This window comes from Spodoptera frugiperda, chromosome 25, assembly GCF_023101765.2.
Source record: "Spodoptera frugiperda isolate SF20-4 chromosome 25, AGI-APGP_CSIRO_Sfru_2.0, whole genome shotgun sequence".
NCBI classification, from domain to species: Eukaryota; Metazoa; Arthropoda; class Insecta; order Lepidoptera; family Noctuidae; genus Spodoptera; species Spodoptera frugiperda.
This window is the reverse complement of record NC_064236.1, coordinates 11,508,617-11,580,705: the sequence shown is the minus strand read 5'-3', so window position 1 is coordinate 11,580,705 and position 72,089 is coordinate 11,508,617. Positions and strand designations below refer to the sequence as shown.

Sequence of the window (72,089 nt, the reverse complement as noted above, 5' to 3'; positions counted from 1 at the left end):
ACCAGTGCCGGGCGCGAGAGGTCGCCGTCGCCGACCACATCCCTGAGGACTTAGCGGTGCTCAGCCCATGCAGGGCACACCGCCACCGTATGTTCTACCGTGTCCTCCGGGCGGTCCTCACAGTTCACTTATTACCTAAGGTGTCGTCTAACCTAGGTACATACGTCAGAACGTTCTCAAATATTTTCTACCTGACTTGACTGACTGAATCATCAAGGAGAACCATGACTTTTTAATTTTATATCTATTAATATAACAAATATTTCAAAGATGCGTTTTATTTACACCCCTAACTGTGATTTATCTAGGTACATAATGACTATAGATTGAAGATCCTATGGTTAGGTTAGGTACAACAGGTAAATGAATTCTTCCTGTAGATTTTATCTGATCTTCATGCTACTCAAAAAAAGTTCAATTACTTACCTACTTAAATTCAGCCATGACGAGATATAAATAACTGTTAGTTCCTTGTAGATAATCATAAGAAATTACGTAGGTTTCTCTCTCAATATTTAGCTCCAAGTAAGCCTCATCGTAATATCGTCAGGAATGGTGCAAAGCAAATCCGCGTAAATAGTATCGGATAATCCCGCGTTTCTGACAAATGCAGACAATTTTCAATTTTGCGGACATTCCACGTAAGAACCCGATTGGTACCCTTCTCGCTGACGTGACTCTATGGCGAAAATACAAAGAAAACATAAAATTTACTATGTACATATGTAAAAATGAGATCATTTGCCCGTAAAATATCTAACGATATGAAAGAGTATTAACCTGCCCCTGTAAAATTAAATCAAATGCAGATATGCGACCTTTACCTATGATAGATTCGCGGTTTTGCACTATCCCCGACGATATGATACTTAAATTAAAATTCACAATCGACTCCATACTCCGTATTCAATGTGTAGATATATGTAGGTATCTGTATAACCTGGGTTCTAAGTAACTTTTACCTACGACGGGCCATAACTACCTAACTAAGAAGACTTTTATGCGACGATCAGAGAGAGAGAGTGACATAAGCCGCAGCGACTTGTCTGGAGGTTAAGTAATATTCTATAGTTATCTACTTATCCAAATTGAGTTTTTGAGAACAATAAATTGTGGTTCCAGGCTGCAGGCTACAGGGGTTGATAGGACAGCTCACGAGGACGAGGAGGCGGGGCGACCGCGCCCCTTCCAACTCTATCATACACGCTGTCCCACTCTAGCAAACATTATTGATTTGGGTCTGACTTCCGGCATTCTGCACAATTTTATGACCCCAGAATAAAACAAAATGTAAGTAATACTTTCTGCTTTCACTATACAATTTTATTTATCTATAGGTACAAAAATGTTAGAATGAGTTTAGGAGCCAAACATTTTAATGTGTATGTATGCTCTAAAGATAAAAGGTTCCTATGTTAAAAATTAATGTAGAGTAGACGCTCACAAGTAACATACCTAAGAAAGTATTTGTGTAATCTATCTATCTTTAACCCTCAAATACCTCTATATGGGAGATACTTTTGGTATTAACTTAATAAGTAACTTACTAACCTACTACCTAGTAAAAATACAATACCTATAAATGAACGTAGCTTCAATAACTACGGCAGTGAATAAGTCCAGGTAGTTAATACCTGTATTACACATACAATACACCTAAATGCTATTTGTGCTCAAATGATGTACTTATAAGTAACTAGCAAACCAGGCGAACTCCGTTTCGCCACAAATGATTTTCGGTTTTTCTGTTTTTCTTTTGAATTTTTCCCTGTTTTTTTTTTGCTATAAACCTCACGGAGCCCAAGACCTTTCCAACGAATGCAAAACCGTGGAAATCGGTTCGTGCGTACTGAAGTTATAGCGTCAGGAAGGAAAACCCGACTTATTTTTATATTATAGAATACTAAATACATGGCAGGCGACAAACTACCTACGAAATAAATGAACCGAAAAAAAAAACGTTTTGGCATTACGAACAATACATAGAAATAAAATGGAATTGCTTTCAATATGCTAATGGGAGAGCTACCTTCTGCTATAGGTATCGAAATACGAATTCCCATCGTGTACATTGTAGTGACGGTGGCGGTGGCGGTGGCGCCTGGCGGCTGCTGGCGTGTTACGATAAGGCGCGTGTTCCCAGCCACAGGCCGCCCCGGCGACACCCATTTACATTTTAATTGAACCTCGAGGGTAACTGCAGTGGGTAAATTCAAAATGGATTAATTGTGTTTCACGTCCCACTCGCACCCCGGAAAACTTGTTACTTGTAATGCTATAAAACATTGAGGAAAATATAAAATACTGAAAATTACAAGAATATTCAAAGATGAGATTGGAAATTTAATTTTCCTTGAAATATTTTTACCTGCTTGAAACTAATAAAATACCTATTGATAGGTACATATATTCATAATATTATACATATGTACATGGTTACATACTTTAAATAGGTAAATAGAATATTGAAATATTTATTAGCTATTTATTTTATAAATAATGTGAAGTATTTAAACTTAGGTAACTGTAGGTACCTACCTGAATAAAACTGTGTACAAGTTCATGCCAAACTGAAAAAAAAAATCTCTTATGTGATTTTAAAAACAACAAACTTCAGGATGCCTTTTTGCTTCTTTTCCGTTATACTTGTAAGAAAAAATGAAAACATTTTTATAGGATCATTACGAGTGCTCCCCTGCTGAAATAGTTGTACATTAATGTCTAGAGTCCAAAGGTCTGAGCAGCTCACATCCGGTGTGGGCGACAGGCAGTCTGCCAGTACCAACTAATGTTGTCAAAAAAATATCTCGCTCTAATCATCTATTCCAAGTTCTCAAGGAAGATTGATACTGCAAAATACACTTTAAGAATTAAGCACTAAGGACATTCAACACGCAAGAAAATATTGTTTTGTCTACTATAATTTATGGAGAAATGTGTTAGAAGGACAGACGGTAGCGTTTCATATGTCACACGTAATTAATTACTGATCGTCCCTTCAACGGACATTTTTTACTGATTCTCGAATAGGTATCGGGATTTTTTTTCTGTAGCGCATTCTGAGTAGCCTTTCAAATGAATAAGTTAAAAAAATAAATAAGAATCACTGAACTGAAGAACCGTTTATCCGTGTGTCAGACAGAGTGTCAGACTCTTACTAACTAAAAAACACCACGTTCTTACCCCTGCTTTTAAAGCAGGAGCTCCGGTAAACCCGCTAGGTAACCCACAGCTCTGATCAAGGTATCAGTCAGTACATACCTACGTTAGTACCTACGTATCTATGTACATAATGTAGTTATGTAAATGTGCATATTGCCTATTATCACATCTCTACATCCCTTAACATCATTTTTAGGTTTATAATTACCAAAATCCTACCTAAGTTTCGGGGGAATGATTTTGGAATGTGCGCTCTTTAGAACCTTTTTGTTTTAAATAGGTAGGTACCTAATTAAATGCCATTGTAGATTACCGAAGGTCTGAGAATGATGACAAAGGGGAGATGATGTAGCGGACAAAGGATGGAAATTGTTTCGTCACCAATTAGCACTACTTTCGCACACTGTGCGTTACGGCCTTTTTGTGTTTGGAAAACCCAACGGCAAGCTGTAAGCACGCGGAGCTGTGTAAATTCTTAGATCAATATTCGCATTCGAATTCGCAAATATCGTTTTCAGTTACATATTCGCATTCGCGGATGTCTAAAATAAGTACCTATGACATTCATTACATTACTAGAGCTTACAATACACATTTCTTCTTATCTATGTTCATTCGAAGCCTGCCTGCCTAAAGCCTTGTGCCTAGATCTTCCAGCGATTTAGCCATGATTATTAAGTTGACGGCAAACCGAAGGTGCGAGACCACGTCGCAGTTGACGTCAATCGTAGACCCTTTCCATTTTAAGAGCTTCCAATGCAAAGCAGCAGTAAACTAGGTACTTCGGAGATTTTTTTATGAAATAAACGAGCAGATGATCCACCTCATTGTAAGCGATCAGAGCCACCCATTGATATTCGCAACACCACAACCTATTCACTCGGGAGAGACCAGTTTCAAAACTAAAGACATCCATGTTGCATTAGATTATAACTTAAGATAAATAAATAAATGGTTTCTAACTGATTATCAAATATATTCCAACAATTTAAGGGTAACTATTATTTTTTACTGACCGTCTTAACATTCAGTGAATCGACCCTTCCCTTTGAATATTCGTTGACAACCTTTAACGCCATCTGTCGCTTGCACTTGATAACTTTTAAGACACATTATAGAGGCATGTAGTTAACTGTTTAGTATCGTGGCAAAAGATGGCGCTGTAAAAAATATTTGTACTGTATTATCTCTATATATAAAAATCAAATCTTATGAAGCAATATCTTGTGTCAAATAACATTTCACTACAATATTATTGTGGTGACATTTTTGGTCCATTTTTGATAGAACTATAAACAAAATTAATAAAATAAACAACAAGGGGAATTGAAAAATAAAACTAGGATTTATTGTAAATAAAGTGTTAACATATTATTGTTTTACATTAATACTACTGCACAATAATATTCATTATCACAAAAAATATGTATAATGTACATATATCAATAAATAAATTTCATTTTAATTATTATCTTTCCAGCAAAACTGCACAAAATACAAAATAAAGTTAGTTTTCTCTGTGTAGAACTTGTAAATAATATTTCAATTTAGCAATCATTAAAATTCTGGATTTGACTAGCGTGTATACTGTTTAGGTTTTTATGATTAAATCTTAGCAGGAATAATTTCAATCAGCTATAAGCTATTAATCTTGGAATGTGGAAGCACAAAAGAATATTACAATAATAAAAAACATTCAGTCAATATGAAGTTGTACCCATATTTCACACAAAAATCAAGATCTTTGGTCTTACAAAGAACACTTAAATTATAATATTTTTTACATAGTTAAACTACAGCGTATAAATCAACCATGATTAAAATATAGAGGAGAAGAAGACACCTTTGAACTTTTTTTACATTTGAATGTGTCGCAACACAAAAATCAAAACCACTATTTTTCCAGTTTTCTTTCCAATTTTGGTAACAGCTTCACAAAATATAAAGAAATCTTAATTTTTGGCTAACTGGAAACTGTTCAAACCTACGCCCTATTCAGACCATGAAGTGGCTTTGAAAATATGATAAACTGCGCTGTTTCAAGGTATCTCCTTTTCCCCTGCATAACTAAGAACATGTAGGTACATAAAGTACATATTATATACATAACACAATCATGTACTGCAAATTGGAAGAAACTAAATTGTATTACATGAGGTTACACTTGAGACGAGTTAAATACTTTCACAAATATGTGCGGGTATATTAAACATTTATGCTTACTAATAAAATATATTTGTCTGTACTTTCAAGTGTCAAAAGGAATACATAGACATTTAGTTATACTACCATTACATGTGCTTAAAAATATAGTGATAACTAACAGTGACATTCAGTTCTACAAGTCGGTCACTCCATATTTAATATACAATATGTATTTTAAATTCTCCTCTTACCTCTACCCAAGTTGACAATGCAATAAATATACAGATGATAATATTCTATCGACCCATGCCTCCTTAGTGGCACAAATTTATTAACTTTGTTTAGACATTTCCTTTAGAACAACATCCTTTATGTGTGCAGAAACTCAATCCTAAGGTTATCTAAATACGAATATATCAAATATCAAGAAGATCTAATGTTTGTTGATCTAGACAATTAGCTACAACAGCATTAGAAACATTCAGCTCACTAATGTTACAAAAACAACAGAGTTTGTTATTTATTATTACACAACAGTTAATCATTTGGTTAAAAGCATCTTTCAACATTACTGAGCGACTTACAGTATGTTATTCACAATGACCAAATTATTCGATCGACGATTAAATATTTACATTAATAATTGGAAGAAATATACTAATAATTTTATATTTGTTGACACAATTATAATTTAAAATTTGGCTCATATAATGCTTATTCTGACAACTCTTCTAACCAGCCGATTTCAGTTTTTCTAATTCCTTGATTGCCTTGTTGTAATCCTCTCTCACTTTTTTGCATTCAATTTGTAGATCTTCAAATTGACTCTGGAAAGTAAAGATAAGTATTATAGAACATAGTATGGTTAATAATAATTTAATTATTATTCAGGGAAAGTTTTTTCTATTAAAAGTTATGTACCCGTTTTTATACAGTAGTAGTACTATGGCAATTTATAATTATAATATATAGTTTATTATGTGGACAGTAAAGCCTACCATCAAGGACTGCTTTAATCTATGTCTGCATATTGAACTACAGATACATACACAAACTGTTTAAGCACTGTTGCCCCCTGCTCTGGGAGTTTGATATCTCATCAAACGGTCAAGCAAGCGCCAGGCATGCACTGAGTGCTCAAGCTGTTACCCAGTGATTCACATACACAGACCCCAGTTAGTGTCAAAAGCTTAAAGTTGCCATTGATGCTTGAGCAGTCCGTGCATGTACACACATAGTAATCTATAGTTCACTAAGCAATCCGTGTATGGCCCTTATCTCAACAAACATTAGCATTTTAGCTATTTAGGGAAATTTATAATGTATGTATTGTATGTATTTGAATATTTGTATGTAACAGTATGTTACAAAATTGGCGATAGCAGAGATTTAGATAACAAAGTAACATAAAACGCTAATTGATTCATTAAAATTCATAACAACAGTTGGGATAGTACTGATTAAATTAATATTTTTTTTTAACTAATAATATAATTACCCAGATACATTTAGTCAAATTCCATTATAATTATAGTATAAGCCTGTTTGTTAGCCTAAACTCAGTTGGGTAACTATTAACAATGTTTCTGAACCCACTTATTGTTGATTATTTTTTGGTGTAATAAAATAAATAATAATATTTTCAGGCAAAGAAAGCACGTCTAGGATCTGCCAATATTCATTCATATGCCAGATCTGCTAATACTTCTTAGTCTATATCTTTTCTTTCGTTTTACTTTTGAGTAATACAGATTTCAAACAGATAGTGCAGATCGCAATTACCTTCAAAATTATGAAACCGAACTAAAACGTTATTTAGAAGAGTAACGACATTACCTGGCATATTGTACTCTGTTGTTTCATGGCTACACAGCTGTCCATAACATCTTTGAATCTTTCCTTTTCCATGTCATGAGCTTTCTGTGTCTCCGTCAGCAACTTATCAATGCGGTTCTTATACTCCGTTACAACTGGAAAAAGAATAGAGCATTTACATTACAAAGGTAGGTAATTACTAGTGTCCGACCGAAAGTTCGGTTTCGGTTTCGGTTTCGGCCGAGTTTCGGCCAAAAATCAAGTTTCGGCGACAATTTCGGTTTCGGCCAAAATTTCGGCCAATTTTGGCCGAAACCGAAATTGTTTTGAAACTAATTTCGGTAGTTGTCGTGCATGCTCGCCTAACGTCGTTTCTCGCAGCAACGCTTTGGCGGCCGCTGGCGGCCATGTTCGGGAATTGTCGTGCGCCGTAATTTGATTATTCATAACTAATAAACATTTTGCTATGACAACTTTATTTGAAAAAAAAATAAAAAAAATATTAATATTTTTCTATATTATATCTATACTTATAATAAATCTGTAGAGAGGTCTATTCTGTACATGAAATATATTTCCAAAATAACTATCAGCGGGTGATTAGTAATCGATACTGATGCCAAAAATGCAATCAGAAAATTTTTTGTCTGTCTGTCTGTCTGTCTGTCTGTATGTTCTTTATAGAATTAAAAACCACTCGACAGATTTCAATGAAACTTGGTACAATTGTTCTTCATACTCCTGGGCAGGTTATAGTATACTTTTCATCACGCTACGATCAATAGGAGCAGAGCAGTGATGGGAAATGTTAAAAACAGGAGAACTTACTCCATTTTTAAGCTTCCGACGCGTGTGAAGCCTTAATGAAAAGTTACACAGAAATCATGTATAACAGAAATGTGCTTCTTAAAATTGTTTAAAAAATATTCTACGTCAGCAAATGTCTATCTCTTATGGTTGACTCACAATAACATGAATAAGTCCCGATAGCTTAGCAGTTCGGAGCTTTCTGATTATATTTGTCTACTTTAACGTTTATAACACTCATTCATTCATTCATTCATATATAATAAATCTGTAGAAAGGGCAATTCTGTACATTGAAAATATTGAAAGCAGGGGGTGTTACTGGACTGGACTACCAAACCCAAATATGTGATTAAATTTTTTGTCTGTCTGTCTGTATGTTCAGGCAACACGTGAAAACTAACGGTTCGATTTCGATGAAACTTGGTATAATTATACCTTACTATCCTGGGCATAAAATATGATACTTTTTATCATGGAAAAATACGTAGAAAAAATCTTTATTTTTCAGTTTTATTTTACATATTTGGGTCCAATAGATAGGTATTTATAAGATGTCATTGTCAGAGTTACTCAAAATTGAGAAATAAAACTTCCACGCGAAGACCGACATCCGCGCGGACGGAGTCGCGGGCGGAAGCTAGTTAAATAATAAATCATTACAATAAAATTAATATACTGTGTTTCCATTTCATGTCCTAATTAATAATTAATGCAGAATAATCGATAAAATGTACCAAATTTCAGTATTCTAAGTAATTTTATACATGACCACGTGAGTTTCGGTTTCGGTTTCGGCCGAAACTAAAGCCACGGCCGAATATTCGGTTTCGGTTTCGGTTTCGGCTGGAAAACCAGTTTCGGTCGGACTCTAGTAATTACATACCTCATAGATGCCTTTTTAAGAGTAGTTGTGAGTCTTGTTTCCTAGGTTTTGAGCAAAGTAATACTGAATTCATCCTGTCTGGTAGATACAGGGTAGATAAATTGACAAAGATGTTTAAATAGTTTGGCAATATCTGTTTGTGTAGAGCTATTCATAAAATGTTTACTCTTTCTACAACCTTTTATACTTAATTTGTACATTTGGGAAATTTTGTAATCATAAATAATAGCAATAGTCTCTTTCGAGGACTCAGTGCTGCCTTGTACGTGTTCGGTAAGATGAGAATCCCACACATTCTTCCTAGTTTTTCTTCAAGTCTTATGTAGATCATTTCACTTAATATTAGGTTTTTACCTAAAGAAATTGATGTTTTCCAAACCCAATATCATAGCAAAAACCAAACTTAAATGAACACTGGTAGGTAGGTTGCCAATGCAGATATGAGGATCATGTTACTATCAAATATCTCTTGTTGCAATTAATTGTGACTGTTTAGATTTGCTGTACTGTCTGGGCTATGTATTCCATTTATAAACTAACTAAGGTTAAACAAAAGAGGTTCATAGAAGTATGTATGCATAACATTCATTTTTCCAGAAAAAATCAAGCTATTTTAATTTAATAAATAATAATTTAAATACCTATAATATAAGATTTTGATAATTAATGTACTAAATGGCAGGATTGGCCATTGAAAATTGAAATAAACCTTTTAAGACTTCCAACTAATGCTGTTGCAAATAAAGTACAATTTATATGGATGTTCTTATTTCAACATAACTTTTAAGTGTGGGAGAGCCATGCTTCGGCACGAATGGGCCGGCTCGACCGGAGTAATACCACGGCCTCACAGAAAACCGACGTGAAACAACGCTTGCGTTGTGTTTCGTTGTGTGAGTGAGGTTACCGGAGGCCCAATTCCCCCTTTCCCAATCTTCCCCATCCCCATTCCCGAACAACAACCCTTAAATTCCTAACTCCCAAAAAGCCGGTAACGCACTTGTAAAGCCTCTGGTGTTTCAAGTGTCCATGGGCGGCGGCGATTGCTTACCATCAGGTAATACGTCTGCTCGATTACCGGCATGTCCCATAAAAAAAAAAAAAAATAACTATGATTGGCACAGTGGTTTGTAAACTCACCCATGACACAAAAGCAAATCCTAGTGTGTATCTAATCCTATAATTTTTAGTTATTTTTTAAACCTTGCCTGATTTAAAAAATAACTAAAAATTATGAGCAGTACATACACAAATAATCAAATAATGTATTTTGTATTCCTAACTACAAAAAGTATTTATAACAATAAATCATTTGATATTGTTAGTTAACCCATTCCAAGCTTGACCTTGGTAAATGTATTGTCTTATGTGCCACCATTGGCGCTCACAATGGGTTAATCAACAAAACCTCAGAACCATGTTTATATCAATCTAAAAGGTTTATTTTTATGATTGAATTCTACCTGGTTTCCTGTCTGAAAAGAATAGATTCAAAAACAACAGCATTAACAACGGCTTCCCTCACATTATGTGGATAAAAAGTGGCCTATGTTGTGCCAGGGTGGTTTAGTTTTGTGCTTATTTACATTCTATTTATCTCACAGTATTGTAACGATTTTAGTTACTTAATCAGGTAAATACATTGATCACTAAGTCATATTATATTCCCCTATTATATATTATATTTGGATTTAAAATATGATTGTAAAACATACCAAATAATTATAGATATTAGATACACAGATGTTAAACTGTGAATAGTGCAACTTGAATTTTATTATGAATACTATAGGGAGTAGAGGTACCTATTCTATCTATACCATGTTATGTATATCATAGAAGGAGGGGGCCAACTCACAGCCAAGCAACACAAGGACAAGTGCATCCGCATAGTGATTCTTAATTATTTTGTATACAAAAAGTTTCGCAGTGAAATTTGACAAATTGAACAAGTGTTAAATAGTTAAATATGTAGTTGATTATTTATTATTTGTTACTAATATATACTTACCATTTAATTGATATTTAATAGATGTCAGCTCAGATAAACATCGCTCGCCAGACCATTGCACGCTGTCATAACTTTGTTGTAAATGGTTTAAATAAAAATAAATACTTCCAAGAACAAGAATAACAACAAAAAATATAGTAACTTTGTCTTTAAATTTTAGTAGCGGCATTGATACGATCATATTTAAACACAAAAAAATATGTGAATTCGTGTACTTATTTAAGTTTTCAAAACAATCAATAACTATAATTGAAAGATCCGCAATCAAAAATTCTTCAAAACTTATACAGCAATCGGCCGGCTTTGGCAGAAGTGCACAACTATTTACTAAAATGTTGCCAGCTTGATTGAATGGAAATGGAATAAACATGAAATAATTAAAATCTCATCATGATAAGTTTGGTTAAGCTACTTCATCATAGTTCAAAATTTTTGATCAAAAATTAAAAATAAATTGAATTAAATTAAGTACGCTGCTTATAGTTTTGTTCATATAACGAGAATTGAATAAACAAACAACTTTCTGAAGAATAATCTTCTTACTATTTTTGGTCTCACAGCATTTACTTTTAGACCGCATCACCTAATTAGGAGATATTCTGCAGATTCTTGGGACGGCATGCAAATAAGAACGATATAGGTACTCAATTTGTATCTTATCGCTATACCAATGTTTAGGTTTTTTTACTCCTACAAATCCTACAAAAAAAAACTATTCTAATTTTTTCATTACTATACCCAATATTTATATTTCCACAGGAAAACATATTTTTACGATACGCGAAATGTCATACTTTAATTTCAATTTATTAATTTTAAGTTTTACTGGGCTACCCTACATTATTGACAGTAAATTAGAATTGCCAGACTTAATTTTTCTTGCTATTAAAAAAAGAAGTTTATTTTCAATGTAACACTTTAGTGCGGCGCTGCACTTGATGTAAGAAGAATATCGATATGGATCCCGAGAACATTTGTATTTTTTTATACGTAATATATTGTAATTAGACTGCCTCGTTTGTCGAGTGGTTGCAAATGCGACTACCGGACAAGAGGTCTCGGGTTCGATTCCTGTGTCGGGCAAATAATCACTGGGCATTTTTCGGTTTTAAAAAAATTTCTCAGTAATGGCAAGGAGTCTGAAATTGTGCCCAAGCTCACCCGTATTACATGGGACTTATAACACAAATGAAAAGTGGGTGTAGGTATACTGTATAGTGGCCATTATGTGCCGTAATGTGCATGTGACATTGCATTATACATAACAAAACAATCTTGATGAATAAAATGTCATGAATAAAACTAGTGTTCTTAAGTGAAGACCGCGTGTATGCAAAAACAGTATAGGGTGTCTTCCAGCTATGTGGACTACCGATAACCGCAACGCTCTGCGGCGTGTTGAAGAGGTTTATGTCCAGCAGTAGAGGAACACGGGCTGCTGATGATGATGTACTGACCTATTCATCTTTTCATATCACATGCCAAGTACCAAGAGAGATACCTTTTCCATAAACGGTTGCAACCGAATCAATTTTACATTACTTCCTTTACATATCGTATTATACCGAATAGGCAAAGCCAGCTTCTGCCCACGACTTCATCAGTTTAGAATAACCTATGTCGCATTGTATATAGTCAGGATGCGACTTTATCGTGAAAAAGAATTTTTAAATCGATACATTACCTCTTGTGTGAAAACATTACGAATTTACAAACAATTACAAAAATATCTACTTTTTATAATGTTAGTTTAGAAGTTTAGATTAATTTATTAGCTTAAATTTGGAAAATATTTGCTGTACTCGCTGCTTGATTTTCAAAAAGCTACAAAAACATACCGTTTTTGGGAAGTCGATTAATAATCAAGAAGTATGGCTGAAAAGGGTAAGTAGTACATTAACCTGGACCTAGCAGGCTTAATGATGTTAGATACATCCGCATGCAATCTTCATATCTGTCTTGCTTTACACAGACACGGCGCTGGCAGATTGCCCATATGTTTATGTTTTCATATAGGTACCCATTAAAATATTAAGAAATATGAGTTGTTGATTTTAACAAAACAATTAAAATAATTTACTCAAATTAATTCATTACTTTTTTTAATAATATCGATATTTTCTGCTCACATCCCTAGATTAATCTTACGTACGTGTCGACCTCTTGCTTGCTTGCTTGCAGTTCTACGCTTACTCTTTGGTTACAGGGCACGTATTGTCTGATTTTGAAGTTTCTATTATTTATTGCGGATGTAAATATTTTAAGATCAACGCTATATATTGATAATTTTTGAAAATACTTATCTAATTTATTTTTATAACAATATAAAAACAGCAAAATGCTGAAAGGTGGTGTGTAAATAAAGTAACTAGCAAGGTACGGTTATTTTACTGTACCAGCAGTACCTGTCTGCGTTCTACATATTGGTGCTCGTAAATAAATTGTTCTTAGTTACAAGGTAAGAAATATATTATTTTTTATATTTTTTAATGAACTAAACCTTTATAAGTAAGTAACAACGGGATTTTTAGTTAATTTCATTAAAGAATTTTGGAAAACGAAAATAACGTTTACGTCGCTGGACATATTTTTTCGAAGTTAAATTCCTATACGTGGTCAGCATGTGACTTGAGTATTGCGTATCTTATTCTTAATTCAGCACCAAATACATTGGTAGCTCTATAAGATGTTCGGATTTAATAATTAAAAGAGATGAGGATTATCGTCGTGTTGCGATTGTTGCGAATTTACGTAAAACCGTCGCGTTCCTCAAATTAGACTTTGACACCTGCTAAGCGTGTGTGCGTGTAGCGAAGCGAACGCGTATTTATATCCTATGCCATGCGAATGTGTGCACAGATTTCTCTTGTGTACAAACTAGGTAGCTTTATAATTATTTTAATCCTTATTATTATTTTCCGACATCTTAATTTTTGGCTCATGTGAATAGACTGCTATTATTAAACAACTTCCCATGGGTGATATCTGTCTGAAAATAATAATTAAAACCTTTTAAATGTCAGGTTACCCTCTAAAAAAAGTACTACTCAAATAAATAAGTAATAACTAGTTTACATAACATTGGTCACTTTCACATTGCTAAAGGACTTTCCTTTCTGACTTTCAGTTTAAGTTTTTAAATATCATATAGTTATATGAAAATGAATGCTTAAAACTCCTCACAGATTCCCTTGTTTATGGATAATGAACAGTTAATCAGTCCTTGCTCTAAAAGGAGATGAATTCTTACACTCACAGAATCGGATTGCAATTAGAGGCCTATGTTTGAGAAAAAAATACCTTGTGTTAGTAAGATAACTACTTAGATTGTTAACAACAAGAACACAAAAACTTTTTGTGATAAAACATCTCAATCAATCTGATTGTATAGTACTTTGTTGAGCTCAAGGCCACTATATACATATAATAGTTAGCTACAACTACTTCATTATTTATCCTAAATTCCTTTACTCCAATTCACATAATACAGAATTTAAACATATAAATTAATAAGCTCACAAGCTTAGTATAGTTTATCTTTGATATCCTAAAAGCTTTAATTTGTATGTACAGATAGCATTCATTGTTTACTACCTATCTTTAAGTTTAAAGGATGAAAAATATATAGAAGTTCTAATACCAAACAACCATACATGTATAAATATGATGCTATTTATTCTATGATGTTATTTAATAATATTACCATACCATAGTAATGACATGACATTGTTTAATTTCATAACTTTAAAGTGAGAAGAAATTGAGTTTCCATGTAAATCTCCTTCTCACCAGTGCTGTTATAAGTCCCATGTATTAGTGTCTTTCTCTCTTTCAAAAAATATTTCTTAGAATGAACAATGAATTTAGCTTTGCGACATCACAGATCGAAATAAACATTGTAGAATAAAATATTACATCATATGATAAATGATTTAAAAAACTAATTCTGCTGAGTGGTTTCACTTTCTATTTAAGAGCATATTGTGTCTATTAGGCTGAGCTAAAAATATACTATTATTATTTAGCGGTAGATGCACAGTAGAGAAACATTATACCAACAACTTTTTACTAGTTATAAGTCCCATGTTATGGGATCGGTATTGAACTCTGTTGTATTGCTTCCTACCTTATCACTAAACATTATCACCTACAAACTATTGTGGAATTATTACTATTTATTAGAATATATAGTTTCACTACAGTCCTATTCACATAATTATAGCTTTTAGTTATTTTACAAGCTATAATTAAATATATGGCACAGCAAACAATATTAAATAAATGGTGTATAAATACTTTTAGATGACTCTTTTCCTGGTTTTGACTTAATAATATTATGTAATTTATAAATTAAAATTAAGATATGTAATTTTGATAAACAAAATGTGGGTAGCAAATAATTTGGGCTTTTGCAAATTTTATGCAGCTAATGCTTGTGGTTCTTTTATATATGTTAATGTATATATAAATAAGCAGCTCTATAAAATTTTAATTTTGATTATTAAAATGGATATATTTGTTTGTTTTAGACCACTAAAACAAGATGGCTGAAGCGCACTCAGCCGTTGCGTTTTCGTTCGCGATCACTCATGACGGGTGGGATGTAAATTTTGATCGCGAAGTACTTTATCTGGTCTGGGAATCGGGTATACGATCTTGGAAGAAACGTCTAGCTCGCTTCAGAGTAAGTACCTACACTATTATGCAACTAAGTATCTATCTAGGTGCACCTAGACTTTTATAAGGTCTATCAGAGGTCATGTAATCTACCCAATGTTAATATCAGCATACTTGTGGCAGCTACATGCAGTATTTCGAAGAAAGATAGCATTAATACTTTTTCTAAACAACAGTATCAACTGATATCCAATTTGAAATTGACTCTGCTCCCTAAACAGGCTTCGATTTGATATCAGCAGTTTTCTGTTAACTTTTCCCTGTTATTCTGCGTTGGACTTTGGACTTATATATCCAGAATGGATATAATAATTATGTCAATTTGCATTGTCATTTTCCTCTTTACTCAACAAGTCAACAAAGCTGGCTAAATCTAATCATTCTGTATTGTAACTACTTAGTATTCAGTAAAATGGTCATGTGCAAGGGGGCATTTGTAAAGTTCAATTTCAGTGATTGCAAATTAATGCTAACTATGCTAAGTAATCACAATGTTACTCACTAGGCGTAGATAATTATAATTAATTAAAATTGAGCTCCTTATTAGGACCTATTACCGATTGTTTTTTTCTGATACAATGTATTGAATGCAATTTATATTAAAAAATACCCTATCTACTTAAACATTTTATAAAAACAGTTTTAGACCAGCATTTTTAAATAATACTAAAGATAAATATTTTTTATGTTCATAAATTATCTAACAGTTTTTACCGTCTGACTGTAATCTAATATGAGCGTTATGTTCCTCAGAATAGTGTACACAATGGCGTTTACCCGGGACATCTACAGTCCCTCTATGTGTTGTGGACACTACTTGCGGCTGCGCATTTCGCGGGATTTAGTGTACCATTTGGATTAGTACAAAAAGCGTTATCTGTTTTACCTGGGTAAGTACAATAGAATTATAAAATTAATTGTTCTCTTATGTATTTACATTTGCCTATGTTACTCCTTAAAACGTATACTTTCCAAAGTTGAAAGATTTTTTGAAATCAGTCTAATAGTTTCGAAAGATATTCAAAGCAAACGATTACGTATTTTTTTTGCCTTAATGATAACATGTCTAGTAAAAAAATAACCCTAAAGAAAGCCATAAAATTTTCTCCCTATCAAAACAAACCTAAGAAAATGAAGCAGAATCAATTTACATAAGGCTATTTTAGAAACAATTAGGCATTTCAGGGCATTGCCGTGGGTTCTTATCAATGTAATACGATTTAATCCATAATTCGGACGCCGTCTGTCGATTATCTTGACAACACAATAATCGTATCCGTTTTCATCAATCTTTTAATGAAGATATGAGATAATTATTAATATATTAAGACCGTTTTATCTCTTAGACCGAGGGTAGTGTGAACGCACCCACTGTAACATGATGACGTCATGAAAATATTGACCTCTTTTTATTACGCCTATTTTATAGATCATTAGATAAGTGTAATATGATCAAATTAGACAAGTTTTAATTGAATAAGTCATGTTCATAAGACTTCCAACCTCTTTTTATGTGCTTTATTACTCATTGTTGGTTAAAATTATAAAAACATCAAGGGCTAATTAAATAACAATCTTACAAGTGTTTTATCAAGTATATAGTTGTAGTAGTATGTACTGAATACTTCTATATGTACACAGAATTACACATATTAATGTGCATTGTGCAAATAAATAAATGTCACTGAGTCCGTCTCTATCCACCATAGTAGGTATTAAAAAAAAACCATTGCTTCTCCTTGAATCATTGAAATAATCATTAGCATTTTAATAGCCCATAAAATATTCGCTTTTCCAATCACAATTATTATAAGTCAACAACAAGTAGTGCTGCATATCGATTTCAAATATTTATGTCTTAAGAATAAAAACCATTTAAGTGCTTGAAATTAGTTAATTAGTATAATGCTTTAGATACATTCACTTTTTCGTAAAAACATACCATTATATTGACTGTACTGTATTGTTGCAATAAGTATTACATTTACAGCTAACATTTGCGATGTTAAACTACAATTTACAAATAACTTTTTTTCTTAGAGGATAAGATCTTAGAAACTACATAACTAAACATTTACCTAACAACTAATCGCTGATCTCAAATTGGCATAGATCAAAAGTCATTACCAGTAGAGTCAAGGACAATGCGTTGAACATTAACGTATCTAGTATCTAGACGTATATTATTATTTTTGCATTATATTTATGTGTAACGCTAGAGTAACTTTATTATTATGTTTTGTACAGCAACTCCACGATGTGGCAGGTCATCGCTTGTTTATTGGCAGCTCTTTCCATGTGGCTTAGTGTGATATTTCTCATGAGATACCTTCTCAAACTGCTATTAATGTACAAGGTAAAATTTATCTTAATCAAACATTTTATAATGAAATTCGAACCTGTTTTGCATTTCCATGTATCTAACGATTTTACTTTTTAGGGTTGGATGTATGAATCTCGCGCCCCAGGATCGAAGATTTCGGTGAAAACGATGCTGTGGATTAGTGTGGTTAAAGTATTATCCGGGTGGAACAAACCCAAATTGTATAGCTTTCAAGGATCGTTACCAAGACTACCGCTACCTGCTGTTAAAGATACTATGAAACGGGTAATTGTTCATTCTAGACAGTCCTATTTGCGTACCTAACTTATTTGTACACAAATATCAAATCAGATCTTATCTATTACACATATCTGTGCCAGTCAAATGATAAAACATTGCAAAAAGTCTAACGAACGTACCTACACAATATAGGTACTTACTCTAGACTTCTTACTACTTAAAACCTGTTGTTACACAAAACTAAATTATTGTTACTTTTGCTGAATACTTACGCTTTTATGTGTTTAATGGAGAACAACGCCGTTGTGTGCGTATTTTATACAAAAAATACGTCTAAACACGATGTGACCGTGTGAGTTCTTAGGCCTCGGCCTCGAATTTTGCGGGCAGCGGGGCGGCGGCGGCGGCGGCGCGGGAGCGGGGCGGCGGCGGCGGACCCGTTCTCGAAACTAGCGGGCAGATCGCGCGGCACTACAGCGGTGTAGTGTTGTGTTCGTGGTTGTGTTGTCGAGATATTTGTTTTTATTAGCGAACGAAATCTTTTTGATTCAAATTTATTCCTAACGCTCGATTTACTGTGGGCTAAAGAAGAAGACCTACTATAGGGCAAGGAAAATAAATGGCGAGTTTTATCGAAATTATGAAGAACAGAGACAAAATCCCGACAAATTCTACGACTACACTAGAATGAGTGTAGAAACTTTTGACTATATTCTTGAAACTATCAAGAGTGATTTCAGTTTTTGCTTTAGTCTTCAATATTCAGTTCGTTTTTTATTTCTTCCCATAATTGGTTAATTTTTCTTCTATTTTTATGGTTCACATCTTTGCTGTTCCGTATGGGTGTCCTCTCAAAGATTGCCGAAATCATTTGCTCTTGCACGTCCGAGGACATTTTGATACGTCACAAAAAAAATGTAGGTACACAACACTATACTACAATGCAGACGCGCAACGCGGGCGGTCACCGCTTGACTGGAGTGCACCGCTCGTTGCCCGCTCCCGCGCCGCTCCCGCGCCGCTGTTTTCGAAAACCGGTCCATTTGATTATACGCAAAAGATCCTGCCGCTGCCGCGCCGCCGCCGCCGCCGCCCCGCTGCCCGCAAAATTCGAGGCCGAGGCCTTATACCACCTACTGTTTTATATGATTACTAGTTCTCATAATAGTTATACAATACACTCTTAGTATAATAGATGTTTTATACGAGTTAATTGACGCTATCAAAATGTGACATGTACCTTTATTGTTCCAGTACCTGATTAGCGTTCGTCCCCTATTGGACGATGAGAACTATAAGAGAGTAGAAAGATTATCTAAGGAATTTGAAGAAACTATTGCTGTAAAACTACAAAGATATTTGGTGCTAAAGTCATGGTAATTATTGTATACATACATTATGCCGTCACTACACTTGATAATGTCAATCACAATTATATTATAAATGTGACAGTTTATTTGTTTGGATGTTTGACCGTCAATGACGCTGAAAGTACTGAATGGATTTTGATGAAATTTGGTATACGGGTAGGGTATGAACTGCCTTGGCTGATAGAAACGTTTTATCCTACGGGAAAGCGGGTGAAGCCGCTAGCAGAAGCTAGTATGAAATAAAGTTTAAACTGTTTAAGTTTAAAGTGGTTGACATCTTAGAGCACTCGGACACTGCACATTTCAGCGGTGCATTATAGAATGTCCATTTGTAAAATTTATTATAACCTTTTACTTTAGGTGGTCCAGCAACTACGTCTCCGATTGGTGGGAGGAGTACGTATACCTGCGCGGTCGCTCGCCTCTCATGGTCAACTCAAACTTCTACGGAACTGACGCCATTTTATTAAGACCGACTAACATTCAAGCTGCAAGGGCTGGTGTCATCATCCATTTGTGCCTCAAGTTCAGGAGACTCATCGATAGACAGGAACTTGAGCCGGTGCGTAACATTTTTACAGCAAACGAGTGGACGGATCACCTGATGGTAAACCATCTTCGTCGCCCATGGACACCTGCAACACCTGAGGAGTACAAATGCTTTGTCGGCCTTTAGGGAATTAGGCCTGAATTTGAATACAACATTATTCTGCTAACTTGTTGACTTGCGTTTTGATAAATTAGGTACATGCTATCAAATTGTAAGGCAATCCGAGCGTGCTATGATAATGATGATTCGATTTTTTGGTGCATCGCAGTTACCGATATTATCTGATAACAGTCCCTAATACAACGATGCTATGCCACTTATCAATACTACTTAACAATAAGTAGGTGGATCACAAAATATTAGTCATGTCTGTAATACAACATGCTAATATTTTGTTACACTAAAGAATAGTTACCAATAGCCAAAACCATTTTTATACCTAAATTATTATGTTTTGTCAAACTATATAAATCAGACTTTTAATGCTTAATTTTTTCTTGAACTTTCTTATGTCTTGAGGTTCCTATTCGTTTGCATAAATTCATATGTAGATAGATAGACAACGCAGAGATTTCTGTTAATTCAAAAATAATCAATAAAATCGACCGCATGTAAGAATAAATTAATGAATGGTGCAAGCGAGGACCGAGGACACGTTTGTTTATAAATAGAAATTGTCTGTTTTGTTTTCTATGTATTAATACATTTGTAAATGTCCATACAGATTATGCTACAGAACATGGTGCCTCTATGCTCGTGGCAATACGAACGGTTATTCAATACAGTCCGTGTCCCTGGGATTGAACGCGACAAGATCGTGCATTATCAGGATTCGACCCACATCACCGTTTACCATAAAGGGAGATACTACAAAGTGCTCGTGTATTCAAGAGGACGTCTGTTGAAACCAGCTGAAATTCAAATGTAAGTTTATACAATAAGTACTAGCTTTTTCGACACGGCATAGCCAGAATCTAGAATTTCTTTCCCATTTGGGTTGAAATATTGGGATAAAAAATATTCTGTTGTTCCCTGTAAGAAACAAATTCTACCGCTAAAAGTTTTTTTTCTAATATGATCAGTTGTTGGGCAGCAATCACTACTATGTAGTGATTGCAGCAATCACTACATAGTATAAAACAAAGTCGCTTTTTCTGTCATGTTGTATGTCCCTATGAACGCTTAAATCTTTAAAACTACGCAACGGATTTTGATGCGGTTTTTTTAATAGATAGAGTAACTCATGAGGAAGGTTTTTATGTATAATACAGGTATAATATATCACCATTGCACCCATGCGAAGCTGGGGCGGGTCGCTAGTTTAATTTATACAACAAAATGTATATCTACTTGTCACCGTTTGCCCCTCTGTCCCCTAATAATAATAGGTATATTCGTTGTAGTCGGTTGCAGATAGTAATTAGTAAGTAATTATGTTATATCTTATGAGTTTGTATGATAAAGTGTTTAATACATTTTACAACTCTGTTGCATTTTTGGATAAGGAATATATAGATAATTATAATTATGAAACTAAGCACTTTTACTTCTAGCTAGACATGTTGAAGGTATGCTAATATTTTACAAACTTTTCAACAAAACAATGCTTCTTATTATTTTTCTTAGAGTCAATGCTAGCATATATGACGGTTCGGTTAAGAAGCATTTTAATTAAGGATCAGATCTTACGCAATTGTAACGCGCACTTTGTGCAGTAATAATCCGCTTCATCAGTGGACTACGTTTTGTAAGTAGTGTCAAGCATCCAACTGCTTACCAATCAAACTAATTGAGGTCGTCGTTCAATGCTGCCGTTTTCTAACCTATTTGCATTATATGTAAAGTTATTAGGGTTTATACACAGTGATAGGATTTCAACATTAAATGATACATAAAAAGTGTTTTTTTGTCATCGTCCATCGTATTGTCAGTTTGGTTGTATTTAAATAGGTAATTGCTTCATCTGGGTACATTGTTTAATTAGTTACGGCGAGGACATTGCATCCGCGGTCCATGCTGTACGACTCGCTCTACTTAGTACTAAAAATTGGGTAATGTTTTGTTTAGACAAATACAACAAATCTTGGATGACAAATCGGAACCTGTCGTGGGAGAGGAGCGGGTGGCGGCGCTGACGGCAGGCGAGCGCTCGCACTGGGCACACATCAGGCAGACTATGTTCAACAGAGGACATAACCGCACCTCCTTGCACTGCATCGAGCGAGCCGCCTTCAACGTATGCTTAGGTAAGCTGATGTCACTATTCAAATCGATAGGAGTCTTGGATCCCTCAGAAAGCGATCGACTTTATTTATAAACGTTTGAAGTGTCTCATAACACGTGTTAGTTGCTTGTTGTATGAGTATGAATTGGAAAGTTAGAACTGACTGATCACGACGAGGTATTGATAAATTAACCATGACCATTGTTTGTGATTTTTGTCTACCATATTATGTTGGGATATCAATATTGAGTTCCGAAATTGTAATTTCGCTTAATTACGTCATTATGGGTATTTTGCTCGAATTTTTGTTGTGTACACATTTTTCATTTGGTTCACCTGGATATAAAGCGTAAAGTAGCCTGTAATCGATTGAACACTGATAATGAATATGTGTCACACGTATGCTCAATGTGGCCCAGCCTAATTGAAGCAGAATGGCCTGATTTTGCACCTTGCACCTACATTGTATACAAAAAACGCTCCAATAATATTTAGAGCAGTCTTGTAAACTTTAAAATGTATTAATTATTATTGAAAGAAAATTAAAGTTACTACTTTAATTTTAACCCGGAACTTTAAATCAGTTCCGTGAATCCATACCTACTATGATAAGAGAATGACCTTCAGTGGAGATTGGGGATCTCATTGACCTCAATATTTTATCGTTTTGTATACTTTGTAGTAAAAATTTTATTCAGCAAAGTTCACTAGCGTTTTGATTTTGATAAAGTACCTAATGTTAATTTAAAACACCCATTTGTTTATGGGCATTTTAAAACCATGAATTCGTTTTCCCTTTTATAATATGTGTCGGTAGTCAATTCGCTTACTGCGAGTCAAAAGTGAGTAGAAAAAAAAATCTCACAGTGTTTTAAAAACAATCGCGCCCTTTATTTATTCATGGCCGTCAGTAGTAGGAACAGTCACACCAATACATCTACGAGGAACAAAGTCCAAAGTACTTTGCAGTGTTTTTAAAACAGCTTAATCAGTAACCTCCGAAATGTAAAAAGTCAAATATTATCTTAAACTTACAAGTATCTATAACAAGATGAATATAATTATGACGTTTAAAAAAAGAAATGTCACTATTAATCGGTTTGCCACCAATTTTTTATAAGATTTGTTTGTTTGACTGAATGCGCTGATCTCCAGAAGTGCTGGTTCCAATTTAAAAAAATCTTATTGTACCCATTTACCGAGGATGGATATAAAACCAACTCTAATAAGAGCCGAGCCGCGAGTGACACCGCAGGAGCCCTCAGTTTAGTATCGTATAACGGCACATATGTTAGTCGACCTTGTTTCTAGTTCCATAATAGTATTCAATGCTACGCTAGAGTAATTTCATTCGCCGTCAGCTCATCCCGTCATTATCGTAGCTTATAAACGTACCGTATATTTGTTACACGAGGGAGCCCCCGGACGTTTGTATATGGCGTACAACCAGTATCTATACTAAAAGGACATTTTAATTTTATTTTTTTGTATGTTTTTTGCATCGAACATACTCTGAATCTGAAACTATAGACCAATTTGAAAAAATTATCTGGATACTCATTAAAATCCAAAGTTTAAATAAAAAAAAATCCAAAGTTTTATTATTCCTGATCCTGGTGCACAAATGAATAAAATAATGTTATCAAAAACTATATATTCCAAATAATAATAATATTAGGAGATAGTGTGATTCTTGAGGAAAGTTTTAGTTTACCTTATAATTTATAATGGATCTGGTATACCAGATTGTACGAAACCGGGGCGAGCCGCTAGTGCTAAATAAAAATGATAAACCTATGTGACGTATCTGCTTCTATTGCGTATGGGCTGGCAATCTGTTCCTACTACAATACTCGGTCAACAATCTTCTGTACATAATAATATAATAAAATTGTAGAAGTATAAATTATTTAGGTGCACTATTTACTAGTTAGACACCAAACCCAATATGGTGATTAAAATGGTCGTAATTACCTTGACCTGTTATTATAAATAAATAAAAGCAAAAGATTAAGAGTTTGTGTAAATGCCCCTTACACAATAACTTCGAAACGGCTGAAATTTGGAACAGGGTAGATTTTGGTCTGGAATAGCACATAAGCTATTTTGTAACACTGGGAACATCCACTGGTAAGAGTACAGTAAGTCACACTTTTGAATCCCCAAAGAGGTACACAGAGATGTTCATTTCTCAATACTAATACCCACTTTTCAGTAGTACGATATAAGGTGAGGCTATTGCCATAAACAGGGCACAATTCTGAACTGTGTGCTATTGCTAAGTATTTAAGAAAACAATAAGTCTTTTACCGAACTAGGAATCTAACCACTCGCCAATAAACCAAGTGTTACATGTTGTTTATTTATCATTAACTAATAATATGCATTAATATGTATATGCAAGAAAAGACTGATGAATGTGAATGAAACGAAATAATATGTTAGCAATTGGCGTTCCATTGTGTTTGCCTACTCCCATGGGAGACATCAGGCGTGAGGTATGTATGTATAATTGTATATTTACTCTTATTCTACTCCTAAACAACAAACCCTGACTGCTGGACTTGATTTTGTCTTTGTCGTCTAGTTCTAATTACTAGAACTAGAAGTTTATCATTACAATAGTATTGATCACGAGACAAGCGCGGTATCACCAATGATTACATTAATTTTGTACTAGACATTACAACCCAGATAAATCGAGGAAAATAGAGTAGACAGACGAGTGACGTCATATCGCCATTATCTTGCTATACTTACAACTGTTTCCAAGATACTGGCATTGGGACAAATTGCGAATATTAACAGGATGTTATAGTTCTTCTAAATTAGGAAGGTTTATGGTTGCAACATTTTCAAGTGTTAATCCTGGTCCTATAGAACAATTTACCTTACTTTGTCTTACTTAACAATACATAATTTCATATCATACGTAGACTAGGTAAGCTCTGCTAATTTCTTTTTCATTACAATTCTGAATATCCCAAGCAATTTAAAGCTTTCGTATTTTGATACCTCAGTATAAAACTTTGTCTTATTTCAGATGACCTTGAGTACGGTTATGATGAAAAAGATCCCTCGAAACTGGACGAGTTCGGCCGAGTACTGCTACACGGAAAGGGCCACGACCGATGGTTCGACAAGTCATTCAACTTATGCTTCAGTAAAAACGGTTTCGTAAGTATTTTTTTGGCTTCGATGAATACCGATAGCAGATTCTGTACACTTGTGTTTCCTCTACGTAGTGTGTTACTATGTACAGCGTTAAATAGCAATTAGTATACAGTTCTATATCGCGCAACAAACGTCATGGCAATTGCTATTGAACGTGCTATACGCAATTATGCTAACGAAAGTACTTATACTTTACCTACTATAATCTAATATATAAAATTTCCATATCACAATGTTAGTTACCGTACTCGTCCGAAACGGCTTTACCGATTTTTACCAAATTTTATATGCGTATTCAGTAGGTCTGAGAATCGGCTACTATCTATTTTCTAGATATAATTTATAAGGCAAAACAACGTTTCCGGGTCAGCTAGTTTCCCTATATAATTAATATATTATGCGTGTACTGTAAGGTACGTTACTTAGACAAAATAATTCGGTATAGGTACTCATGATATATTTACCATTTCGTTGTACTTGTACAGTAACTAGTTTATTATTATGCACTAACGACTAACCAATGTTTTATAATTTTACAGGTTGGATTTAACTCCGAACACACATGGTACGAACCCTGTTAATTGAAATACATATTTTATTGATTTTTTAATATTACTATTATCTAACACAAATATGATATTACAGGGCAGACGCACCTGTTATGGGCCACTTATGGGAATACGTGATTTGGTGTGAATTAGAAGTTGGGTAAGGATATCTTGTATTCCATACATTTGACACAATAAATGTAATGTAATCTTAAAATTGTAACACATGATATTGTTCTAGGTACGGACCTGACGGCAACACGCTGGGAACGGTCGACTCTCCTCCACCGGCTCCAATCCGTTTACAATGGGACCTTGGCAATGAAGACCTGCTCAAGAGCATTGACATTTCCTACAACGTAGCTCAGAAACTATTGAACGATGTTGACTTAAGAATATTGATGTACACTAAATATGGAAAAGGTTTGTATTGTTTACTTCAAGTTATTATTCAGTTACCTGACTATAGATAAGAAAGTGAGCAACATAAGTTATTCTTACTATCATCAGGTTTCATGAAGAGCTGCCGTGTGTCTCCGGACGCTTTCATCCAGTTAATCCTTCAGCTGTCGTACTACCGCGACGCTGGCCGGTTCTGCTTGACATACGAAGCATCCATGACTCGCTTGTTCCGTGAGGGCCGCACAGAAACCGTGCGCTCCTGTACCATCGAAAGCTCTGAATGGGTCAAGTCTATGGAGAACCCTAATGCCACGGTATGTTGATATTTCCAAGTCATTTTTATTATAGGTTGTATGCATACATATGCATACATGTTTGCTGTTGACTGATCTTGTATTACATAATACAAGATCAGTCAACGGTAAACATTTAACAAACATTACTATTTGCTGGTTTCAGATTCAAGAGCGAATGGATCTGTTCGTTAAGGCTAGCCACCGCCATCAACTGGGCTACCAAGACGCCATGGCGGGCAGAGGCATCGACCGTCATCTCTTCTGTCTCTATGTCGTCTCGAAATATCTCGAACTTGAGTCACCCTTCCTGCAAGAGGTCTTCAATGAACCGTGGCGACTGTCCACTAGTCAAACGCCTCACGGTCTGTATATTCTCGTTATTTCTATTAGTATAATATTTTCATCAATTACAAAAAGAAAGCATTGATTAATGTTGTAAAACAGATAATTTTCAGAATCATAGTTTAAGTTCAGAGAGCTGCTTTTAGTCCAAAATAACAATATTAAATACTTGCTTTTATTACCAGGTCAAACATCAATGTTGGATTTAAAGAAACACCCGAAGTGTGTGAGCGCTGGTGGTGGTTTTGGTCCTGTAGCAGATGACGGCTATGGAGTCTCCTACATCATTGTCGGAGAAGACCTGCTTTTCTTCCATGTTTCAAGCAAGAAGAGCTGCCCAATCACGGTGAGAAATCTATAATAAGATTTATAAACAAAAAGTATATTGTTGTTTGTTTGCATTGAGTAGACTCCGAAACTTATTACTTATTTTTTACCTTTGTAAAACTCTTTAATTATCTTTTGTAATAGAATGATAATTATCAGATATGTATTTAGTGAATATCCATGCTGATTAATGCTTAATATTTTTTTACAGAGCTCATCGAACTTCGTGAAGCAAATCGAGCGATCTTTGAAAGATGTTCAAGACTTGTTTAATGAATACAAAAAACTCAAAAACGGAATCAAGAATAACAAGTAGATAAATATTTAGACAAGCTATTGTATTGTTTTAGTTTTGTTGTTGTTGTAATGTGTAGTTTATATTTAGAGTATAAGTGACACTCGTATCAAACTGAAGTATTCTTCATAATAATTAATAATTCATTTTGTACAATATTTTTGTAACTTCCTTTATTTCTTTTGCTAAAAGGATTTACAGCCTGATGTTATTTAAAATGAAGTTATATCAGAATAATTTATTGCATACAACATTAATGTAAAGTTGATATTTTGGTCAATTTATTGCTACTGGTCATTCAACAATGATGTGTAATTAAAGTTAATCAAACAGTTGATAATTATAAAATCTATTTTGAATTAATATTTTAAATAAGCTTAAATGTATTTTTCTTAAAGTTGTGTTTTATTCGAATACAATACAATAATAAATTGGGAAATGTATATTATTATGAAATGGATTATATGAATATTTTAAAATAGTTACGATAAGAGCTAAATTGCTTGCTGCACTATTGTAGATCCATTCTACATGTGAGATGTGTTTATTAGTTTAGTTAATTATGCGAATAGTGATGACTTCTTGTTATAATATTTCTAGGTCACTCACCCTGTGCCCCGTATTACCGCATCTCTTCTATTCTTTGCTCTTTAATAACTTATTCGGTAACAATGCTCAATATAGGATTTTATTTGAATTCATTCTGTCTTTGCTTTATTTATTTCCTACCTCTTTTTTTCTTCTAGTTAGTTGAGGTCAGCGACGCATATTTTTACAGTTGTTATCTTTTAGATTTCTGACTGCATATAATACATTGAAATACGACGCCGCCTCAACACTGTTTCGAAACACTGGTGCTAACTTTTCTATTTATAATATTTTCTTGACAAAAACCTTAACAAACTAAGTACTTGTTTAGTGGTTAAGTCATGTTTTAAAGAGTATGTGTATATTAGATGTCATGTTTCTCTGAGCAAAGAAATATTATTAGATAAGCGGTACATCAACAGATAATATATTTACAATGTTTTAGATTCAAGAGTTATTTGTATAAATTAAGTGTATATAATAATAATGTGAATTATTTATTGTGTACCTACATCACGATTGCTTTTAAATGCATTTTACTGTAAATCTAGTTGTTACGATAATTTTGGTGACGATTGATGTTTTTATTTAGGTACAGTCAGTCACTCATATTTGTCTTATACTACATTTACACTCTCGTCCCGTACCTCGTCACATGCCCCGCCTTGAGTGATTTTGTAAATGAGCTGTCTATTCACATTCTAGTGGTGACTTCAGTTGTCTTTGAACTAGCCAGAGTAGAGGACGTCGAAGTGTTTATGCTTAGGATTATCGGTTCTTTTTTATATAACCCCAAATACCTAAACGTATCTTCTTCAGACCAAACCGTTTAGGCGAAAACTCGAATGAAGCGAGAGCGCGAATATAAACTCGACGCCCGCGTCGGCCGCGAGCCCCTTTGACTCGTGCGTAAAAAACGACCCTGTCGCGAGCGCAGCAAGGCGCGAGACGAACCGCGAGTGTCTCGTCTCGCGACTCGTACGCGAGTGTAAATGTGGGATTACTATTTGATAAATAGACACATAATGCCCATTAATCTAAAGCAAACACTAGCTCTATTTTTAAATCATTCATGTTTCTTTGACATTTTTAATAAATAATGTGTACATTTAAATGAATAAATTTATTGATTATCAGGTATGTCTTTTGGGTGCCTTTGATATACGTTACAAATTATGAATATTTTATATAGATACATCTACAATGCAAGTTCGTCCTCTTTAGTTTACAATATTTTTACAACTAACCAAGATTTTATTAACCTAATTACTAAATACTTATCTTTAATGTAAATAAAAATATTTAATATTGATGCTTTAATTTCTCTCTATTTTCCCTGTCTAATAATCATCAAATGATATTTGGACGATTTGGTGAGTATCCATTTTTTTTTTTTTTGAGCGGGGAAAATCATCCAATCACTTCTCCTGCCTTGGGTGAGGCGGGAGGGAGTGTCAGACTCTTACTGACTAAAAACCACCCCGTTCCTTCTCCTGCTTTGAGCCGGAGCCCCGGTAACCTTTTACGTTGTCCGCAGCTCCGGATCAGGCATCAGTCCTACTGGGCCCCATCTGTGGTGGTCTGGCTCTTTGAGGCGCGCGCGGAACGCGACGCGCCGTACGCACGGGTCTGGATCTGGTCGGGCGGCGAGCTACCCTTGCTCGCCGTCCGCAGTCCTGCACTTACGGTGGCCGGAGTTCGTCACGCGATTCCCGACACCCGGAGAGTCTTCTGCTGCGGCTGGGGTGTGAGGAGGATCGTTCCCTCACGCGCTCCGCCTCCTCCTTAGCTAGCATGACTGCTTCGAGGAGGAGACGGCGTCCCATTCCCCCTCGCTCCGCACCATGGCCTGAACCAAAGCCGGACGCGAGAGGTCACCGTCGCCGATCACATCCCTAAGGACACGGCGGTGCTCAGCCCATGCAGGGCACACCGCTACTGTATGCTCCACCGTGTCCTCCGGGTGGTCCACGCAATGCCGACACCCGGGCGTTTCCTCCCGCCGAATCCGAAACAGGTACCTACCGAAACTTCCGTGTCCAGTAAGCACCTGCGTCAGGCGGTAGGTGAGGACGCCGTGACGCCTCTCTAGCCACTCCTCAAAGAGGGGACTTACCGCTGCTATAACAGCGAGCCCAGCCCTCGGTTGCGACAGTCGTTGCTTCCATTCCGCCATTAGATCGCGCCGGAGCTCATCCCGCCACGCACTAATCTGGCGCGGCAGTGAACTTTCGCCCCGGCAATGCGCCGCTGCACGTAGGCTGTATACGTGTTGGTGAGTATCCCTGGGAATGGGAATGAGATGTCGTCTCCCTACATGTACCGTAAGTACATTATAAATAAATGTTACAATAAAAAAAATATTTTCCATGTTATTTGGCAATTTTCCATGATCACAAAATAATAATTCATTCCTTACCCAGTGCCCCATACAGATGCTGAGAGTAGCCCACTCACTTTTAGGGAGGAAAGTTTTTACACTACCTTGTCGTTTTCCTCTGAAATACTAGAAAGAAGATCTTTTTTGAAGATCCCTTGTCATCAAAAATAGGGTGCCGAAGAAATCTCGGTCTGGGTGCTAGTAGTGCTAAATCAGTACTGCTCGGTATTTATCCACTTTAGTATTCTCAGAGAATCACATTCTCAGGAAATCTCAGAATCTAAAAATTTATCTAGAAATTCGCTTCTTTTATGCGATAACGCGTTAACTTTTTTATAATTTGTACTTTACTTACTATTTTTTCTACTTTTATTTTTCTCTTGGAGAGGGTTATCAAAACTTTTTTTAAGTATGTAGTTTGTTTTTATTCAACTACTAACAAAATTAAAATGGCAACATTCTTATGTTCTTGATTTGGCATTGCTTTACATCTGTCAAATTCTAATAAACATCAAAAAAAAAATTGATATTGCAGTTTCTTCTTTCTATAACAATTCCATTCTATTAGATAATAAATTTAAATACGTGTTGTTGTAAATATGTGAGGGGTTTGGATAAATATCAAAAACTTTATTTATTACTTTATTCGACCTAGGTTATGGTTGAAACTGATATGATTGTAAAGTTTTCCACATTTCCACCGTCTCCCTTCCATAATAAAGCAGTTTTATATTTTTATTACATTACTTATACCTAATTTAAAAATGTATCATATACTTAGGATAATATTATATAGACTGTCGGTTGTGTCTACGTTAACTTTATTTTGTGGTGTAGTGGTGTTTTGGTTTTACGGATTTATAACGGCTTTTATCGTGTTCACGGTGGGCATATCAGGTAAGATTTATATTATTAGTCCTACGTTAGCTGATCATCATCCTATGACTAAAAGTATTCGGTATACTATTTCCAGATTTTTATTTTACCCACTTTTCTCGCAACCAAAAATTTGCGAAAGAGAACCAATTACTTTGCCTTTTAGGCGTCTGTATAATTTTATAGCATGCTGAAGATGGAATTAGTGCTAAACTTAAAATATTGAATATTTTTGATAACTGGCTTTTCACATTCTTATTTAATTTTACCAAAAAATCTAATAATTTTGTCTATCACTAAACCTTAAAGTATGTTGGTAATATTTTTTATGACCATTTGAAGTACATTAACTATTGAAATTTAAAATAAAAATGGTAACTAGACTGTATATGTATTCTCAAACCAATGTTATGATCCTTCTAAAAGACTGTCTTGAGTTTGCACATACAAAATAAAGTAATCATACATAATGTCGTTCCAATGTTACCCTGTGAAATGTTATTAGAAAGGAGAATGCTCAACGAAGTATGGGGAAAATACCCAGGCCCGGCGCAAACGATTTGTATCTCAGTTTATCAGTATAAATGTGTAATAAAATCCCGTATAGTTACCATCGTCGAAAACGATGGCTAAATGTAGGAAATTGCTATTTGTTTTTTGTCAGGGACTATATTTAAATCGATCAGCAGTGGACGTCTTTCGGCTGGTATGATGATGATATTTAAAGGATATTACGAGTAGAAAGTATTAAAACAAATGTATACATTATCAAAACATCATGTATTAGATTATTCAAAGTTCAATCATTTTCTACATCTAATATTACATTTTGTAGTGAAAGTGCGGGATTTGCAAAACCATCTTGGTGCCTTGCCCACCCAAGGTAGTATATGATGGACATCACATGGGCACAACAACCGAGTGACCTTTTCCCATGTATGCATGAACAATAATATTCGCCAATTGCATTTCTCTCACTACCTCTACTATATAAAACTTCTTATATCACGCTGTATTAATTAGGGGGTGATCTATGATTGATGCTCACGGCGTATACGAAGCGTATTAACTCAATAAAATAAAGAGATATTACTAAGTTTCATAAATCAAAACAATGATAAAAATTAATCCATGCTAAAAAATTAATATCAATTTCCAACATTAAGCCATCGTTTTCGATGATGGTGCCTATATAGCATTTCATTACTCATTTATACGGATAAACTGAGATATGTATAGTTTGTGCCAGGCCTGGGTTTTTTTTTGAGCATTCTCCTTTATATATAAACTTTTAGTTTACTTCCTCCTTTGGTAAACTATTCTCTGTATCAATATATCTTTTTATCATTTTGTTACAAGTGCTTATCAGAATTTAGAAACAAATTTTTTTAGAGTTATGCAAACATTGATAACCTGCTTATTTATCAAAATGTTTTTATCTCCATGATAATTTAAAATTATAGAATTCTGTAATTGCATATTATGTAGCATTATGTAATAGTATGCTGCATTCAAATTGTCGCCAACCCCAATAAGAGACAAATCTCAAATAAGAAATTGTATGAAGTTTACCCCTTTTTGGTGTTGACGTGAAATATGTATGCATCAGTAATATCCCACCTTTTTGTGAATGCCTTTTATATGGGGTACCTAAGTCAAGCTAGATAACTACTTATAATTAGTAATTGTTGAACATTTCTTCAGTTCTAAGGAGAAATAGATTGCAAGTTAAATAAAAAATAATTGTATTAAGATACATCATTAGCTGCATTGACATCTTATGATGATGTATTGCCATCCAATGATGTACATCAGTGAATAGTTTACCAGAATCATCACAAAGTTAAACAAACATAGATTCAATGATCAAGTCTGGAGTAGAATATTATCATTTTAAAATATACATATTAACAAGCCGAGCTTCTCTCTTACCAATAAAACATAAATCAACCTGACTTCTGTTACTCAATTCTTTGTTGCTTGCAGGGATTCTTTACAATGCACAAGATCTTCTACTTTATTACCCCAATGACCCACCAGATTCCAGAGTGTTTGTTCTTCAACCCAGCAACTATAAGCTTCCATATGAAAGTATAAAAATTAATAATAAAGATGGCTTCAAAATACACATGTTTCTTATAAAACAACCAGTAAATAGCAATCACAAGCCTACAATGATATTCTTTCACGGTAATGCTGGGAACATGGGACAGAGGTGAGAGATTATAAAAATACATTTTATATTCTAACTAGAAGAATGACAACTTGGAAATACAGTCTTATACTTTATGCAGTTGTACTTAAGCTCTATTTGTTAAATCCAATCTTTGAGCTTGTAACTATATTACAAAGTATATTAATTATGTGAGAATAACTTGTGTGTAAACCAAGCTACACTAAAGTAATTTCGATGTGATATCTTCATTTAAATGCGGAAGTAACCATATGTTCCGCTTTCATAGTCAATTTACCAGAGCAAGAACATAGGTTACCTTAAAATAACATCAATGGGTTTGTAATATTATGTATTGTGTTACAAAACGGAATTCCACACATTTTATTATGTAATCTTTACTAAAATGAGTAATTGCCTACTACATATACTTACAAACATGGACTTTAAGTTATATGTCCTTTATACATGTAACATAATGCAAGATTGGTGTTATTTTAACATTTTATATGTTAATAAATCATGCGTTTTCAGGCTTTCGAATGTGTCTGGTTTCTACCATAAGCTTAACATCAATATTCTCATGGTGGAGTACAGAGGCTATGGTTTGTCAGAAGGAAGTCCTTCAGAAAGAGGGTTATATGTTGATGCACAGTCGGCCCTTGATTACATCATGCAGAGAACTGACATAGATGTCAGTAAGATCATGGTTTTTGGAAGATCTTTAGGTTAGTAAAGATAGAAAAAGTAGTATACTTAATTAGACTTTCTTCTTTGTAACTGTACTTTTTTATGGTATAAGCTGGTAAATGAGCAGACGGATCACCTGATGGTAAGCAATCGCCCCGCTCGCCCATGGACATCCTAAACACCAGAGGTGTTACAAGTACATTGTCGGTCTTTCGGGGGTTAAGAGTTTAAGGGTTGTTGGGGAATCGTGAATTGAGCAGATTGGGAAAAGAGGTACTTAAAGATTCATTTAAAACCATCTTGTACAAAACTGTTATACATAGAGAAGTCTTGATGTAGGCTCATAACAAGAATTTCTCACTTTACAAGATAACATTTCAGGAGGAGCTATTGCTATTGACTTAGCTTCAAGACTGGAATATAGGAACAAGATATGGGCGCTGGTGGTGGAGAATACTTTCACCAGCATACCAGACATGGCACAAGTTATACTGAAATGGAGATGTTTGAACTGGCTTCCCCCTTGCTGTCATAAGAATAAGGTTTGTATTTGCAGACTAGTACATATAATCGTTAGTAACATATAAATATGATTTTTAATTTGTGTTTTATACCCACTGGTTTGTATTCTTCCAGTACCTATCTTTGAAGAAAATTGGGCACGTCATGACACCCACTCTTGTGATATGCGGCTCAAATGATGCTCTGGTCCCGCCTGCAATGGGGAAAGAGCTGTATATGCGATGTGGAGCAGTCTGCAAGAAGCTAGTAGTGATGCCTGGCGGTGGCCACGATGACACCTGGACTTGCAGGGACTACTACTCCTCTGTTCAACAATTCTTGCTGAATGTCCCGCCCTTACCTGGTGAAATAGGCCCGTTCTTTGACGACGATACAAATTCGACCATAAGACACACTATAGTACATACAGTATAGTATAAAATCTAGAATAATTAGACATAACATGATAGTATTCCATTATAATTTTACAAATTTTATATATACAGAAAGATATTTTAATAGGTTTTTAAATTCCTGTAGCTTTATGTGTAGATAATAATTTCAAGTTTTCCAATGTATTGGTACAAAATGGCGATGCAGATATGTGATTGTGACGAGATTTAATTATAAATTACGTACATATGTTAGCAGATATAGTTATGGAGTCTTAATGTAATACATTCGGGAAATATTTTTGTAAAGATGCACAAAATGTGTATCTATTGTGTACCCTAAAGCAAATAACTATAAAGCACCATCGAGTTTAAGGATCGCCTCACAAATTACCGTTTTTTTTTTTTTTTTTTTTTTTAAGGACCGCAACAGTTGTATTCTAGTCTGCCGGATTCGTAACTCAGGTTCCTCGGGTCTTGGGCTCGCTGTTATAGCAGCGGTAAGTCCCCTCTTTGAGGAGTGGCTAGAGAGGCGTCACGGCGTCCTCACCTACCGCCTGACGCAGGTGCTTACCGGACACGGAAGTTTCGGTAGGTACCTGTTTCGGATTCGGCGGGAGGAAACGCCCGGGTGTCGGCATTGCGTGGATCACCCGGAGGATACGGTGGAGCATACAGTAGCGGTGTGCCCTCCATGGGCTGAGCACCGCCGTGTTTTCAGGCATGTGGTCGACGCCAGTGACCTCTCGCGACCGGCATTGGTTCAGGCCATGGTGCGGAGCGAGGGGGAATGGGACGCCGTCTCCTCCTTCTGCGAAGCAGTCATGCTAGCTAAGGAGGAGGCGGAGCGCGTGAGGGAACGATCCTCCTCACGCCCCAGCCGCCGCAGAAGACACTCCGGGCGTCGGGGATCGCGTGACGATCTCCGGCCACCGTAAGTGCGGGTCTGCGGACGGCGAGTAAGGGTAGCTCGCCGCCCGACCACAACCAGACCCGTGCGTACGGCGCGTCGCGTTCCGCGCGCGCCTCAAAGAGCCAGACCACCACAGATGGGGCCCAGTAGGGCTGATGCCCGATCCGGAGCTGCGGACAACGTAAAAGGTTACCGGGGCTCCGGCTCAAGACAGGAGAAGGAACGGGGTGGTTTTTAGTCAGTAAGAGTCTGACACTCCCTCCCGCCTCACTCAAGGCGGGAGAAGTCATTGGATGATTTTCACTTTAAAATCAGGTGTCTCAAAAGTAAGTTCACATTTGCTTATTTTATTACGCGAAAGCAACTCAAAAAAAAAAAAAAAAAAACGGTAATTCGGCGACTGTAGCGCGTAGATTCCTCGGGTCTGTACTTGAAATTTAAAATCTTACATCTTACGTAACGTACAATCTAGGTACTATAGGTACCATGTCAGTTTTCCAGAATAGTTAGTATCTATTAGTATTTATGGAATACTCGTCTCACGTAACAATACTTCCATAACGTAACGTCTTATATCTATAAGTAGTTATACTTCCATAATACTACTTGTTGTTAATATGCTACGGGTATATATCTCTGTCATGTCATTGTCTTCCAACGTGTTCAACATAATATAACGTCGCCATTCCCAGCATTCTGCATTCGGTTGTGAAGTCGCCCCTAACTCGATAGTGCATGTACGAATATTTTGGTTGCCCGCTCCATATTAACATCTCGTTGACACTCGTTCGACTGATTATGTTGTCGCCAGCATAATTACGTAAGCAATGTTTTAAGTTTAACTAAGAACTGCCTTAGTATAAAAGGAGCTTTAGTTAAATCAATTCGTTATAGAATTTACATATTTTTATAGTCAAAGCAATTATTTTGTTGATATCAATTCAATACAAAGCTTTAGTGTAATGTTAGCACAAAAATGGTATTATATAAATTTAATGTGTAGGTAAGTGCAAGGATGGCTGACTTGATTGTTAAGCAGCCGAGTAAGTATACATAAATCCGAAATAATATAGCAGGCGTGGACCGGTGAGACTGGTTCAATATTTTAACTAGTTATAGGGGATTTTTTCTCAATGTAGAGGTTAGTCGCAGTAGTTTGAAGAGAGTATATTCCAATTGTTGCCGAATGTACACATGCAGTCCACGTGTCCTACACCCGCACTAAGCTAACAGCTTGAGGCTGCTTATCACAATGGCAGGGTTTTGTAGTATTTGCACTTGTCCGTCCTACCATTGTGTACATGGTGAAGCCAAATTAAGTCTTTTAATTTACTTCTGCCAGAGTAACCAGATACAACATTCTTAGATATAGGAACGGTATTTTGAATATTATATTGGTACAATGATAAGACCTGATTAGTAAACTGTACGGAGTTGATAGTGCAAAGACAATGTCACAATTATAAATTTTAATTACAAAGGCTTACAAAACCCTTAGTAACTGCTACAAATAATTTCAGTCAACAGATTTTTGAAATATCTGGCGGAGAGGACAGGCCTGCTTTTGCTTCTGTAGGTACCTATGTAATGTGTTGTGACACTGCATATGCAGACTCGATGTTCATTGTTTACATCTGTACAAGTAGCATGTAAGGAGTCCCGCAAAGATGTTGAAAATAAGGTATTTTCAACGTCCTTGTAGTCAAATATCAGGCTAGTTAGGCAATTCATTCCGTTAAGTTTTATATAGGTATCTGAACTCGTTGGTTAAAGAGCACAAGTACACTCACAAATAGAACAATCTTCAATACAAATGACAACTTCTCCAATGCAAATAATATCATACTTCCTTACTAATTATATTAATATTATTTATGTTTGGAGGTTTGTCCGTCAATTACGGTGAAACTACTGAATGGATTTTTATGAAATTTGGTATACATACAGGGTATCAGCTGACTTGGGTGGTAGGGCTTTTTATCTCACAGGAAAGCTGGCGAAGCGGCTGGCAGAAGCTAGTATTAGAAATAGAGAAGTGTATACCTATGACTTTAGGTATGGAGACATGAGAATGATATGGGTCTTTTTTGACCGCGCGGGCTATGCCTTGGCGGAAAGCTGACTAAGTGACAACCTTCGAATTCTTACTACGATCAAAAATTATGAAAAGTTTTATTAAGACCGAAATGCTACTTCGGAGCCAACAACATATTTAGGGGCTCTATTTTATTAATAACTACAATACAGCGGCTCTCTAACCACTTGAGAATCAAATTCCTTTTTGGTTAATGTTTTGCAGTAATTGTACTAATTATGATTTAAATATTAATGTACATACATACCTATAAATTATTCCATTTAGATTTGTTAATTTAACATAATTAACTTGTTTAAATTAAATGTATTTATATGGCAATACGCAGTTAGTGCAGTAGTGGCAATCAGTGCGGTAACGTCGGGATGTTGCCCATAAACTGCCTGAACATGTCTGTTTGATAATATCGCATGTCAAGCAATAACAAAAGTACATTATCATTTTTTTAATATTAAGTAGGTATATTTTATTATAAAAGAGCTGTGAATGTGCAGACTGAAGCGGTGAGCTCCAGTAAGCTATTTTATGCTAGACACTACGAACTCGTTGCGTCTTTGTGCTAATGGTCCAAACAGCAAAGCGTTTAGCTGCTTAAATATTTGGCTGTTACGGTGCCAAAATCTTATTTGATAAAATAATTCCATAAATGTTGTGTTATGTGTGTTTTGATTTAGCTGAGTGAAGTAGATTGCGTAATTTATATAAAAAATCCGCTCTTATTTTACTAAATTAAATATATTATCTTTTCTAATAGCTTGTTTTTATTTATACGATTAGATTCTGTTATTGAATTACTACTGCTGTATTCTAATGTAAAGGAATACGCTCTTATGAACCATAATAAAATTATAACTAGATACTGCTCGGGTTCTGGAGGCTGCGGGTTTCGTGTTGGCACCAAGCTGGTGCTTCTGAGGGTTAATTTTTTTGCTCGTTGTGCATTCACACTGCTTACGAGTGGTATTCCAGAAAGAAGTCATGGGACTAGTGTTTTGGCTTGGGGCCCAGACCGCGAGGAAGATAACCAAGAAAGAGGGTATGCATGTCTGAAGAATCGTGAGTCGCCAGCGCACCCCCACCTAGGGTAACGGTGGACTCTAGTTGGGTAGGTACTAAATATACTTACCTAGGGACAAGAGAATTCCCTAGGTAGACCATTTTCATCCCCTCATTCTCGAGGGATTATATAGACATTGTTACTAAAAAAACTTTAAAAGAGCAATTTGTCTTTTATTTGCATTTTAAGCGGCCGGCTAAACCAAGAAGTAGCAAGTGACAGTGGCGTGTCGGATTGCTCGCAAATGTCATCGATTTCCCAGATGTCGACGACGGGTAAGTTGTCACTGTACGTGTAGGTAAGTTGTCACTGTACGTGTAGGTAAGTTGTCACTGTACGTGTAGGTAAGTTGTCACTGTACGTGTAGGTAAGTTGTCACTGTACGTGTAGGTAAGTTGTCACTGTACGTGTAGGTAAGTTGTCTGTACGTGTAGGTAAGTTGTCACTGTACGTGTAGGTAAGTTGTCACTGTACGTGTAGGTAAGTTGTCACTGTACGTGTAGGTAAGTTGTCACTGTACGTGTAGGTAAGTTGTCACTGTACGTGTAGGTAAGTTGCCACTGTACACTGTACGTGTAGGTAAGTTGTCACTGTACGTGTAGGTAAGTTGTCACTGTACGTGTAGGTAAGTTGTCACTGTACGTGTAGGTAAGTTGTCACTGTACGTGTAGGTAAGTTGTCACTGTACGTGTAGGTAAGTTGTCACTGTACGTGTCGGTAAGTTGTCACTGTACGTGTAGGTAAGTTGTCACTGTACGTGTCGGTAAGTTGCCACTGTACGCGTAGGTAAGTTGCCACTGTACGTGTCGGTAAGTTGTCACTGTACGTGTAGGTAAGTTGTCACTGTACGTGTAGGTAAGTTGTCACTGTACGTGTAGGTAAGTTGTCACTGTACGTGTAGGTAAGTTGTCACTGTACGTGTAGGTAAGTTGTCACTGTACGTGTAGGTAAGTTGTCACTGTACGTGTAGGTAAGTTGTCACTGTACGTGTAGGTAAGTTGTCACTGTACGTGTAGGTAAGTTGTCACTGTACGTGTAGGTAAGTTGTCACTGTACGTGTAGGTAAGTTGTCACTGTACGTGTAGGTAAGTTGTCACTGTACGTGTAGGTAAGTTGTCACTGTTCGTGTAGGTAAGTTGTCACTGTACGTGTAGGTAAGTTGTCACTGTACGTGTAGGTAAGTTGTCACTGTACGTGTAGGTAAGTTGTCACTGTACGTGTAGGTAAGTTGTCACTGTACGTGTAGGTAAGTTGTCACTGTACGTGTAGGTAAGTTGTCACTGTACGTGTAGGTAAGTTGTCACTGTACGTGTAGGTAAGTTGTCACTGTACGTGTAGGTAAGTTGTCACTGTACGTGTAGGTAAGTTGTCACTGTACGTGTAGGTAAGTTGTCACTGTACGTGTAGGTAAGTTGTCACTGTACGTGTAGGTAAGTTGTCACTGTACGTGTAGGTAAGTTGTCACTGTACGTGTAGGTAAGTTGTCACTGTACGTGTAGGTAAGTTGTCACTGTACGTGTAGGTAAGTTGTCACTGTACGTGTAGGTAAGTTGTCACTGTACGTGTCGGTAAGTTGTCACTGTACGTGTAGGTAAGTTGCCACTGTACGCGTAGGTAAGTTGCCACTGTACGTGTCGGTAAGTTGTCACTGTACGTGTCGGTAAGTTGTCACTGTACGTGTAGGTAAGTTGTCACTGTAAGTTCTTTCATCAGATCATCACGACTGGTTCTTGCGACTAACTGCATAATAGTTTGCTTTATGGCAGCAAACTTCCAAGATCGTGATTGACTTTCATCGAAGGCTACAATCACAACTGGTGATGCTCTAATGCAGGATAATGACATATTTAGAAGAATACACGTTAAGAAGATTAAAACATCGATAAATTCCTAAAATATTTATTTAATATACGAAGTTTAACATTCCATGTATTGTTATGAATATGAATGCATGTAAAGTTCTAAAAACAATGACATCTCGAGGTGAGAGGTAGGTTCATACAATATGTATTCTTATAAGCACGAAATACGAAGCTAAAAGTTTTTCGAAATACCACTCGTACAATATTACCCATTAAATAAAGATACGTAATAAATCTGTTTTCGAACATTCATAATTCTTATTAAACTCCTCACTAGCTACACTTTGACGAATGCCAGATACACATACATGCTCAAATGCTTTTACAAGTCAAAAATACACATTAATTGTAAAATAGAATTGTAAAGAAGAGATACGGAAAATAACAATGATAAAAAGCACAGGAGCAGATTATTAATGAATAATATTCTTCGTGTAAAAATAAATAATGAAATTAACAACGAAATATAATGTATTTCTGATATACAAAACTGTAAAAAATGTAAATAAAATCAACAATTTGCATTCACCATAATGAAAGGTATTTTTTATGTTGTTATAATAATTATACAATTACATTAGTACATTTATTAAATGTTGCTTAATCCTGATAATAATTATTATTTCATTAAAAGTACATATATGCAGATACAAATTTAGAGGCATATAATGCCACGAGTATCATAATGTTACGGAATAGTGTTCATAATAATGTTCATTATACTCCCCACATACACACATGACACATCTCATTACACAAAGTATACAATTTATTCAAATATTGTGTTAACCACAATATGATCATCACGATTTCTAAAAGTATTGGTTTTGATTTCCTAAGGAAATAAGGACATAAGGAAGACGACAACCAGAAAGACAGAATTACGTATTAGAAATCGGTTAATATTGAACGCGCTCACAGAAACGGTTGTATGATGCTATATAAGATATACTGGATGTGTAAAGCTGTGCACATAACACAGTTTAGCACGTGCTGTGGCGAGTCGGTAACTTCCCGCTAGCGACGCGCACCAAACTCGACGGCATCATCGTCAGTGATGTCTCCATGTCGCCACAAGTTGAGACGCGAGCACTTGGCGTGCTCCTGCGCGGCGCGGTACTCAGCTACCAGTCCCATCAGGCGGTGGTCGCGCAGTGGTTCCAGCAGTACCAATCCCTCTTTGATCAAATTCTAAAAATATCATAATTTGCATATTTAATTTTTATCATATCATTAAAATAAATAATCAAATAAATTTAGACATGACCTAGAAGGTCTAATATATGGTATCTTATTATTACCTTTCCGATGTCAACGTTGGTGTTAGGATCGACAAGAGTGACGCAAGGTGGGGAGCCACGAGTCTCCACGTTAAGAAGCAGTTTCCTGTTCAGCGTGTCCGAAGAGAAAACAGCAACTGCTTCAGATCGATCTTCAGGGTCCACTGGGAACTTGACGCAACACAGTGTGAACTCGCTGGCATAAGCAGGCTCCAGCTCAGTGCCTGGAGGCAGTGGAGCCAGGCGCGCAGCGGGCACGATCTACAAAACATACATCACAATATTAATATTTTACACAATATACTAGCGGACCCGACAGACGTTGTCCTGTCTACACATCTGATTAATTAAAAAAACATTGTCCAGCGGACAAAATTTTGAATCTAAACCATTCTCAGATCCCCTTGAACACACACAAAAAATTTCATTAAAATAGTTCCAGTCGTTTAAAAGAAGTTTATTGACATACACACTTACAGAAGAATTATTATATATATAAAGATTTCACTCACAAAATAATATGACAAATAAAAATTTAAATAAGTCATAATTATGTTACAATATTAAATTATATAGAATTGGATAATTATTATTTATTTAGGTTGATACACAAGTTTAAGAATGTTTGAATGATTTTATTTTAGTTCTTTAAACATATGTGCAATTAACTTACCTCACGGTTTCCGTAATCGATGTAGAAGATATGAACCATTTTGTCCTCTGTGATCCTTTCAACCTTGGCCCTATACCAATTTTCATCTGAAGTGTAACGAGCAGCACAGATTTGTCCTCTCCTGGGGACATATGATCCAGGAAGAGGGGCATTGTTTTTGAATTCCTGGTGAATTCTATCCATTAAATTCTCGAGCTTACTGCCCAAGTCAACGTTTTGTGCATAAAAATTGCCTTCTTCTGTTACCTCAGTAATAACAACTTTTTCATACTTAACAGTACGATCTTGAATTGGAGCATTTCTTTCCTTTTCAGTTTCTTTTTCAACTTCTACATAATCCCGCCATAATCCAATTCGCCTTTTCATAGCGTTCTCTTCAGCAGTTTTAATTTGGCGAGCAAACTCTGAAGTTTCCGCGGTGTGGTGCATTGTGGCTAGTCCATGCTCCACTAAAGCCACTGACAAGTTCTCGTTATCATTCCATAGCCAACCAATGAAGTTGCCTGCCTTGTCCATTTCTTCAATGGTGACTACAACGTCACGTTGGAGGCATTTCTCTTTGGTGAATTGCAAAGCTTCTTCACCGAAGGGTTCGGCACTTTGCATGCCACCTCCTCCTATGGCAGGACGTGATCCCCTGGGGCAGTTAATGCCGGCTAGCAAGAATGTCACCAGGACAGATTCTTTGGGAATGTATATCCTCATTCGAGATCCACTGGCGACAAACTCTACAGTAGCCTCTGTTTTCTGAGCTCTCTTAAGGAATGGGAAAAACTTTTTGGATTTGGCAGAGTCTCCACTCGTATCTTGGATACGATGAGTAGGGATGTCTTTTTTAGCGTGAACACCAATACCAGCTTTCTGCGCCTTTAGCTCAGCTTCTAAGAGTTTGTCATAGTGGGAGCTGCGTTGATCATTATCATTTCGGTACCGAACAACGGTTGCATAACCCTTTGCAACTAATGCCTCAGCCAAATTCCTGTGTAACAGAATATGTAGTGTAAATTATCACTTCCGAAACAAAATTAAACGACCAGATACTTCAAGTTTATTCCGAATAGAAATCGAATCAAAGAAATAAAATTGGATACTTACACTCCTCCGGCAACGACAGTGCAGCAACTTTTCTCAGGGAAATTATCTTTTGCGGGTTGGATATAGTCAACAGTTACGTTAACTCGCTTGCCAATCACCTTCTTACGCAGAAATTCGCGAGCTTCATACATCCATGGTATGTCATACAAGGGTTTGAAACCTTTTGGTCTTGGAGAGTTTTTGCCTTCCTCATCAGGGTTGTTTCTGTCAAGTAATACAAAATTATGATAAAACTGTTCAATGAGCATACAGTGGAAAAAATAGATGCTAACTTACTTTTCACGTGGTGGTCTGATGCTGGCAAGGAATATTTTCTTTTGGGTGTTGTTGGGCATTTTCACAACAAGAGCGTCTCCATTCACAACTTCCATTACTGTCGCTGTGAACTCCTTGTCCTTGGCTGCTATAATAGGAGCATTGCTCACATAGTTAGTCCAAATTCGGATTCTAGCTTCCTTCGCAGCTTTCTCTGCACTTCGCAAAGATGATGCTCCTAAAAAAGATATTTTAGTTGTTAACATGTGATAACAGACAATTTTCTGAACAAATCAAATCGGGACATAGTAATGCAGAAATATCGTCAACTTTCTTGTACTTAAGCAACACATATAAAATTAAGTATACATTGAAATATTATGCAGAGTTCAACATAATTTTAGCTATACCCTGATAGTGATTATTGTAAAATTACAAGATTTGTGATGTTACGATAATTTCTATTACTTTTTGTATTTTTGATGTGTGTAATTCAAATGCATTAAGTCATAGTCTGATAATATTATTGTGATGCTGCTTGGCAACTGAAACTATAATTTAGTGCCAAAATATTTTATAATCTTTTTTATAACTTATCGACGTCGTCTATAGCCATACAAATAAATATTTGTAATTACGTTGAATAATCGTAATTAATCTATGAATTACGTTGGTATTTATTATATTTTTTGTAAAGATGAATTAATTATATTATTAACCAATGAGAAAAAAATGTGTTGTGTTCATAAAATGAAATACATTTAAAAGCTGTTGTGGAAAGCAGAATAAGCCTGTGCACAATCAAAGAAAATAAACGTATTATGTGACTCAAACAGAAACAAAACCTTAATAGGTTTAAAAATGGTATATAAGGAAGATACATATAGCATATCATTAAAAAATTTTTGAATCATTATTAAAAACATACAAGGAATTTCATGTTTATAATAATTATGTCCTATTAAGTTTTATTCATGTATGATAGATTTAAGTCATCATACAATTTTTATGTAATAAATAACTTCTTAAAACCGAAAGTGCATTAAATTCCAAAGTGTTAGCACATCATAAGGTACCTCAAAATAAAAAAAAGGACTGAATATGTTCTAGGCAACTTCTTTGTTCATCTGATTTTCTTGTTACATTTTTCAAGCACAATTTTATATATTTTGGTATCAAATTAATATCAAATTTCTATGTTACTTTGTCTTGGTTCTGTAAAACAATCAATTTCTAAATACAATCAACAATTATCTGTAGTTTCTGCTAGAAAACATATTTTTATACACTAAAAAACAAAGATTCACCTAATTCTGCAATTCATGCCATAAAGTGCTTGTTTGTAGTTTCATAACTTGGACTATATTTTTTTTATAATAGATAGTGAAAGTATCATGATAAATCCTACTATTCATCCCAAGGAATAGCGGGCAAAGCCGCTGGCAGAAACAAGTTATATGTATTATATTAATAAAAATATGGGTGATGCTTATATAATACTAACCTGATTTCATCACTGCAAGAGACCAGTCAACACATCTGGCAAAGCCCTGTCGCAAGAGAGCTTCAGCAATGTTTCCTTGTGGGTGTAAGATGGTACCCACATAATTGTTGTTATTAACAGATTCGAGAACAACTTCTACATCGCGCTGAAGAAGTTTAGACTCTAAAAAGAAACGCGCTTCTTCTGCGTAGGGCTCGGATTCACCATCTTGCCTCACTGCGGGGCACTAAAACAATGATAATACATTTAATATTTATGTAAAGTCAGATACCCGTCTCAAGCAGCTTATAGAGCAACAACATTGCCACATTAGATTTACTTCATTTATTTAGCTAGATACTTACTCGAATTCCCGACAGCATCAGTGTGATCTGGTAGAAATCAGGCAGTAGGCAGAGCCTTACTGTGGACCCATCACGAACATATTCAATGATGGCCTTAATTGGTTTTCCATTGTATTTAGCGACCAGAGCTTTTGGACTGTCTGTCCACGTCTTGATTTCGCGAACATGGTCCTGTTAATTACAATTCAGTTGTGATAATTAAAAAAAAAATAGATATTTATTTACTGACATATTTTTAGTAATATTGTATTGACTTAAGAAGTAAACAAGTAGGAATAAAGATTATGGTGGATAGAAAATCCTAAAAAATTAAAAATGTTTTACCAATTAATTAGTATTAATCTATTATATAAAAATAAGTCGAGTTTTCCTTCCTGACGCTATAACTCCAGAACGCACGAACCGATTTCCATGGTTTTGCATTCGTTGGAAAGGTCTCGGGCTCCGTAAGGTTTATAGCAAAAAAAATTCAGGAGAAAATTTAAGAAAAATGCAGGAAAACATAGAAAATCACTGGTGGCGAAACGGAGTTCGCCGGGTTTGCTAGTTATTCTATAATAAACAATTTTTGTCTGACTGCAACAAGTGTCATACATAACATAGCTTACAACTTGTACTTAATTTGCTTACCTGTAAATCAGGACCCCAGATGCCTTTACCTTGAGACTTTGCAACGTCTTCAAGCTCAACAAGCCTCTTCAACTGAGGTATATTTCTACCTCCATCTCTAACTTTAGCCAAGCCTTCAGTAAGGAGGACTTCTATTACGTTATCATCCTTGATAGGATCTTTGCCTGTCCACACACATCCATATTCCCTGGTAGCGGAATTAGGAGGCTTATCAGCAGTAAAGATGACCTCACGGCCAACTAGTTTCCTGAGATACTCACGAGCCTCCCACGCAAAGGGCTCGTCCTTTGTCTCCGTATCACTGTTAAGAAAAAATCAAATCTTTAGTTTGCCCTCATATAATTATGATAATAATATTATTTTAAAACAGCATAGCAATTGAAGAGTAAATTCATTTTTTTATTGTTTCGCATTGCTCTTTATACAATTAGGAATAAACAGATGAGCATAACAATAGCAAAAGCATCATCATAAACACCTATGTATTGAAGTCCTTTTAGGTTCAAATTTGTAAATCACAGTATACCTAGAGTATTAGAATTAGGTTTAGTAATAGTCCCCCAGCAATGTGAGCCTACTATCAACAAGTAATTGACAAATAATATTAAAAAAGTGATACTGGTTGACAGTAACACGAAAATATAAGATACAAATAAATATAATCATTGTATACAATAAATTTATCTAAAAATGACATAAGATTTACCTACTCTATATAGTATGACAGTTACTTGGTTTTAAATATACTTTATCTATTTGCTCCATTGTTTACTTGATCAACCTTTTTTGGTTATTGGTTTGCACCCAGTAATTTATTATTGGTTGATCAAGTTGACTTTCTAAATGAAGTGATAAGCAATACAAATAGTCTAAATGTAAGATTATGTTGATGAATTAAGAATGAATCCTTAAAGTAATGATGTTTAAACGGAAGAAATGGATCGCAAGAAGCTGATAAAATTGAAGTATTGCTATCATGTACTAGAGATCTTGATGAATTTGTTAATTTTGTGCCTTATTTTCGTAAACTCAGCCTAAACTCACAACAAAACTATTTGTATTCTTAAAATATATAGAGAAATATATCTTCATTGCTAATAATGTGTTTAATAATATTATATTAGTGTCTTCTATAGTAATTATCTTTGTACAAATTTGATTTTAATGATAATTATCAATTAATTAATTGCTTTAAAGTAATATATTAGAATATTATTAAAGAAATGAAGATAAATGGTTAGGAATTCTGTAGTGGTGTTATCAGGGCTCTTATTATGCTATTATATCTTCTCTGCTACTAAAGAGGTACCTTTCTACTGCTACTAAAGCAATCTTTAGTAATTATGTAAATGTAAAAGTAAAAAAATGTAAATTATGTAGACATATTCCACATTTTTCTTTGAATTTACTAAAAACATTTCAGCATTGCATTGTCATACTTTTCATTACTTAATCTTAACAATCCACACAGCACTATTGAATCTTACATACAAGTACACATTATGGTATGATTTGTTACCATATGGACCTTTCCTTATAATGCTTATTGCTATATTTTACAGAATAATATCAATCTTGTGGTCAGAGAACTAATGAAAATATTTTGTAATATCAGATAAATCAAAATAACATTATGTTTTTGTGTGTAGAGATCGGTAGGAAGTACGAGGAATATGAACTTTTCCTTTCACCGTACAAGTAAAGTCACAGGTAATTGACATTCGGTACTTGAATTTCAGTAATTGATATAAAACCTTTCAACACAATAATAGTATGACAATGCTTATGTATAATAATAGTGTAATATAATTAGCCATGCCAGAAGAAATAGATGTGTTAAAGTCGATATAAATATATTCGCTATTGCTTTGCAGCATACACATAAACATATTATTTGGTACCTAGATTGACTTATTTACATTGACAGTATGTTCAAATTTGTATTCCTGTCCTGACTGACTAGCTTGTCTAGTATAAAATCTAGCTGTTTCGCAAAGCATCCATAAACATCAATGATGATTCTGATACATACTTATATAAAATTGTTGCTTCTAATTACCTATATTGAAACTTATTATTTTGAACATCAATACCAGAAATTAAAAAGATATGAAATAAATTCACCTTTGAGCTATATCTAATAGCTGATATTAAAGAAATCAATACATGATGTATAAATATAGCATCAAGATGTTATATGGGTGTGATTGCTAGTCAAGTAATGATAAATCAATTTAATGACTTAAAGCTGGTGTATTTTTGGGTATACTTAATTGATAACTTGTTTATTTAAAGAGTACTCACTTATTTGGTGTTTTCTGGCGTGCTAACTTAGGCGCGGTGATGCCAGACAACGCGATGACTTTCTCTGGAGGCGGCCCGCCCTGCGGTTGTCGCCTGATCACAATCGTATCCCCTGATAGTACCTGTATTGCAATTAAAGATGTGACTTATTATTTTAAAGTTTTTACATATCAAATTGCATTTTATCTATCGAAATGTATATCTACCGACTCAACAATCTGCCAGCTGGCACAAAATGAAAAAGATTAACTACCATTACACCAATACTACATTTTGTTGATCAGAAGTTGAAATTAAGCGTACAAGCTAGTAAAGCAGTTCAAATCATGAACGCGATGATGTGCCAACGAGGCAAATTAAAGAGATCGGCACGAGGCATCCTGGCTTACTGTTTATGAAAATTATAAAAACATGTTATTGTTGTATTACCTGCTTCACGATTCCTATTTTATAAGCAGGCGCGGGTGCTGGAGCACTCATTTTTAAAGTATTTTCTTTTTGAAAATCCGGCAAAAGAATAAGATGTTATAAAATGACTGATGTGCGAAGAACTAACAAGATTGTCGAAACGTGGCCGCTGCTAGTGTTTCCACATTGAGAAGGGAGGGTAAATTTTATTGATGTTGATACTTTCTCCGCGGCCGTAAGACTGATATTCTCGTCTGACAATACTAATTAGTTATACCTGTTTTCGGATCAATAATCGACTAATGTACAAAATGGCGGCCGTTTGGTAATGAGTTAACAGTAGTCTATGGCCATTAAAATGTTGTTTTGAACATTCTTACGCAGTATTTAATTATATTATGAGTCAACTAACGTTTTTGCAGATTTACGGTAAGGTTTTGAGGTATTAGATAATGCATATTAAAGAAATATATAAATTTTATAATTCGACTAAAAACTAAAGTTATAATGGAAATCGACTTAATGTGTACTAGGTATCAATGACACTACATATTAAAAAATGCACACGTGATACAACGTGGAACGCGTAGTATCTTTTGAAATTGCCATAAATTACAGATTTTAAGCATGAATGTATGTATGTTAGCTTCGGTACGTAAAATAAATATAAGTATTATACTTCTTTGTGTTGTGCCCAAAGATATTGTAATTGCTATTTAAATAAACACAAAAAATCATGATTGGACGAAAATGGTAGATACAAAATACAAGATAGTGATCATCGAAGAGGTGCCATGTGGCCATGCGCTGATGCGTCTAGGCAGCGTTGAATATAATTTGAGATAACGCGGGAATTTCAAAACAATAAAGTCTCAAAACGTTGGACAAACGTTGAGATGAAAAAAATATTAGGACCACAGAGTACGATTAAACAGGGTGAATAGGAATCGAGAGAAATATAATGATAATACCATTGTATGGTGGTATTGGAATTATCTATAAAATGTTATTACTATATTAGGTAATTAATCTATTATGTAGCTAATGAATTACTTAAATTGTATTTGAAATATTTTTCAAATATTAAGAGGTGGCGGAAGTCAAGTTCTGAAGAAGGAACATTTAATATTGCAGAGATGAAATTCACAATTGGAGGATTTTTCTTTTTTTATTTGAATCGCAAAGACAACACAAAACATTTGGGTGTTTTCTTTTAATTAATCGTACAAAAGTAGAGTTCTCAACTGATATCCAGTAGGGCGCAATATAGGCGCTGGATACGAGAGAACCTCTTCTACTCAGATCGACATTGTGGTGTTTTTATACAAACACTGCACCAATTTGTTTTGTACAAACGTTGGATATTATTATACTGTAGTACCTATAACTTTTTTTTGAGGGGTGAAAATCATCCAAAGACTTCTCCCGCCTTGGGTAAGAAGGGAGGGAGTGCCAGACTCTTACTGACTAAAAACCACCCCGTTCCTACTCCTGCTTTTCGAGCCGGAGCCCCGGCAAAACGTTAAAGTCTGCGGTGGCTCAGGAATAAGCATGAACACTACTAGTCCCGCATCTGCGGTAGTCTGCTTGGGTTTGGTTCTAGTCCGGCCGCGAGTTACTCTTGCTAGCTCTTTAGCAGGTCCAGAGGGAGATGATGGGATGAACTAGACGCCTATGAAAATTATTGGCCAAAGAATCAAGTGGAAGGAGGGTGGCCTTTGCCCTGCAGTGGCCAGTCCCACTGCAGGGCAAAGGCCACGCTAGCATCATACACGCATAGCTAATAAAAAAAAGAAATTAAATGATAAAAAATAATGAAGTCCTATACAAACTTCAAACCTTTTCAAAATTCTAGAATCAAGTAATTTTATTTGTTTTACGCCAATAACCATAGCCATTCATAAAAATTGGCATCGCCTTTTTTGATCACTGAGAGATAGACTTTTTCAAAATCCTTTTTTAGTGGGTGTTTGTTAACAAAGTGAGTATGTTTCAGTTATAATGATTAATTAGCTATTATGCATAACGACCAAAACAAGCCATTATACATAATAACTAAATTGCTTTAGTTAATGTGATACATTAAGTAATTATGAAAAAAGGTACTTTATCCCATTAATATTAGTCATAGCAGGCTCAAGTCAGCTAAAGTAATAAATACGGTCCAATTAACTTATCCTCCCGCTCTTTATCCCGTTAGGCGTGATGGTAAACGCGTGGCGCAGGACCCACCGCCAAATATCGTCTATTATGTTCTTTGACGTGTATGTCGCAGGAGCATATAAATATAAATAAATATCACATTACGGTTAGCCGTTTAGAAAACTGGGGCTGTTTTGTAATATACCTAGTACCACTTATTATATTATACATTTTGAAGAAGGCTAAGTCAAAAAATAGAACAGATAATATACCATAAATGCAAGATGGCCGCTGCTCAAAATTTTCAACTGTTTGTCATGGATGTAGATATCGTGGTTTTCGAAAGTGGTAACACGGATGGTGCTGTCAATATTTAAATCTAAGATCCATGAAATTAAAATACTTATAAACTATATTATGATTTTATGATGATTGGTTTTCTTTATAAATAGTTTAATTTAGGTAGGTATATTATATATTGATTTTTTTATTTAAATTTGGCATAGGTGTTAATCCAACTTTCGTAAAAGAGGAGTTTGTGGAGACAAAATAGGTTTCTATTCTGAGAATTTCCGCGGGATCGAGATTTGCGCGGGAAAATATTACCACGCTTAAGAAGTTGCAGTCACAGCTAATATACCTAGGGACCTAATAATAATTCTGTGTCATTTATCACTTTTCTAAATTAAGCAAATGTTATTTATAATGCCTGGATAGTAAAAGTACATAATATCCGGATTTATTACTTTGGCTGTAAACAAAATAATATACAGTTATACCAATTTGATGTTTGTTGCCTGTTGCATTGTTAGTTTGCGCGCGGTGATGATGAATCAGACGGTCAGTCAGGACATGTTATTTTGGGAGTAGAGATATATAGATCAGTATAGATGATAAAAAAAGCATAGATGTTCGAGATACGCCCTCTTTGTAAAAAGAGTTTAGTTAGGTTGGAAATATAGCCAGTAACTAATATTTTTGAATACAAAGTCATCGCCATAGAGAAAGTAATTTAAATTTCGAATAGGGAAGGAAATAAATGACAAATGACTTCTATTACTTTCCTACCGCGAAGTATGATTTATATTATGTAGCATTTTCCAGTGTCGATAGTCACTGTTGTTCATGTATTTTTTAAAATAGTGTATAAACCTTAACAGTTATAAGTTGAAGAAGTATTAAAATGGCAAATGCAGAATTTAGAAAGGATGTGACGATGCCTGTCCGACCAAGAAGTGTCTATACAGCGCACTCCTACAATCAGGTGATGTGATTTTATACCTACATCGATTAATAGTACCTGCAGTAAATGGGTCGTTAGTTATGATTAGAAGTAAGATACTTTCGACTGTATGGTTCATTTGGGTCATATAGAATAGCAGTTTTTTATTTTGAATTTGTAAGGGATGCTCCATAGGGTTTTATAATAATTATAGTAACATGCTATATTTGCAGTATAAAGATTTTTCTCATAAGCTGTACATATTGGCTACGTTTAAAAGTATCTCAACAGCTTGAGGCTTACCTAACGCACGATACGAGAAAATAGGTGCTAAGTGTATCATTGTCCAAAATAAATTGGATGCTTATTATAGTTCACTGCTAGGCTACGATTCTCCTCTATATAGCAGTGTCGAAATGAATAGAAATTTGACGTCTCTGAAGTAAAATTGTCAGGGTTTCCATGGGGTAGAACGGCATACGAGCAACCGGATCAAGTGAAGGTAAGTAAGCAATTAGCCACCACCGGCAACATCAATGGAGTTACAAGCACGTCGGAATAGGAAGTGGGTAACATCGTTACTTAAATTGTTTACGCGACAACCGGCTACTGGCAGTTTTGCCGTGAATAAAGGAAAGGCGCTCGTACATAGTTCATATACCTACTCACTTACAGTTACACAATGTGTATAAGGTATTGTTCATTATCAACTACACATACCAATTTCTATCAGGATAATGCTGAGAACACCGAGTTTTGCCCCGAAGTCGGTAGATAATAAAGTAGCTATTTTTTTTTAAACACCGCGAGAAAATCGCGGAAAATCTGAAGTCGAAGTCCAAAAGGCACCAGGTGATCGGCAGGGTTACAACTGTTAACAGAAAAATATATAAAAAAGTTTACACAAAAGTTGTAGTGAATTTTGTATTCTACAATATTGGTATTAAATGCAAATATCAAAAACCCATAGGAAATGAGACATTTCCAAAAAAACGTTTTTTGGGACCTTTGGACCTTAAAATTTAATAGTTGCTTACACCCTACCATATGTAGGTTTTAAGGCAAATTTTAGGGGGTCAATATACAAAATTACAGCTGGGTATCTCGAATTCCGAGGTGAAATACTAAATTGACTGGACTATCACCCAAGGTGGAAGAAGTCATTGAATGATTTTCCCCTCTCAAAAAGAGTTACTTTCACTTTAAGCCATTATTTATTAATGGAAACATTTCTTGTATTACGTAGCTACTGCTAAGACCCAGGCCTTAAAATATAATAGCTCATTTTAAAAATGTAATCTGAAAAGACTAACCTGCTCTTGTAAGTAGGTAGGTACGAACATTTTACAGTTGAAAGTATTTTCCTATATCAGAAGTAGTTAGTCAAAAATCACCGTCTTCAGTAACTTTGAATAATATACTTACCATAATAATGTTTAGGATAGCAAAGCCTACACCTACATATAACTTAAGAGCTACTGCTATTTCCAAATAAATTTTGTCCTGTAAGGCTAGAAAGTACGCCGTGGGATCTGGAGGCGAAAGTGCTCGCGCACTTATACAGCCTATGTGCGTAGGCGCATCGCCGGGGCGAAACTCCACTACCGCGCCAGATTAGTGCGTGGCGGGATGATGGCGATCTCATTGCGGAATGGAAGCAACGACTGTCGCAACCGAGGGCTGGGCTCGCTGTTATAGCAGCGGTAAGTCCCCTCTTTGAGGAGTGGCTAGAGAGGCGTCACGGCGTCCTCACCTACCGCCTGACGCAGGTGCTTACTGGACACGGAAGTTTCGGTAGGTACCTGTTTCGGATTCGGCGGGAGGAAACGCCCGGGTGTCGGCATTGCGTGGACCACCCGGAGGACACGGTGGAGCATATAGTAGCGGTGTGCCCTGCATGGGCTGAGCACCGCCGTGTCCTTAGGGATGTGATCGGCGACGGTGACCTCTCGCGTCCGGCTTTGGTTCAGGCCATATTGCGGAGCGAGGGGGAATGGGACGCCGCGCCGTCTCCTCCATCTGCGAAGCAGTTATGCTTGCTAAGGAGGAGACGGAGCGCGTGAGGGAACGATCCTCCTCACGCCCCCGCCGCCGCAGAAGACACTCCGCGCGTCGGGGATCGCGTGACGATCTCCGGCCACCGTAAGTGCGGGTCTGCGGACGGCGAGTAAGGGTAGCTCACCGCCCGACCAGAACCACCCGTGCGGACGGCGCGTCGCGTTCCGCGCGCGCCTTAAAGAGCCAGACCACCACAGATGGGGCCCAATAGGGCTGATGCCTGATCCGGAGCTGCGGACAACGTAAATGGTTACCGGGGCTCCGGGTCAAAGTGATGGAACGGGGTGGTTTTTAGTCAGTAAGAGTCTGACACTCCCTCCCGCCTCACTCAAGGCGGGAGAAGTCATTGGACGACATTTCCCGTCAAAAAAAAAAAAACAAAAAAAAGGCTAGAAAGTAGGATGATAATAATTTATAACTCATATAGGCCAATACCTAGTCTATCTATACTATCTGGCAGTTATCAGCCCTGCACATCATCATTGTTTAAAAAATACTTTATTATGGTAAGTGTAATTATACTATAATGTGAGAAAGGAAATTGTTATACCTAATGTGGGCTTTTTAGAAACCTTTAAGCAGCAGTCAATGGCGTAAGATTTAAGTCATCCATTTGACTATCGTGAGGTAGATTTCATTCTAATACTGTAGGATTATTTCAAGGTAAGGATTAAAGCACAGCCGCGGAGATGCTGGTTATGAGTACTTAGTAGAAATGAATTCGGTAGGTTCAGGAGGAGTCAAACTTGTCTGCCTTCCAAGACTACAGCAAGTTTCTTGAGGGTGGTCTCGGGCAAGCTGAGCTGGTGGGCGCTGCAGGTTGGCAGCCACCATGGCGCGCTCCACTGCAGCGCAAAGCTCCCTTCTACCCGGGGGATGATATCTATCATGCTGATACTTGGCGGGAGCTTGAGGTATGTTAACTTTTTGTTTCAAATTAAAAGAGACAGTTTTCCCCTACAAATAGACTCGGTATTTCCGCGTAGCTTCACCTACTCTGCTCAGCTCAGTGAATATTTTATATAGATTATTTTGGATAGTGAGGCACCAATGATTACGCGACTTAGTTTTGCTTTGAGAGTTCTACAACCTTGTTCTATAACCTTGGTACCTGTATCGATTTCGCGACACTGACACTTTAACACCAGCACTTTCTAGTGCATGGGAAGCGGATACTTTGTATTACTGCAGACAGTTGGAACTATTGACTATGTTATTCCACGAAGGGGTAGCACGGATGTGGACACCACACTTTTGCCAGGTTGAATATACAGATTATTATCTGGTTGAACAGCGTAAATGCTTCCGTAGAGCGCGTAAACAGTTACATAGATTAAAGAAACGTAAAGTCACAGGTTTTGCATTTTATGAAGCATTGATTGCGTTTAGAGTTGCCAGGTCACGCTATAGGGCTTCAGTGGAGAAAGCCAAGGGTAACCTGTTGCGGAGAGTAGTGCAGAGGCTGGATAGCGAGGGTCTGTGGTCGCCTCTGTACCATGAGTTCAAAGCCAACAGATCCGTCGATCTGGCATTCGTACAGAACATAAAAGTCAACAATGTTCACACCACTGGTATTGAGGAGACAACGGAAGTTCTACTCGATGAACTCATCCCTGACGATGTATCCGAGACAGACAATGATTATCATCAGCAGATTAGGTCGTGGGCAGCTATACCGCCCGATTCACCGGTGTCTGATCTTCCTTCCATCAACGAGCTCGTAACTGTTGTTAACAGGGCTCAATCTTGGGACGACCTTAACAAATTTGCTGAATACTGCACACGCAATAAGCTCCAATTAAATGTAACAAAATGCTATCATGTGGCCTTCACACGTCGACAATCTGTAATAGATTCCAAGTATACGATTAACAGTGAAAGCATCAGCAAAGTTGCTACTGTTAAAGATCTTGGAATCATACAAGATAGTAAGTTGCTATACGACCAACATATTGATGACATTGTGAATAAAGCATTTAGAGCCCTTGGATTCATAATGAGAACTACAGCCTGTTTCCGTTCATTAAAGCCTATTAAGATATTATACTGCTCATTCGTACGCAGTCACTTAGAGTATGCGTCCCAGGTTTGGAACCCACAATATGGAATATACAGGGTGTCCCTGAAGTCGACATCCAACAGGCACCAGATGATCGGCAAGGTTGCAAATGTTATCAGAAAAATGTAAAAAAAAAAATCTACAGTTTTTAAATTACAGTGACTTATTTGTAATCCACGAAAAAGTACACCCTATGCCAGTCTTCTGACTCTAGTTGCTACAATTCTTAATTTTTTCGTCTGTAGTCTTCCTTACATTATCCTGAATAGTGCTTCAGTAATATGGAATCATAAATTCTTAGCCAACTGCTTTAGATTGGAAAACATTGTTAGTTTTAGAGAAACCAAATACTCTGAATAAAATTTTCACCTTACTTTGGGGAAATTTGCCACTACTAGCGCCATACATAATTTATTCAGTACAGTCCCTTAAAGTAAGGTGAAAATTTTCTTGTTCTTTTGTTAATGAATATTTTTAATTTTAATTATATTTGGGAATAATGTAACTGGCTAGTAATTACACTCAAACTGAGGGTACCTATGGAATAAAGACTAAGTATTAAACTTGTATCTATCGATAGGTTGAAATTATCTGTGGAGGCTTGTTATTGGCAATTTAAGTTTTTACAATATGTTACCTATAATTATTGTGAATAGTCCGTAAGCCTTCTTTAAGAATAAATAAATAAATAAATAAAATAAATAAAACCTTGCCATTGAATAAATCGTCGGGTGAGGATAAGGTTTCAAATAAAATGATAATAGAAGCGTGTAAATCTGCGGCTGATGCGATCCTGACCGTGTTTAATCGTTGTATAGCGGAGGGCGTCTTTCCTCGTATATGGCGACGTGGATTCATTCGCATAATACCTAAGAATGGAAATAAACCACCCGATGACCCTAAGTCATACCGGCCTATTACGCTTTTACCATCATTAGGAAAACTCCTTAAGCGGTTTATCGTTCCTCGTTTAATGCCCGGTGGACCGAAATTTCACAATAATCAATTTGGCTTCACTGTAGGTAAATCTACTGTAGACGCGGCTCTCTCAATCCGAACCACGGTGAATTAATCTGAGCACAAATATGTAGTAGGCATTTTTTTAGACATTTCCGATGCCTTTGATAACGCGTGGTGGCCAATGTTACTCCCTAAAACTTAAAGGGCGTGGCTGTTTTAGTAACATATACAAACTAATATACACGTATTTTCTTCACGGTTCGATGATTTGATGATTTGCTCGCGATCCCCCTTCCTTCTGGTTGTACATTGACTGGATATGCGGATGATGGCCTTTTGTTAATACAGTCAAATACCCGCGCCGGACTGGAGAATCTAGCTAAAGACTGCCTCGGTGGGATCTCGCGTTGGGGCGAACGTAATCGATTAACTTTTGCACCACATAAAACTTACCAGCTATTGCTTAAAGGAAACTTGAAATCATGGCCGTCCATTAAATTCAAAAACGTTCCCGTAAAACTAAAGGAGTCGGTTTGCTATCTCGGTCTAGTCTTAGAAAAAAACTTTTCTTTTATTGAACATATTAAGGCTATTAGTGAGAAAGCCAAAAATAATTTCTATGCACTCACGCGAATTTCGAGGGCTACCTGGGGTCTCTCTTTTCTTACGCTCAAAACCATATATGGAGCCATATATACCTGGGATGCATGTGCTACGGGGCACCAGTATGGGCTGATAGGGCCACAATAATGCGAGACCTAACTTTTCCGCGAACTTTCTAGCACAACGTGATCGAAACAAAATTGCTAGACTGCTTAAGCCATTAACGGACGTCTGGGTTGAGCTTCTAATTGAATGGCAGTGCAGATGGGAATCTTCTACCAAGGGCCGTCACCTTTACCAGTTCTTTCCATCCGTGCATGAGCGACTGGAGAGGACATGGCTGGAGGTGGATCACTGTGTTGCCCAGTTTCTTACTGGCCATGGCAACTTTAAAAGCAAATTGTTCTCATTTAAACTCGTTGATTCACCATGGTGCAACATGAGCAATCCGCCCATCACATACTCTGGGAGTGTGGTCTCTGGCAATCTGATCGTAACACTATGTTAGATAATTTAGTTGTTTCATCAGGTGTAGTCTATTATACGGACCTTGTGGAGTCTAGAACAAATTTCAGTGCGTTTAGGCGTTTTTGCCATACCTATTATTGGAAGCAAGTATAACAGCTCACACATAGAACCCACTTAGTTTTGAGTCAAATTTCCGTGGTGCTTGGCGACTGGGCTTCTCCCAGTTGTGGAGTCTCTTTGTGCCTTAAGGCTTAAGTCATTCTGTCTCCTGCATTAAATTCACCGAGGGAAGTGAAACTATTGTTTTCTTTTCTTCTCCTCTAATAATATCTTCTGATTTATTTCGTTACGGGATCCAAGACAGACATTCATGTCCCTGGGACGCGCCGGACTTCAATGTTCCGGTGTTTTCATGATTGTATCTACTGTAGATCCTGGCTTACAGGAGTTGCAGCGGTATGGGAGGTTGTGGCGGGCTTGTCCCATTTAAAAAAAAAGGTTGAATATACAGGCTTCATAGTCATAGGCCACACATAAGAACAAAGAACCTTTTTAAAATTTTAAGGTAATATCCGAGATTCTTATTGGGTAAAAAAGACTTTTATATTATAGAAACGCCACAGAAATAATCACGATATGATAATTTCCATAGATGACTGACGTAGTCGGGGGCGCTGGATACAATGTTTCGGTCACGCCTCATGGCACCGTTTGCCTCCGCCTGAGAGACAGAGTCAAGTAAGTGCGGCTAGTTGACCTATAAACAAAGAATTTGATCCTGCACAGCGATATGAGTGCATCAGCAATTGAAATCAATAAAGGTGCATTCGCACACATCAGTGACCGTTAAGTTACCGATGACGGAGAGGGGACGGTTTGTGTAGTATCCTCAAACTAATCAGCACGTAGTTCCTCAGTCACGTTGCCGGTTTGACTGAATCATTGAAAACATACAACAGTCAAGTTACGGGTTAGTCAATGATTAGGTGTTTGTAGTAATGACGGTAGCACGACGCTGACTGACTTAAAGCGTGACGATATGTGATGTGGGGGAGGATAAAAGTATGATATTTGTGTGGAAATATTAATGGACAATGGAGATTACTTGCCGGGGACTTACGTGTGGGACAAAGTCATAGCTACCAGGAGTAAAGAAATATTTTTTTTTAACCTGGCCGGTAACATGACCCAACGGTGAATTGTGTATGAGAATGTACCTTTATTCGATATTTGAAAGTGTGTAATGTAAACCAATCCTATGTGTTGTGATCTGTAATGAAAACGACAATGCCAGATTCTACTAATATAGACAGTTTTAATATACTACTAGCTGTGTCCGCGACTTCATACGCGTAAAATCGTTTTACCGCCTAAATCTCAATCCCGCGGGAATTCTGGAATAACTAAATATGAGGTTTTCTGAACGTTTCGTGGCCGCCCGATCCTAACAAAATTCAATGATGCAATCTGATGGCACCAGATTAATTTAATCAAACTAATCTAAATTAAGTCGGCTAATATGCCAAATGCTTTTTCGACCCAAATTTGCCAGAGCTCACCGTGTAGCTAGCTCATTTAAGATGTGATCACTCGATATGTCTTAACTCTCACTACAAGGCAAGTATCAGAGTGGAGTTTTTAGATTGTGCGGACTGTAATTAAAATAATTTGTTCTTTGATTTAAAGAGAAACTTAAATTGGATTTAAGGGGCTTTTTATTTACCTTTTTAGTTATCACTAGCAGTAGAATAGTACATTTGGCATTCCTGTATAATAACTTTTTTTGGGTAGTTCTATAGAGTTTCTGGCATTGTCCTTTATGATTTACCTATGATTTGTTTTTTTGTTGAATATGATTTGTTAAGTAGAAAGTATAGTTTCCTTTTGTTTAAAGTAACGCATTTTTAATCTAATTATAAGCAAATTAATGCAATTAATTAATGAGAGCAGAAATCCTTCGTTTTTTCTTCTTCTTGAAATTTGGTTGACACCAAACCTGACATGCTTCACAATTTGCGGTCGCTTCACTTAATGGCCCTTTCTTACCTGACCGCTAATAACTATAATTTCGGATAGAGTGGATATGACCATCGACGGAGCTGTACGCGTAACCAACGCTAAGAACAACATTATCTTGGCGTTGTCGCGCTCTGGCGCAGCTGCAGCACTGATCCACCCCAACGGACGTGTCTACCACTACGGATCCAGAGTTGAGATCCAGGCCCGCCACCAACAGGGCAATAACAAGTTAGTTTAACATCACTAATAATACATCCAGCAAATAAGTTACCTACAATAATAACGTTAAAAAATTAATAAATGAGGTATGTAGTCAGCTTATCGCATAATATTTTATCTAACTTGCTACCGTTAGAAGTAGGTTGGCTGCGATCTACTTGTGGTATATATTAAACACTGACAACTTCCGTAGCGCAACCGAAATCTGAGATAAATTGGACACTAGCAGAAGGCACTTTCTGATTATGGGGAGAGATATGCTGCCAAAACTTATTATCAGCTTGACTGTTCCTATTTCGTGAGTCGTGAGAGTGAGTGGTGTACAAAATAAGTGTTTTAAATCTGACGGTGGCATCGTAAAAGGCTTGTTAGGTACAAAGTGCAACCTTATTCCTGATGTCCGCTCTTGTGGTCTGACCTAATTTTCACTAAAAGCTTGGACGGCCGGGTAGTAGCAGCTCAAAACTATAAATCAATACCTTTCATAAAAGTAAGGCAGACTGCCCACGACATACGACCCGTCATTTGACGCATGCATTGAACCTACAAATGTCGATGGGTGGCCTACAATAGGGTAGATGACTAATTTTTATTTTAATGTCCGTCTTGTAGATTATTTAAAAATATTAGACACGTATTTTTTATTTTCTTACGGAAACAAATACTTTCGAAGATATATCCATTTTAAATATCGCGTGACGTCACTTTAGAGTACGTTTTATACTCTATAGTGACGTAGTTAGCTCCCACTCCTAAACTTTGATTCGTTTTATCTAAGTATTGTTATCTTATATGACAAAATAAAAAAATACGTGTCTAATATTTTTTTATTACCTAACTGACGGACTAATTAGATTTTTAATTTTCATACCCTGTCATCATCCCTATTGCCGCTTCGTTGACAGTTTCTATTGTTTCTAAGCAAGATACAAGCATGGGCCATTAGTATGTCACCTATTATCATTTATAGGTTGCATGCATTCGTTAAATGCCGCATCATAGATCGTGGACCTTATTTAAGTATCTATTGTCCTCTATTATTGTATACGTCACTATACCGACAAGATTTTTAGGTGTATATTTAAATTGAAACACATTTATTATGTTTCCCTTGAACTTGATACTGGTCGATATATTTCTTTCCAAGAAACTAGAATAGATGTACATCAGAGCCGGTTCGTAGTTTTAGCCAAAAATAGTAAATCTAAAGATAAATCTGTCTCGACAAATAAAACGGTATATACTTGCAGCAGGTTTTTTATTCCAGAAAACTTTCGAGTTTAGTTTGAGATCGTAAATGTTTGGTAAATTAGTGTGTGGCAATTATGTGTGTAAAAATGTATTTCAAATACCTATTTGGGTCATACTATTTCCGAACTATAGCTCAATATGGTAGGTAAGCTTCAGTTATAGCTATCTGTAGCTTATAGTAGTTATAGTAATTATGTTACGCTGTTTACGGACTACGCTATAATATTATTGTGCTATATGTATGTATAGTATTCCAAATTAATGTATGAAGTACAATAATATAGTTGTGTATTGTACAGTGAATGTTTTTAAATAGCAAAGTGTGCATGGTGTACAATAGTGTTGGGCTATGAGCTACGTACCTACTAGATAATGCTGTTTTACTTTTTAGAGTAATTTGAAAGAAGTCTTCTAGTATAAGTAATTTTCACTCACTCGATATTTTAGATATGCCAAGATGTGGTACAAGGGTGTGTCATTCACTGCGGAACAGTGTGCGCTGGTGTACTTGGTCGACGCAGCTGGCACGCGCACCACCACCGATACTTTCCTTGACATGAGTCAGGACTTCACCCTTAATGTCTTTTACAAGTGAGGCGATCTAACTTAATTATCATTATCGCAATTTTAGTTTCATATCATCCAAAAACATATTGGACAGTTAACTAAATGCCCAAACGTGTTGACTGATCGACATTCCAACGACTATTTAAAAAGAATACTATTTAAGCTCTTAAGGCGTAGGCCCATCTAGCTTATAATTTAGTATACACTATATTATTACACATATTATTATATTATAGTTCGATGAGTAACATATTTTGTACCTATATTTCTGATGATTTTATTCATTGTTAATATTCCTATTAGTATGGATATTTGTCTGATAATAAATGTCGTTTTTGGAAAATAATAAAATAATTGATTATCACATCAATTACAGCGAGTCCCGCCATGGGCCGTCGTACGTGAATGAAGCACTGTCGCTGCTGCAGGCCGCGCAGTACTGGCTGACCGATGATGGCATAGACAACTGGATTATCAACAACGTGCGCGTCAGTCAAACTGCGGATGGGCTCGTCAGGTAACACTACAAATACGTGTAAGAGTACTTACTCTTAACAAAATCGTACATTCAACTACTCCTATACCCAATATCATATTAAACGATTACTTTGCAAGAACTTATAAGTTTTATACACTATTGATGAAAGGTAATTCTTGCTTAGTAGTCCAGTCAATTTAGTATTTCACCTCGGAATTCGAGATACCCCCTACGGTATCTTGTATTCCGAGATTCTTACCTAATTTAACCTTATTTGACTGGACTATAGTAGGTCCAGGTAAGTGGGTACACATTGACTGGAAATTGTCATTAAGTTGTATTCGAAACACTAAAGTACTTATGCAATTACAGAAGCCATATAAAAACATACGCTAAGGGACGCGTTAGCAGCTCGCTTCTATTTAATTAATCCGACTTAATACGGACTTACATAACTACTAACTCCTTTATAATCGTTAGGTTTAACTTGGTTTAGCGCGCAACTGGAAATGTGTGAAAGAATTAAGCGAATAATACGAATGACACTCTTAATCATAATCTACTTTGAGTGTGGGAGGGAGAGCCATGCTTTAGCACCAATGGGCCGGCTCGGCCGGAGTGATACCACGGCCTCACAGAAAACCGATGTCACACAACACTTGCGTTGTTTCGTTGTGTAAGTGAGTCTATTGGAGGCCTGATTACACCCGTTGCCAATCCCCGATTCCCCAAAAACCCTTGAATTCCTAACCCCCAAGAGGCCGACAAGGCACTTGTAACGGGGTTTTGGTGTTTCCTTTTTCCTCCTTCCCTCCTTCTGTTTGTCCGGGTGTGCATGGGAGTCGGCGATTGCTTACCATCAGGTGATGCATCTGTTTATTTACCGGCTTATATACGAACCTCCTCCTTTTATTGAGTCTAAAGTAAAAATACATATGAGAAATGCAAAACTTTCCTAAAATGGAAAAGCAAACCAATTAAAAATAACATGTCACAGATGCATCAGAAAACTCGTACCTACCTAAACAAAACAGTGCATTACACGCAACATGAAAATAAACTATGCTTACATTAAAGGATAGACGTGCCGTCTGGGTGTCATGAGAACGGAAAGAAAAGCTTATTTGGTTTAACATTAGCACGAGCTTTCGGGAAGTTTGTTTACTATGAGTAGGGTTTTTTATTTCGTGGGCGGCAAACAGGCTGTAGTCTCATTTAATCGAAAGGAATCGGCGCCTCCATGGACACCATGGCAACACCACAGCGGTAAGGGGTTTGAATATTGAAAGGAGAAGGGATCTTCTCCCTACATTCCTGGGCCCAGGTGTTAACTGAATCAAACTATAATAACAAGGACTGTCTGAAAATTTGGTGAAATTTTGCTATCCAGGAATCAAATTATATTTATGTAATGTAGTAAAAGTGAGGTTATATTATAACATTGCAGTTTTTTTTATGTTTTTTACGAAATACTTTTGAATAGTTTTGGTTGTGTTATGGTTTTAAGCAAGGAGCGTGTGTGACGTGTCGAAGATCTGACACGTTTGGCTCTCCAGCACCCCGAACAGTCGCTACAATCGAAGACAAGTTTTTACATTCAATATCCTGCACTTAGAAGCAGTAGGCACTAACCTTTTAAAAACTAAAAAAGGGACAGGAGGATATATAAATAAAACACCAATATTAGTATAAAATATGTATTATTCATCTTCAATAATTAGGAGAATGTCATCTAAGAATTGTGCAGGGAGTACGATATTTTCTTGGTATCGTGCCCAACTGAGATACCATATTATACAGGCTGAGATGCACGCCACGGAATAACTGATAAAATCGCCTCATCTTCCAAGACTCTTCTGCCAATAGAGTTACTGCGATCAGTCGCAATGGTACGATTTACCCAGCGATTCATGTCGTCAATATTCGATTGATAGGCTTAAACAGTTGTCTAAAATAGAGAGTCAGGTAATTTAGGGATGATGTAAGATCCGTCAAAAGTAAAGTGATCGTGAGGTTAAACAATAAAACATGGAAAATACGCGTAAGAGCTTTCGTACTTCACAATTCTAAATATGAGCTTTGCGTGGCGAAGTTATTAGAGCCAGTGCCAGTACAAATACCGAGTCTTTCCTACTGATAAAATTTGTACTACAGTTTAAAAAAAAAAATAACCTCGTTGAAAGTACACACTTGAGACATGTAAGAGAGTAGACCTGCGGTGAACCATACGCTACACAAACATGTGCTCTCCACGTAACTGTAGTGCTAGTTACGGAGCTCGCAGTCCTTCACTATTCAGTATTTTTAATTGGAAGTATCTGGCTATCTCCATCTGTATTTGTGTAATACGCGATGTTGTGTATGAATGCGTATCTACGTTTTTATTCATCGATTCCGTTGTCAAGTTATTGGTTGCTGCCAATATTGAGTACTTATATGAACTTTAAAAAATATTTCCCTGGATGATGCATCGATCACTTGTGAATAACTATTTCATTTTGTGGTATGCGTGGTGAAATTTTGAAAGATGTATCATCTTTGTGAAAATAGATGAAGATTAAATTATTTATCACCTTAAAAACATTGCGTACCATGTTTGCGTTGTGTTTGCCGTGAAGTCAGGATACCAGAGCTCATTCCTTTCCAGGATACCCAATCCCTAAAATGCGGGAAGGCACTACTCTGAGTTACGAATGAGAGTTCAAGAACCACCCTTAATAAACCCGATTGCTTACTATCAGATGATTACTTACTATCAGCGCCGATTGTTAGTTGTCCTATGCCATAAAAAATAGCAATTGAATCTCTGGTTGTGGCTTTATTTATCACTGAACCACTGAAACGATTTGCATATTTCTTTTTGTGTTTAATAGTTGGGGAAGCATAGTCATTGATTATAGACTATTATTACATCATACGCTACGATCAATAGTAACCGAGCACAGTGGGTGAAACAGCCGCTTACGCTGAGGTCATCGAGCCTACTGTAATACATCTTAATTTATCTTAAATTAACTAGAAAAAATATGTATGCAAATTCATTATATCAACAAATCAATTTTAAAAAATCTGGAAATAAATGAGGTAATTCTAACTGAGGAAACATCCAAATTAATACGCGGACAGAGTTCCCCCTTACAATTACACCAGCCATCTTGAACATATTTCATTATTGATTCAACATGCAATGCATAATTATGATGATAATGTTTGTTGAAGGATTCACCGATGCAGCCACAAGTACCAGCTGCGCACGAGCCCCAGCAACGGGTCCGCGTCCATCACGAGCCCGTTCTTGCACTGCACCGCCTCACTAGGCCAAACTCAGCATCTGTTCGTTCGGTGAGATCTGCTTTATATACTTTATATACTTGAACTCTTCGAAACAGATGGCGTATTCAAATATTGCTTTACCTAATGTTAAGCAAATTTAGTTAGTTCGTAATATCACGACCGGACGAAAATGTTATTAAACAAGGGCTTTACAAAGCACACAAGATCCGTAGGTAGCGTTTAAGACTTCTAGAAACTATTTTGTTTTGTGCCAGGTCGTTTTGATTAGACTGATACCCACATGAGATAAATAATATTGAAGAAAATCTGATAAGGTAAAGCCTAATGTCCATGACGTGACAATACGATTCTGACGGGTAACTTGGAAAATGACAAGGCGTAGTAATGTTTGGTAATTTTAAACAGACGTGGTGAGAGACGGATGCACTTCGACGGCAACTCATTCATCGTCCGCAACGCCGGTCACTCGGCTGGTTTCGACGACAAGAATCAACTGAAAGTGTACTGAAGCTGCTACAATAACCATAATATTATCTAGTTAAAAACTACGAAAAAAACGACTGTCTGTTGGAACTGGTACTGATCACCGTCGAATGTTGTATAGAACACTGTATTGACCTCTCCGTAAATGTCTTTGTAATGTAGTGCCATTTTATAAACACTGCCAATGTTTCCTCTATTCTATTTTCACTCTAGATTTGTATGAAACACGTGGACAAGTCGTGTACAAAGTTGACGGTGTACCTGCTTTTCTTTTTTATTGATGCCAGTGTGTAAAGCTTGTGAAAGTTTTTGAGATTTTTAATTTCTACTGCCCCCCATAATAATTACTGCCAAGCTGCTGTTTTTTATTTGTTAAACTTCGACTAGCGCCCGCGGTGTCATAGTGATTAAGATTACAGTTTCATGATTTAAGTGTTAGATCATCAAAGTGCCATAATGTTATGCCATAACACATTGAGCATTTTGTAATTCATTTTTTATAGTTTTAACCGGTTTACAATAGCAATAACGAACCAAAGCAGTGTTAATCTTCAACTGTTTATATTTTCATATACATCTATTAAGATGCAATATTTTTTTTTATAATACATATTTTATCGTATTTAAGAACTTGTGCGTTGTGTGAGAAACAGAAACAATCCGATTTATAACAAATATCAAATAGGAAATAAATCAGGTTGTTGAACTAGATCACATAATTTCAACGCAATGGTTACTAAGTATCAACGGTTGCGACAACGGTGGATATGAACACAATGAGCATAACGTTTCCGCAACTTCAGTAGGTTTTATTATTTATTATCGCTTTTTGAAGATATTAATAGTTTAATGAATGACGTCTAGTCGAGTCTAGAGCTTGGCAGTGTTCTTAAAAACAGTTGTCTTGGAACTTACGACTTGTCCCCATTTGTTTCTTTGTGTATAAAAGTTCAAGTAATACGTTATTATGAAGTAATAAAAGCAGTGTCTGCTTCAAACTGGTTTTTCTTTACTATACTATATTTGACCACTTTAAATAACTCTGTTTAGTGATAGTTCTGAGACTTCTGAGTAATACCAAAAAATTGATGTCCGTAAGGATTGAGGAGCCACATCTGATTTTTAAAATCTGATTTTACCATTATTTAGCAGCAAGGAAGCTGATTTTGCAGCACGAATTCTAGATTTAGCAGCAAGATATATAACTAGATATATTAATGCAAAAGTGGCTCCTCAATCTAAACGTTTAAATTGAGGAGCCACCTATAACTCGTTAAGTAATAGATGAATATTTTTGAAAATTTTGTATCATTTAGCAGCAATTTTGCATATTACCGTCTACAAATTTCGCTTCTGTGGCGCTAAAATGTAAGAAAATACAATACTTTTAGTATGGCTCCTCTATCTAAATTTAACAGGTGAATTTCTACTGGATATGAGCGATCAATTATTATATTCGACATAATGATCATTTAGTAGGTGTTGTGTTTGTTTTTGCAGTATAGGAATAAAATAGTAAAACAGAGTAAATTTTGTAGATGAACGCATTTTCTTTGGCTCCTCAATCCTGACGTTCTAATTATATATGTTTGACTGTACCCACCTGAGATGACAACGGAATCTAAAGCCAGAGATACTAGCATTTAGCAGAAATGTCTGCTAAATATATCTGCACAGTTCAGCAATGTATTTAATTTAGATTCTGAAAAAACAATACTTAACTATTTTCTTGTAAATTCAGCGTGTAGGGTGACCACAGTTTGAGGGTATCTACAAATTATTATTTCTCTTACCAACCGACAATAATATTTATTTAACAAAGTGTTCATTAGCAGTGAAGTATTCTCGTTTGTATATTCACGTAGAAAATAAATACTTAACTTGGATTTCCTATAAATATAAAGTTAATCATCACGTTTGTGTCATCATAGTTGAATTGTGGGGATATTAATATGTGCAATATTGTGCAGTGATTGATAATTTAAGTGCAGTACGATATCCTGTTTTCAATGTTTATAAATGTTTACTTTTAATAGATTACTCCATTTAAACTTGGGCATGGTTCTGTATTTCTTAAAGGTGGTAGTGCCTGTTCGTTTTTGATATGCGTATATAGGCTGAATTTTTTTCCAGTCATGCATGTCCATTTGATATGTAAATGTTACTGTATCGTTTTGTGTACTATTCTCGAAATCAAAATCTTTGCTTTTAAATGACGTATCTGTGTCACTACTGTTACAACTTGTATTTTGTATAGTATGTATTTCGCCAGTTGTTTCTTGCTCAAGAAGTGATACATCGTTTTCAAAAAATATATGACGTTTACGTTTTAATGATGTATATAAATATTATTGTCGGTTGGTAAGAGAAATAATAATTTGTAGATACCCTCAAACTGTGGTCACCCTACACGCTGAATTTACAAGAAAATAGTTAAGTATTGTTTTTTCAGAATCTAAATTAAATACATTGCTGAACTGTGCAGATATATTTAGCAGGCATTTCTGCTAAATGCTAGTATCTCTGGCTTTAGATTCCGTTGTCATCTCAGGTGGGTACAGTCAAACATATATAATTAGAACGTCAGGATTGAGGAGCCAAAGAAAATGCGTTCATCTACAAAATTTACTCTGTTTTACTATTTTATTCCTATACTGCAAAAACAAACACAACACCTACTAAATGATCATTATGTCGAATATAATAATTGATCGCTCATATCCAGTAGAAATTCACCTGTTAAATTTAGATAGAGGAGCCATACTAAAAGTATTGTATTTTCTTACATTTTAGCGCCACAGAAGCGAAATTTGTAGACGGTAATATGCAAAATTGCTGCTAAATGATACAAAATTTTCAACTAAATCTAGAATTCATGCTGCAAAATCAGCTTCCTTGCTGCTAAATAATGGTAAAATCAGATTTTTAAAATCTGATGTGGCTCCTCAATTTAAACGTTTAGATTGAGGAGCCAGGAAAGTTAAACTTTTGCATTAATATATCTAGTTATATATCTAAAATGCTGCTAAATCTAGAATTCGTGCTGCAAAATCAGCTTCCATTGAGGAAAACTGGCCTAAGGCCAAAATTATTTAGTGGCACTTTTATATCTTTTTCCGCCCCCTGGTGACGCGAGAGAGTGTCACTCTCATTGGCTAGAAACTACTACTGTTCCTACTCCTGCTCTTGAGCCGGAGCCCCGGTAAACCCACTAGGTATTCCACAGCTCTGGGTCGGGCATCAGCCCTACTGGGCCAGCTGCGTACTGCACACGTACGCATGGTCTGGTTCTGGTTGGGTGGTGAGTTACTCTTGCTCGCTGTCCGCAGACCCGCACTTACGGTGGCCGGAGATCGTCTCGCAATCCCCGACGCCCAGGATGTTTCTCGCGACGGCTGGTGCGTGGAGAATTTCGTTCCCTCACGTACCCCGTCTCATCCTTAGCTAGCATTACTGGTTCGCGCAGAAGGTGACGGCGTCCCACTCCCCCTCGCTCAGTACCTTGTTCTCTGAACCAGAGCCAGAGGCTAGAGGTCACCGTCGCCGATCATATCCCTGATTTCACGTCCCACAAGTCGAGGACAGTCAAACGCAGAACGCAAGCATTTATTTTCTAGACCACCTATTCTCACGCGTCATTTGACGAATGCATGCATTCCACGTGTAATTACCACAATGTACTTTCCTGTGTATTATATATTTTTTCAATAACAAAATCAACACGAATCCTAGAAGTAATCATCAACAATCATATTTGGTTTGCCTGTAAATCTTCTGTAGCACCTATAAATTCAACAAATAAAAATTTTAAAAGTATTATCATAGAATTCAACAAATATTTGTTGTGCAAGTACAATATATTGCCGTTTCAATTGAAATAAAAATAACATCTTGGCCACTTATTACATTTATCACTACTAGGGTAAAATTATTAATAATAAGCGACAAATGTGATTAATTTATCACTTTAACCTCGAGTTTCGGTAATTATTAATAATAGTACATAATTATTAATAATTTTCAATTATTCACTCTTACCGTAACATAGATACTACGACGTGGTCACTATTAAGTGTACGATTATGTCGCTGTATTATCCTGTATATGCCACTACATTTCTCCGATGCTAGTCTTGAGGAAATCCTGTGACTATAAAAAAATATGGCATACTTCCTTTTTTAACTTCATTTTTTATGAAAGAACTGCTATGAAAATAGTTCAGGCGCCGTTATGAAAAAAAAACGTCCGTACAATTTATGGACCAATTTAAGAAATTCTAAGGTAGTTCCACGGCCATAAAGTTAGACTCTGGTCTCCAAGATCTCAAGGATAAATAAAAGTAAATCCCAAAAACACATTTATTTTGTTCAATTAACGATCATCATCATTATCATCATCATCAGCCGAGAGACGTCCACTGCTGAACAAAGGCCTCCCCCTTAGTCCTCCGCATCAACGATCAACAAGAGGATTATATTCTGACTAGCTACTTCTGCGCGGTTTCACCCGCTCTGCTTGGCTCCTACTGGTCATAGCTTGATGTTTTATAGCCTATAGCCTTCCTCGATAAATGCACTATTCAACACAAAAATAATTATTCAAATCGGACCAGTAGTTCTGGAGATTAGCGCGTTCAAACAAACAAACAAACTC

The 72,089-nt window shown here is 36.2% G+C and overlaps 5 protein-coding genes across 5 annotated transcripts; 3 read left to right on the top strand and 2 right to left on the bottom strand.

Annotated features, from left to right (window-relative positions):
• Positions 1-4,507: 4,507 nt before the first annotated feature.
• Positions 4,508-11,152, bottom strand: LOC118266623 (uncharacterized). The gene is made up of 3 exons (XM_035580076.2): positions 10,826-11,152; positions 7,144-7,277; positions 4,508-6,134 (listed from the first exon to the last, which is right to left on the bottom strand). The coding sequence occupies exons 1-3, from the start codon at positions 11,004-11,006 to the stop codon at positions 6,039-6,041; spliced, it is 411 nt and encodes a 136-aa protein (XP_035435969.2). The 5' UTR covers positions 11,007-11,152; the 3' UTR covers positions 4,508-6,038.
• A 1,844-nt stretch (positions 11,153-12,996) lies between these two features.
• LOC118261919 (carnitine O-palmitoyltransferase 1, liver isoform) lies at positions 12,997-29,493 on the top strand. The gene is made up of 17 exons (XM_035572963.2): positions 12,997-13,283; positions 15,355-15,509; positions 16,256-16,392; positions 17,750-17,858; positions 17,943-18,110; positions 19,320-19,441; positions 19,796-19,997; positions 20,710-20,909; positions 22,053-22,231; positions 25,253-25,386; positions 25,923-25,948; positions 26,029-26,091; positions 26,173-26,354; positions 26,442-26,647; positions 26,793-26,991; positions 27,157-27,317; positions 27,510-29,493. The coding sequence occupies exons 2-17, from the start codon at positions 15,369-15,371 to the stop codon at positions 27,612-27,614; spliced, it is 2,334 nt and encodes a 777-aa protein (XP_035428856.1). The 5' UTR covers positions 12,997-13,283; positions 15,355-15,368; the 3' UTR covers positions 27,615-29,493.
• A 1,549-nt stretch (positions 29,494-31,042) lies between these two features.
• LOC118268874 (protein ABHD13) lies at positions 31,043-38,952 on the top strand. Its single transcript, XM_035583658.2, has 6 exons — positions 31,043-31,458; positions 33,424-33,652; positions 34,145-34,338; positions 34,682-34,842; positions 34,937-35,658; positions 36,520-38,952. The coding sequence occupies exons 1-5, from the start codon at positions 31,326-31,328 to the stop codon at positions 35,234-35,236; spliced, it is 1,017 nt and encodes a 338-aa protein (XP_035439551.1). The 5' UTR covers positions 31,043-31,325; the 3' UTR covers positions 35,237-35,658; positions 36,520-38,952.
• Positions 38,953-41,141: 2,189 nt separating this feature from the next.
• LOC118268879 (staphylococcal nuclease domain-containing protein 1) lies at positions 41,142-49,916 on the bottom strand. The gene is made up of 10 exons (XM_035583671.2): positions 49,635-49,916; positions 49,206-49,327; positions 46,902-47,202; positions 46,272-46,442; positions 45,928-46,153; positions 44,445-44,661; positions 44,169-44,372; positions 43,074-44,052; positions 42,422-42,661; positions 41,142-42,311 (listed from the first exon to the last, which is right to left on the bottom strand). Exons 1-10 carry the CDS (start codon positions 49,683-49,685, stop codon positions 42,138-42,140), a joined length of 2,685 nt encoding a protein of 894 aa, XP_035439564.2. The 5' UTR covers positions 49,686-49,916; the 3' UTR covers positions 41,142-42,137.
• A 2,886-nt stretch (positions 49,917-52,802) lies between these two features.
• Positions 52,803-68,434, top strand: LOC118268891 (uncharacterized). The gene is made up of 8 exons (XM_035583682.2): positions 52,803-53,019; positions 55,764-55,949; positions 59,778-59,863; positions 61,202-61,372; positions 63,062-63,205; positions 63,558-63,698; positions 66,879-67,001; positions 67,359-68,434. Exons 1-8 carry the CDS (start codon positions 52,939-52,941, stop codon positions 67,459-67,461), a joined length of 1,035 nt encoding a protein of 344 aa, XP_035439575.1. The 5' UTR covers positions 52,803-52,938; the 3' UTR covers positions 67,462-68,434.
• The last annotated feature ends 3,655 nt before the right edge of the window (positions 68,435-72,089 follow it).

Bases quoted from the DNA above. Each gene is read 5' to 3' on its own strand.
- LOC118268879 (XM_035583671.2), bottom strand. From the start codon at position 49,685: ATGAGTGCTCCAGCACCCGCGCCTGCTTATAAAATAGGAATCGTGAAG. The intron at 47,203-49,205 runs GTGAGTACTCTT...TTTTCTTAACAG, and splicing joins CGCCAGAAAACACCAAATAA to TGATACGGAGACAAAGGACG. The intron at 44,053-44,168 runs GTAAGTATCCAA...TCTGTTACACAG, and splicing joins ACTGTCGTTGCCGGAGGAGT to GAATTTGGCTGAGGCATTAG.
- LOC118268891 (XM_035583682.2), top strand. From the start codon at position 52,939: ATGGCAAATGCAGAATTTAGAAAGGATGTGACGATGCCTGTCCGACCA. The intron at 61,373-63,061 runs GTTAGTTTAACA...TCGATATTTTAG, and splicing joins CACCAACAGGGCAATAACAA to ATATGCCAAGATGTGGTACA. The intron at 63,699-66,878 runs GTAACACTACAA...TGTTTGTTGAAG, and splicing joins ACTGCGGATGGGCTCGTCAG to GATTCACCGATGCAGCCACA.
- LOC118266623 (XM_035580076.2), bottom strand. From the start codon at position 11,006: ATGATCGTATCAATGCCGCTACTAAAATTTAAAGACAAAGTTACTATA. The intron at 7,278-10,825 runs GTAAGTATATAT...TTCTTTTTCCAG, and splicing joins TATTAAATATCAATTAAATG to TTGTAACGGAGTATAAGAAC. The intron at 6,135-7,143 runs GTAATGTCGTTA...TTTACTTTCCAG, and splicing joins AACAGAGTACAATATGCCAG to AGTCAATTTGAAGATCTACA.
- LOC118268874 (XM_035583658.2), top strand. From the start codon at position 31,326: ATGTATCATATACTTAGGATAATATTATATAGACTGTCGGTTGTGTCT. The intron at 31,459-33,423 runs GTAAGATTTATA...TGTTGCTTGCAG, and splicing joins GTTCACGGTGGGCATATCAG to GGATTCTTTACAATGCACAA. The intron at 33,653-34,144 runs GTGAGAGATTAT...ATGCGTTTTCAG, and splicing joins GCTGGGAACATGGGACAGAG to GCTTTCGAATGTGTCTGGTT.
- LOC118261919 (XM_035572963.2), top strand. From the start codon at position 15,369: ATGGCTGAAGCGCACTCAGCCGTTGCGTTTTCGTTCGCGATCACTCAT. The intron at 20,910-22,052 runs GTAAGTTTATAC...TGTTTTGTTTAG, and splicing joins AAACCAGCTGAAATTCAAAT to ACAAATACAACAAATCTTGG. The intron at 26,648-26,792 runs GTATGTTGATAT...TGCTGGTTTCAG, and splicing joins TGGAGAACCCTAATGCCACG to ATTCAAGAGCGAATGGATCT.